Here is a 71,794-nt window from a genome sequence, read left to right as displayed (position 1 = left end):
TGTGCTACTTCCTCACTAGCCTGGCCGATGAGACTTTGACGGTCAAGTTGGGTGAGGAAGCACCGTCAACCTTCGCTGAGGTCTTGCAGAAGGCCAAGAAGGTTATAGACGGGCAGGAACTACTCAGAACCAAATTAGGCCGAACAGACAAGAGGTCCGACCAGAAAAAATCAGGAGCCCAAGAAAAGGGAAAGTTTGACTCAAAGTTTAAGGACAAAGGGTCATCTTCTCAAGGACGAACTGACTACAGGAGGTCCGACTCGGACTCGAGTCGGAGGGGGCCGTATGAGCGGTATGCCCCAACAACCATTCCGATCTTCGAAATTTTAACCAATATCGAGAAGACTGGTTTGGAAAAACTCCTCAAGCGACCTGATAAGCTTAGAGGAGACCTAGAGAAGCGTAATAAAGACAGGTACTGCCGTTTTCATCGCGATCACGGTCATGATACCACGAATTGTTGGGAGTTGAAGCGCCAGATTGAAGACCTGATTCAAGATGGCTACTTCAAGAAGTATGTTGGCAAGCCGGGCTCCAGCTCGGCAAGTAAGAAAGAAGAGAGGAAACGTTCAAGAACGCCACCTCGGAGGGATGACCGACCTGCGGTCATCAACACCATTTTTGGCGGCCTTAGTGGGGGCCAGTCTGGAAATAAAAGAAAGGAGTTAGTCAGGGAAGCACGTCGAGAAGTCTCGCGAGCAGACACCGACCTGCCCTATCTTTTTCTCTGACTCCGATCTAGAAGGGGTACACTTGCCCCACAATGACGCTTGAGTGATCTCACCAATGATAGATCATATCCAGGTCAGGAGGGTTCTAGTGGATGGGGGCGCCTCCGCCAACATCTTGTCCTTCACCACGTACCTGACACTGGGGTGGACCAGGGCACAGCTTAAGAAGAGCCCAACCCCTTTAGTGGGATTTGCAGGTGAGTTTGTCACCCCGGAAGGTTGCACAGATCTTCCCATCACTCTTGGCCAAGGTGACACCCAAGTCACTCAGATGGCTGAGTTCGTGGTGGTAGATGGTAGGTCGGCCTACAACGTCATATTTGGACGACCCATCATCCATTTGCTACGTGCCATCCCATCGACTCTGCACCAGGCCATGAAGTACTCTACAGTCAATGGGGTTGGCATAGTCTGAGGAGAACAGAAATCGTCCCGTGAGTGCTATACCTCAACACTAAAGGGATCAGTAGTTTGTGCCCAAGAAGATGTGGGAAAACCTCCAAGACCGGCAGTTCAAGCTCTTGAGGACGAGCTGCCCAAGGTCGTTCAACGTGAGGTAGCTGCGCCTACTGAAGAGCCGGAGCTTGTCTCCCTGCTCAGCCCGGATAAACAAGTGAGCATAGGCACCAAGCGGGGGGCAGCGGACATGGAAGAGCTCATCTCCTTCCTCAGGGCGAACTCGGATGTGTTTGCATGGTCTCACGAGACATGCCAGGCATCGATCCAAAATAATGGTTCATCGCCTCAACATTGATCCATCATTCCGACCTGTCAAACAGAAAAGAAGACCTGTAAATAAGGAGAGGAGTGATGTAATTTTTGAGGAAGTGAACAAACTTTTAAAAGCAGAATACATAAAAGAAATTTTGTATCCCGAGTGGCTCTTTAACGTTGTCCTAGTTAAAAAATCTAACGGAAAATGGAGAATGTGCGTAGATTTCACCAATCTTAACAAGGCATGTCCAAAAGATTGTTTTCCACTTTGGAAGATCGACCAGCTTGTGGACGCCACGGTCGGGCACGAGCTGCTCACGTTTATGGACTCCTACTCAGGGTACAACCAAATAAAAATGCATGAGCCAGATCAAGCCCACACTACTTTCATAACCGATCAGGGTTTGTATTGTTACAAGGTCATGCCTTCGGTCTAAAGAATGCGGGGGCGACATATCAGAGGATGGTAAACAAGATGTTCGCCACCCAGATCGGACGCAACATGGAAGTCTATGTGGATGATATGCTGGTTAAGAGCAAACAGTCAAGATTGCACCTGGCAGACCTGACCAAGGCCTTTAGGGTACTCAGAAAGTATCAAAAACCCTGCCAAGTGTGCATTTGAAGTTTCATCCGGCAAGTTCCTTGGATTCATGGTGAATAACCGTGGAATTGAGGCCAATCCAGAAAAGATAAAGGTCATTCTCGAGATGCAGGCGCCAAAGACCCTTAAGCAGCTACAATGCCTTAATGGGAGAATCGTTGCTCTCAACCGGTTCGTCTCCAAGTCTACCGACAAGTGCATTCCCTTCTTCAAGGTGCTAAGGACGAAGGGGCCATTCGAGTGGATAGACGAGTGTGAGGCCGCTTTCGAAAAACTCAAGGGCTACTTCTCCTCAGCACCATTACTCGCAAAGCCAATGCCAGAAGACAAATTACACCTGTACTTGGTTGTTTCAAAGAATGCGGTCAACTCGGTCCTGGTTAAGCAAGATGGAATGCGGCATAGCCCTATCTATTACACGAGCAAAGCCATGACCGAGGCTGAGACAAGGTATCCCCAGATGGAGAAGCTTGGTCTAGCCTTGGTCAGCTCGACACGAAGACTAAGACCGTACTTCCAAGCTCATACCGTGACCGTGCTCACCAACGTTCCCTTGAAGCAGGTTTTCTACAAGCCAGAAACGTCGGAATGTTTAATGAAGTTGGCCGTAGAGTTAAACGAGTATGACATCCAGTTCGAGCCCCGAACGGCTATGAAAGGACAATTCGTTGCAGACTTTATATCCGAGCTCACTCCTCTACCAACTAAAACCTCCGCGCCCACCAGCCATGGGCGGTGTACGTAGATGGATCTTCGAATGAGAAAGGGTGCAGAGCAGGTGTGCTCCTCCTCGCCCCGGATGGCATGCGTTTTGAGTACGCCCTGCGCTTCAACTTTCGTACTTCGAAAAATGAGGCCGAGTACGAGGCCCTGCTGGCCGGACTGGGCATGGCAAGAGGACTGGGGGCCACCCATCTTCTAATTTTCAGTGATTCACAACTAATAGTGAATCAGATCAAGGAAGATTATCAGACAAAAGACCCTCGGATGGAGAAGTACCTTGGAAAGGTCAGGTCGCACCTTGCCTACTTCCAAGCCTATGAAATTAGTTAGATTCCAAGGTCACAAAACTCCAATGCCGACGCCTTGGCCAAATTAGCGTCAGCATACGAAACCGATCTGGCGAGGTTGGTCCCCGGGGAAATTTTGGACAATCCCTCTATTTTGGAGTCAGACATGATGGAGATAGACTCCCACCCCCCGTCGTGGATGGAGCCGATAAAAGACTTCTTGGGGGGAAAGGTGCCAGTAGACCCAAGAGAAACCAAGAAAATGACAAGGAAAGCAACTCGGTACTTGCTCCGAGATGGAACCTTGTACTGGCGCGACTTTTCCTTGCCCCTCCTCAAGTGTATTTCCAAAGAAGATGGACAATATGTTCTTAAGGAAGTTCATGAGAGTGTCTGTGGTAACGATTCAGGGGCTAGATCTTTGTCGGCAAAAGTCGTTCGTCAAGGCTACTACTGGCCCACGATGGATCGATATGCAAAGGAGTTCGTAAAGGCATGTGACAACTGTCAGCGCTTTGCAAACCTCGTCCACCAGCCTGCCAAGCTGCTGACTCCGATCTCGGCACCATGACCCTTTGCACAATGGAGAGTTGACCTTATCGGACCCTTCCCGTTGGGCAAGGGACAAACCAAGTACGCAATCGTTGCAGTAGATTACTTCACCAAGTGGGCCGAGGCTGAAGCATTCTCGACAATCACGGAGGATAGGGTGTAACGCCCCAGAACTTCCCACACACTTCTAGGTCACGTTAACTACCCACCTGTCTAAACTTAACACCAAACACGAGATGACAACTCCCTGTGAAATAATTATATAAAATAAAGCTTCAACTCTCATCAATTTACCAATGAATCAACTCTATAGAATATAAATCAAACATCATCCGTGGACAACCTCATGAGGCAACTTTATTATTCCAACTAGGCAAACTCAATGAATGGAAGAAAACTAAAATAAACATCTATTCCGAAATAAAGTAGACAACGAGTGGGAACCTCCCAATTATTCAAATAAGAACAAATAGTTTATTGACCAAACCATAAGGTCTTAACCATCTAAACCTAAGCTAAGCAAAAGTAACTATGCAGCCTATGGTCCTCGCGCGTCATGTCTCCTCCGTCTCATCACCATGGTCGCCAACGAATCCTTCACCTGAAACAATAATTGTAGAGGGGGGGGGGGGTGAGTATATAAAATATACTCCGTAAGTAGCCCTCACCAACAACACATAAACATCATGCCCAAACAAAATCATGAAACATTCATAGTCATGCTCTTCATCACATTATGCAATCAAACATAGACACACTCTATCAGATTCGGCGACAACCACAACCATGAACAAATTAGTTACCAACCTCGAGTCTCCCTAACATCTCAAGCACCTCTACGCTTATCACAGCTATCCTAGCCTTCCACAGCTAACTCCTTCGTGTAGAGTCGGCCCTTGACCATTTTTACCCAGAGCTCCGACACTACTGCATCGGCCCTCGACCATTTTTACCCAAGGCCCCGATGACTTCACCATCTATCGGCCCTTGACCATTTTTACCCAAGGCCCCAATAGTTTTCCTTCCAAAAAGACTCCTCGCATCGACCCTCGACCATTTTTACCCGAGGCCTCGATACTTAATTAGTGACGTATCAGCCCCCGACCATTTATACCTGAGGCCCTGACACTCACCCATTCACTTTCCCCAAGAATCCAACGTTCCTTATCATAACCAACTCCACATCAACCCCTAGCCTGCGAACAGGGTCCGAAAATATGCTTCTATTACACCCACATCTCATAAGAAACTAATATGACTCAGACCAGCACGTTCGCAACATAAAAAAACGTTTATATATGCTCAACCAGCACACTCACATCATAAATGAACATTTATATAAACTATACAAGCACACCCACATCATAAGAAAGCATAATCACAATAATTCTATTTTAACGTGCATCCTTTGTAAACATACATCATCCCACAACAATTTTCAGCAGTTTAGCAAGACAAAATTCCACCATTATCACCGACGAATATTTAACACTACACCAAGTATATAGATTAACACAAACGAGAGTTACCTAGCACAATAGCGTATAAAAATCAATATTAAACATCACGAAACAGCATATTAGAGACCAACTAGCACACATTAACGCACGCACACGCCCCTTGTCTCTTACTCACAACCGCGCCCCTAAGTTTTGCGTCGATTTCACACCTAGGCACTAAAACAGAAAAAAAACAGCAAGTTACATATACTATTCAACCTTCGAAATCAATTCTAAGAGGGTTCAAATGACTCATTAACACAAAATTGACTTCGTATAGGTGTGGGTAACTTAGATCTAGCTCGCCAAGGTGTGGGTAGCCTAAATCGGGCTTCGAACGGATGTGGGTCACCGCCAAACGTCCTAAAAACGCTGCTGTAACGCACGAATCCCGCCGCTGGTTTTGTTACTCGAGTGGCTGTTTTTGCTCGATACTGAGGGATCGTCGCCGTTCGTGGCCGCCGGAGTTTCTGTTCGTCGGAGAATGAGGTCTAGCAGCAGGTCGTCGAGGCTGCCGTGGATCTGATCCGTTCGTCGTGCGCCGCCGCGAGGAACGCTGCAGGAAACCGGTGTTGGCAGATCTGGGTCCTTGCAGATCGCCGGAGTTCGTGGAGAACGTTGGGCCGTTCGCGCAGAACACGTTTCCGGAGGAAAAAGAAAATCGCGCGACCTGCTACCCCCCGCCACCTGCCGCAGCTGCTGCTACCAACGACGCCGAAAAGAAGCCGTGCCTGCTGCAATGGTCGCCACCGTCGAGAGAGAACACCGCCGTGGGGGCTGGGTCGCCGATCGCCGGCTTGAAGGTTCACGCTGCTGCCTAGGATGCGTCGCTGCTGCCGTCGTCGTCGGAGGAGGGGTACGGGCTACCGGAAAATAGAGAAGGGGGATGTGGCGGCTAGAGGGGTGGGATAGGAGAAAGAGATGAAACCCTAGATTTGTTTTCTTTTCTTTTTATTAATTTTCTTTTCCTTTGTTTTAAAACCAAAGCAACCCAAAAAGCCCAACATAACCAAGCTCAAGAGAAAAGAAACCCATCCCAACTTAAGATAAAACCAACCACACAGAGCTCGATATATATAAATTTAATTAAAGTTTAATTTAAAATTAAATGAAAATCTCCTGATTCGAGACTAACTAACCCGAGGGACTCGGGGCGTTACATAGGGTCACAAGCTTCATCTGGACAAACGTTGTGTGCCACTTCGGCATACCTAATGCCATCGTGACAGACAATGGCAAGCAATTTGACAAAGCCAAGTTCAAAGACTTTTGTCGCAAGCTCGGAATTAGTCATTTCTGCTCGTCCCCGCTCATCCCTAGGCCAACGGACAAGTAGAAGCGATAAACAAGATTATCAAACGCGGACTTAAATTACGGCTTGACAGGAGGAGCTACCTGAAGTACTCTGGTCCTACCGAACTACACCGCGAGAGTCAACTGGCGAAACCTCATTCGCTATGGCCTTCGGCTCCGAGACCGTCGTGCCCGTCGAGATCGGTTTGCCAACCGAAAGGGTTGAGTACTATGAACAAGTGAGGAATGAAGAGGATCTGCTCTTGAACCTATACCTCGTTGATGAGAAAAGAGAGATGGCCCAGTTACGTTTGGCCGAGTACCAAAACTGAATAGCAAAACACTATAACTCGAGAGTCCGACCTCGGAGTTTCTAGATCGGACATCTGGTCCTTCGCAAGTTGTAGAAGCACGTCGAGGTGTTGGAACCGAGTTGGGAGGGACCATTCGAAATCAAGGGCATCGTCCGACCTGGAACTTACATTCTTGCAGACCTCGAAGGAAAGCTACTATCAAATCCATGGAATGCAGAGCACTTGAAGAGATATTACCCTTGAAATGTTGAAAGGGTCCAAAGAATGAGCTGGACTTGTAAAAATTTTCAAGGGTTAGTCCCAATAAAGGACTCCGTATAATTTAATTTCATGTCTCTAAGGGACTAAGTTCGATGTGAAATTAAATGGGGGCCAGAGGTGGGGATTAAAACTTAGTGAGACTCAAAGCCTTTAGAAAGGACTTACGAGTCCGAGGTAAGAGGCGAACTAAAGTAGGTCATTAAGACTTTGAATTTTCGTTATTAAGAATTTGTCTGAACCTCAAAAGACTTGCAAGCACGAAATTAATGGCACAATTAAAAATCGATTCAAAATAGAGTATAGTATTACCGATGTGAAGTGTTGGCCGAGGTGTATAGGCCTCACGACCAAGTACAAAAATGGAAGATAAAATAAAAGCAAAACACAAGAAAGGTCGTGAAAAATGAGGAGCTTTAGCTGCTTCCAACGTGTGATCCGAGCTCTCCCTGGGACCCAAGAATGTCAACCTCCTGGGAGTCTGTTCCCCCAGCTTCTTGGGAGGAGTGGGCACCGACAGTAGAAGGAAGGGCTCCGGTGACATCTTGGGAAGAAGGGTCCTCGTCCTCCTCCTCGTCGAGCTCGACATCAGACTCGAGCTTCTTTAGGCATTGGTCGACACGGTCCTGGGGGCCAGGGGTCTCATGGGACCCGAAGCCCATTTCTCTACGTATCGCAACTTGATGGGTGTAAGGTCGAGCTCGGGAGCCACTTCCTAGATTCCCTTCATCAAGAGCTTGAAGCCAGCATCGCTGAAATCTTTACTCAACCCGTCGAAATCAGGATGTTGGCGGAAGGCTTCCTCCACCAGAGCTCCGTTGCTAAGCCTGGACTCGGATAGCTCAAGCTTGGCCCTCAGCTCTGCCATCTCGGCATCTCGAGCCTTCAGCTTACCCTTCAGGTCGTCCCGGAGACGTTCGAGGTTATCGTTCTGCTTCATCAGCGCGAACTTCTCCTTCTCTAGGTATTTGGCCACGGCGTGTGCGCCTTACAAGTTTTCCAGGTGATGGGCAGCTGATTACGCTTGTTTACATGCGTAAAAAGAAGGTTTTAGATGCTGTTTTTACAATGTTTCAGCTTTGTTTCGGATTTTTCTCGATCGTTTGAGTTCCAATTCATGCAAAATTCATATATTATGGTTTGTGGTTGGCTTATATTGTATTTATGACATTTTAGGACCATTTGGGAGTGCAAATTAATCAAAAGAAGCAAAAAGACGAAAAAAGCATCATGGGAGGCGCCAGGCGCCTGGGAAACCTGCAGAAAAACTGGTTTTCTTCCAACTTTGCCCTTAATGAAACGCGTCTTCCAATGCGTTTTGGTGGTTCCAACCGATGCATACGTGTAGAAGAAGTGTTCCACTATCAGTTTGAGCACGATTTGGTCAGTCAAAAGAGTTGGAAATGGGTGATTCACCATCGTTTTAGGACCTACCTAACCAATTCTGCACAGCTATAAATTCCAGCAACTTCTCCACCAAAATCATCAAGCCTTGCTTCCTTCTCTTGATCATTTTTAGTGTTTCTTTGTTGCTTTCTAAGTACTTTTGAGTTGCTTTCATTAGTTGCTTTTGGTTTTTAAATCCCGAGTACTTTACATTCTTTTATTGAGCTTTGTTTTGTTTCCATTTGTACTTAGTTATTTTCTACTTATTCAAATCTATAAAAATCTAGCACTTTGCTTATCTTCCCTTTGCCTTTACTTTATTTTTAGTTAAGAGAGTTGTGTTTTTGGAGGAAAGAGCACGTGACACTCTCCCTTGCTTGAAAGAGAAGGGCGAAGCTCTCAATCCCGATAAAAACTCTCCGTTAGTTAACTTTTGTTTTTCACCCATGCATTCCACATTCAACCGTTTTACTTGCTGTATTTTCTTCAATATAACTTTCTAAATTCCCGTCTCTAGCCCGGTTATGGATAGTTAGCCTTTTATGTCTAAAAAGGGTTGCTAAGAAGTAGTGTTTTTGCTTTCCATTCATTGCTCAACATGTTTTCCCAAAAAGTTAGGATTTAGAGAAGGCCACTGTAAGTCTTAACAAGTCAATACTGAAAAGGTTGCTTATTTGCATTGTTGAGTGGTTAAACCGAGGAGAGGAGCGCCTTAGACATAAGGGTTCCGCTTAAGTAGCCTAGACATAGGACCTTAACCCGAGGTTGCGACTATTTCCATCCTAAAACTAAGATATATCTCATAATAGACATATTAGGGAATGTCTTAGGACTTTGAACTTGCTTAGACATAAGTCAAGTGAGAAGCGTAGTCGTTGGTTTCTAAAGTAAAATGCATATTGTCCTTAGCATGTCCTTGATTCTTTGTTGGCTAACTTGAAGTAGTTCGGGCTAGGTTTTATCATTCTAAGTCCAAATCCCAAATCCAAACCATTATTTGTGACCACTTCCCATTTTACAAGAATCACTCATTCCAACATTCACTATTCTTTAAAACTTTAGAGTTTGGAAATTGTTTAGAAGTCCTTGAGGATCGATACTTGGATACTCCATCCATTTTATATTACTCTGACAGGTGTGCGCTTGCATCTATATAATTGTTACCACGCTTAGCGCGTGCGTTCAGCATAAACGCCCAGTCAGCAGCCTCTGCTTGGGCACTTTTGAGCTCATCAGCATTAGAAGTGGATTTCCACGCTTGAGCTTCAGCACGAGCCTCGTTGAGCTCCCCTTCCAGAGCAGCAGCAGCTTCCAAAGCAGTAGAGGAGGCTTCTCGCTCCTTCACCGTGAGTAGGTCACGCCCTTCTAGTTCGGCCTTCACCATAAGGGCCGTCTGGCAAACTGCGGCATGAGCCTGCAAAGAAAAAGATAGGGAAGAGAGTTAAAAGGAAAACTCCTAAGGTGAGGTCGTTAAAACTTGGGAAAGAGAGAAAAGGTAAGATCGTACCTCGACAGTGTAATCCAACAATCATTGGATGGCCGATCCCGGAGCGCTGACAAATTTAGAAGCTCTCCTCCAGCAACGGTCAAAGCAAGACCCAGATATCTCCATGGCTCTCTCCCTCACCCCAACACTGGACGGTTCGATCTTGAACCTCATCTCGAGGTCGGAGGTGCCACCCATCTTGGCCTCAGGATCATCCACCAGGTTTCCAAAAGGATTGACCCGCTGGCCAGCACTCACCTCCTTCACTTCTTCCCCAGAGTGGTGGGTCTTCCTCTTCTTCTTTTTTGACTTCTTGGGAGAGGCCTTCTCCTTGATCTCCCTAAGGGGAGACACCTCGAGGATCTCCTGATCTTGCGAAGTCCCAACTGCGACTACTCCCTGAGATGGAGCAGCAGTAAGGCCAGCATCGGCCACTTCGACCTCCAGGTCGGCCACTATGGGGCTGGGCGCCTCGATGATCTTGGCAGCTTTTTTAGCGTTGGGGCGCTTGCGCTTCACGCTTTGAGAAAATCCGCAAACCATCGCTGCAAAGGGAAAATAATCATGAGTAAGAACCAACAGATGCAAAAAGCGTCTGGTAAGGACATCGAGCAAAGGCAACTTACCTAGTTCGGAGTTCGGTCTCTGAGCTTCAGGTGGAGATAAGCGAGGGTTGTAGTCAAGTAGCCCCGAGGTAAGTAGAAGCTTATCTGTTATGAGGGTACCGATCTGCTTGCCACTATTGAATCGCCGTTTGAAGTATTTCAAAGCGTTGAAGGTCAGCTCGGAGAGTTGAGGAATCGGCCGAATAGCAACTGAAAATGACAGGGACAAAAGTCAGACCACAAAGAAAGGAAACCAAAAGCAAGGAAAGACTCCACCCGTTACCTAAGTTCCCGAACCTACAGGGGACGTTGTGGAAGGGCAGATCGAACTTGTTCTTGGCCAGCCACAAGGAGTCGAAGAACCACTTCCCAACCCACTTCTTTATGGAGGTCGGTCCTTTTAAAATGCCTCCTATGCCCTTCCTAGCGCACAAATAGTACCTCCCTGGCTTTCTAGAAATTCGTTTAACCTCGAAGCTGTTGGGTGTGTTGCCCTAAACTCGTAGTTTGTATTTTGTGTAAAAACAATTGTATATTCAATAAAGTTTTATTCAATAAATTTGTTGTTGAATTCATAGCATTGTATTGTCCAAAATCCAATAAACTAAACATCCGAGGTTATTTTAGTGTAACTGAGACAGTATATGTACTAGGTATATATTTGATATACTAGGTATATATTTGATATACCCCTGATATACGAGGTATATATTTGATATACCCTGATATACAAGTGGATAATGTCCCGTGAATAACCTAAAGGGTCTATAGTATATGGATAAGGCTGGGTACCTTGTCCTGGCAACACTATGGATACGGCCCACTCTGTAAAGGTTACAGACGACTCGATCCAGGTCGTTCGTGTGGAGACATGCGAGTGGGGGTATCCTATACAATGAGTTTGTATAAGACCGGACCACGAAATAGGCAATCTTTAGATGTAACACCGTTAACTAATAGGTTGCTATTTCTTAGGATGACCAGGCAACTCATTCTCAATCCTGAGTGAGTTATGGACTCCTGCCCGTGAGGGCTCGTCCTTTGATCTGTATGGGTGAGAGTGGCCCGAGTCACCGACTCAACATTCCCACCATTTTGGGGACGAGACCGAATGGGGATCTGGGAACATAACTTCACAAGATGAAATTCACTTCTCTCCGACTTTAGGGGAGTAGATGAGTGTTCCCTTAAATGCTGACTCCGGGACTTGAACAAGGGGCCCCACCCTCTTATTGGCCCGAGAGGGACTTTCGGTTATTGGTCGAACCATAACCGGGTTGTTCATTAGAGGAGCAGTGGTATTTAAGGAGTAAGATGTAACTCAGGGGTAAAACGGTAATTTGACCCAACTTGAGATACGAGAACTCGTGAAGGATTGACTCGTCATTAATGGTCGTATTTCCATGGACACGAAAACATTCTGCAGTGAGAAGAGTGCAACTGCAGGTCTATAATGGAGTAACCCGTAGTTAGCGAATGTTGATTAACTCGGTCAATGAGTTTGATTAATCTCGTATCGTTGGAGCTTCTGATCAGTAGGTCCATTAGGTCACCTTGCTAGCTCATAAGCGGTAAAACGAGAATCAAGTTTTTGGAAGAATTTGAACTGTTCAAAATTCTTAAGAGATTATATGTATATTGATACATTATAATATATAGTTAATTCTAAATTAAAACTATATATTATGAGAGAAATTATTTGAATGAGATTCAAATAAAATTAATATGAATATGATTCATATTAAAACTATAGGTTAAAAATTAATGCACATAAGATGTACATTAAATCTCTAGGTTATACAAGAGAGAATATGGTTTAATTAAATATGAGATATTTAATTAAATGTTAAATATTTAATATTACATTTAATTAATTAATTATTAAAATTAATTATTTATTAATTTGATTAATAATTATTTAATATTACATTTAATTAATTAATAATTAATTAATTAATAATTTTGTTTATGCACGGGTTTGCACAACGGTTCTTCACGAATCGAGCTCGAACCCAGTCTCCGGTTCCGACCTAAACATTCGGGTGGACCTGCACAAGAGGATAAGCACTACGACACTCAAGTCAGTATAGATCGGACTCCGTATTTAGTTCGAGGTGAGATTCGATACCTGAGCGTGAAATGAAGCCCTCTATTTATAGGTGATGGATCCGACAGTACACACGACCGGCGGTTATATGTCTTTTCTTATATCAGTCCTGTTGGATTCCGAGCAGGTCGTACCTCAGCCAGGTCGAACCTTGGTGCCCATACTTAGTCTTTTATAATGGGCAAACCCGATCTCCTCGACAGGGTCGAGGTGGACCTTGGCAATCCTTTTTATTCAGTTCCCTCAAACACCAATAAGGGTCCTCCACGTGTCCTGGGTGTATTTACCCCCAAACATTGGCCCCCTCTCTGTCAGGTTCGATCTCGACCTGGCAGAGAAGTTCATTCGAATCCATTCCGGACACGTGGCGACTTTTCATTTGTCGAGGGAATATGACCGTTGCAGAAGACGTTTCGATCTGCCAGGTTGTCGGAGCACTCGAGTATTCCGTCGTTGCGGATCTCTAGAAGATCCTGGCCGCTCGTTGATTACACGTGTACGGTGCAGAGGCTTTTCCGATTAGCTATAAATATTCCCGAAACTTCAGGTCAAACCTTACCTTTCCTGAATTTCTGGAGTTCGATCTGAAACTAGCTCGAACCCTTTTTGTAGATCAGTCACTTTTCCTTGCTCTTATTCTTCTTTCAAACATGGTAGTTTTCTTGTCTTCCCTCTCAAGTAGTGATAGCATAGGTAGTGCGGGTTGGACCATAAGTAGTTCGCCCCCCAAACCAAGCGATTTTGGGGAGGACTTAGCTCGTAGGTTAGAGTCCGAGCTAGCAGAAATAGAGAACTTTAGGTTCTTAGATGATGGAGAGGATAGTGATACCTCCACCTCGGGCCAGGGTCTGGAGTACCCTTCAAAGATGCCCAAGCACTATCTCGGACCCCTCCGTAGGGGGTTTAAAATTCTGAATGATATCCTTCTTAGGATTCCAGAGGAAGGGGAAAGAGCTGACAATCCCCCAGAGGGATGGGTCACTCTTTATTTAAAGATGTTTGAGTACGGCCTCAGACTTCCTCTTCATCCTTTTGACCAGGAGTTCTTAAACCGAACTGGACTGGCTCCTGCTCAAGTGGCCCCCAATGGGTGGGGTGTAATTTTTGCTTTGGCCATTCTTTTTTGGTTGCGAGCTCGGGACGAGGATGAGGCCGAGCTACTAAGCGTTGACCAACTTCTTGGGTGCTTTGAGGCCAAAAGGATAGCTAAAAAACCAGGTCGGTATTATATGTGCGCGATGAAGGGCGCAGGTGGCATAGTCAAGGGGCCGACCTCCATCAAAGGATGGGTAGGTAAGTGGTTCTTTGCCTCAGGTGAATGGCTGGCAAAGGACAAGTCAGGTCGTCCTTTCTTTGACGTGCCTGTTAGGTTTGGGAACCTAGGTATGAGGTCGTTGCGTTTACCTTTTTAAATTTTTCTATTCTTCCCTTTTCATGTCTAACTTGAATCCCTCTTTTTTTTGTCTTGCGCAGTGTCAATTAAACCGATTCCCGAGCTCGCTCAAGCCACCTTCGACACCCTCAAATACTACAAGGACAACTTCCCAAGGGGCCGGAAGATCGGGACCTTGGTCACCGACAAGCGGCTGCTAGAATCAGGGCTATTGGACTACAACCCTTTAGTTCGTCCGATTGAAGCTTCGAGGCCAAACTCCGAGCTCGGTAAGCCGTGTTCGATCTCGACTTCAATTTCAGTTTCAAGTTTTCACTCCTGACTTTTCACCTTATTCGTACTGCAGCCATGGTGTGCGGATTCACGAGCAGTGTAAAGCGTAAGTCTAAGGGTCGTGCTCACGCCCTTAAGACAGTTCAGGGCTCTGATCCAGTGACTCCCTCTGCGGACCAACCTGCAGCACAGGACCAGGCTGGGCCATCAACTGAAGTTCCAACTCCGGTGATCGAGTTGGATTGTACTGGGGAGCGTTTCGGGCTGAAGCGCTCGAGGAGCGAGTCCGAAGCACTGGACGTGTCACCTCTTCGCGAGGTGAGAGAGGGCTCTCATTTAAAGAGGAGGAAGAAAAAGAAGAAAGCCACCTCCTCCTCAGAGGTTGGTCCTCGTGGCCCCCTGCCTTCCAGCCACGCCGATCTGGTGGATGACCCGGCAGCTCGGATGGGGGGAACATCCGACTTGAAGATGCAGTTTAGAATGGAACCGTCAAGCTCCGGGGTGAAAGACCAGGTGTCGCGCATCTCGGCTGCCTGCTTGGATCGCTGTTTTAGAAGGGCATCCAAGTTTGTGAGTGACCCTGGGTCCGTACTGCAACGGACAATCGATCATGCTGTCGAGGTAAGATCTACCTCTGAACTTTATTTTTAATTTCTTAACTTGTGATTTAGTCTAACATATGCTTGCCTTCTGTGCTCTACAGGCGTTCACTGCCTCCATCCATTCAGCAATCATGATGAAGGCCGAGCTGAATGGAAGGGAGGCCTTGGCAGCGAAAGAGAGGGAGAATTCTTCTACTGCCTTGGAGGCTGCCACTACGCTCAAGGGCGAGCTGTTGAAGGCTCGGAGCGAGGTGGACATACTGAAGGCCGAGGTTGAAGCCAAGGCCGAGCTGCTGAAGAGGGAGGATGAGAGGCATAAGGCCCACCTCCGAGCTGCCCACGCCATCACCAAAGGGCTAGAGAAGGAAAAGTTCCAACTCCTTAAGGAGAAGGACGACATGCTCCAGGCCCTTGAAGGGAAGGACGCTGCAATTGGGCGTCTCAATGCTGAGCTGATGGCAGAGAGGGAGCGCCTCACCAATGGAGCTCTCCTTGAAGCAGCCTTCAGGCAACACCCAGATTTTGATGGGTTTGCCAAAGACTTCAGCGATGCAGGCTTCAAATTTCTGATGAAGGGCATCACTATTGACATGCCGCACCTCCAAGTCGACCTCGGCGATCTGAAAAAGAGGTACGCAGAGAAATGAGCTTATGGGCCTAACGGCACTCCAGGTCCTGCATCCCTGGTGGACAAGTATGTCAAAGATCTGGACTCTGACTATTCTGACTTGGATGAAGACGAGGCCCCAAGTCAGAAGCCTACTGAGGTCAACACTACCCAGGAGGGAGCTCCTTCTCAGCAAAACGGATCTCAGGAGGTCAACCTTATGGGTTCTCAAGGCGAGCTATCTTCTCACCTCGGAAGCGGCTGAGCTTCATTAGTTTTGCTGTTATTTTTGTTTTTCTTGTAAGTCTTTGGGCAGAGCTACAAGGTATACAAGCCTTGGCTCTGTCCTTTTAATCAATGAAACTTCTATTTTTCCATTTTCGTTTATTCCTTTACTGCTTTTTCTTTAAGCTTTTTTCTTTTCTTGTAAGTCAGAACTCATATATGAATATTTTCATCTCGCACCTCTAACACGTGAGTTTAAAGGATAGTGTGGGATAACTCTTTTCACATCGCACCTCTTATCCATGGTTTGAATTTGAGAGTTTCTTTTATTAATTTTTGATATTTCTCCTCGAACTCGGAAGTCCGAAAGATAATTTTAAGCAATATGAACTTTCTACATCTCACCTTTAACTTAAACGTTCAAAGGGTTGAATTTTGAATCCATATTTAAGGTTCACGTCGCACCTCGCACCCATGGGTTTTGAGGATTGAATTTTGCCTTATGGGAGTCTGTGGCCCCCATTTAATTTCTAATCGAACTCGGAGTTATGAAATTAAATCACTCCATTTATTAAAAGTTCCGCCCCCTTGAAAATTTTTACAAGCCCCTTTTAGGATTATTTTGACATTTCAGGGTAATAGCGCTTCAAGTGCTCCGCGTTCCATGGATACGCCACAAATCTTCCTTTCAGGTCGGCCAGCATATACGTTCCAGGTCGGACTATGCCTTTAACCTCGAACAGTCCCTCCCAACTTGGGTCAAGGGTGCCCACAAGACTCTGGATTCTCTTTAAGACCAAATGTCCAACTTGAAAGCTTCGAGGTCGAACTCGGGCATTGTAATGTCTGGCCATTCTGTTTTGATACTCTGCTAGGCGCAGCTGAGCCATTTCCCTTTTTTCTTCCAATAAGTCCAGGTTAAGGAGTATCTCTTCTTCGTTCTTCGCTGGCTCGTATTGCTCTACTCTGTCTGTTGGTATGCTGATCTCTACTGGTACAACAGCTTAGAAGCCAGAGGCTAGCGAGAACGGAGTTTCACCAGTTGACTCTCTCTGGGTGGTCCGATACGACCATAATACTTCAGGTAGCTCCTCGGCCCATCTTCCCTTTCTGGAATCCAATCTTAGCTTGAGTCCTCATTTTATGATTTTGTTTACTGCTTCGACCTGCCCATTGGCCTTCGAATGAGCGGGGGACGAGCTGAGATGACTTATTCCCAGGTTACTGCAAAAGTCCTTGAACTTTGCATTGTGAAACTGCTTTCCATTGTCCGTCACAATAGCGTTTGGTATACCAAAACGGCATACAACGTTTGCCCAGATGAAAGATGTGACCCTAGACTCCGTGATGTGGGATAATGCCTCGGCTTCGGCCCACTTGGTGAAGTAGTCCACAGCGACAACGGCGAACTTGGTTTGTCCTTTGCCCAGGGGAAAAGGACCTATGATATCTACCCCCCACTGCGCGAATGGCCATGGGGCCGAGATGGGGGTAAGCAGTTCGGGAGGTTGATGAATAATGTTTGCAAAGCGCTGGCAGTTATCGCAGGTTTTCACAAATTTCCTTGCATCCTATTCGACAGTGGGCCATTAATACCCTTGTTGAACCACCTTGGCCGACAACGACCTGGCGCCTGAGTGGTTTCCACACACTCCTTCATGGATTTCTCTAAGAATGTAAAGACCTTCTTCGGGAGTCACACACTTAAGCAGAGGTAGGGAGAAGCCACGTCGGTACAACACTTCTTCTCGGAGTGTGAACCAAACTGCTCTCCGTGCCATCTTCTTTTGCTTCTTCGGATCTTGCGGTGGATTTCCTTTGATGAACTCCACGATTGGGTCCATCCAAGAGGGTGATGGAGTGTCAACCTCCATCACATCTGGCTCCAAGATTGAAGGACTGCCCAAGATCTCGACCGAGACCGATCTAGCCAGGTCGGTCTCATATGCTGATGCCAATTTGGCTAAGGCATCCGCATTAGAATTTTCAGATCTTGGAACTTGACTCACCTCATAAGTCCCGAACTGGGCGAGGTGCGATCTGACCTTACTCAGATATTTTTCCATTCGGGGGTCCTTCCTTTGGTACTCCTCCTTGATCTGATTTACAACCAACTGGGAGTCACTAAAGACCTTGATGTGCACGGCCCCCAGTCCTCTGGCAACACGCAGGTCGGCTAGAAGTGCCTCATACTCGGCCTCATTATTTGAAGTCCGAAAGTTGAACCGCAGAACATACTCAAACCGCTCACCGCTTGGTGCGAGCAAGAGAATTCCTGCCCCTCACCCCCTCTCATTAGAAGATCCATCAACGTAGATCGTCCACGAGAGGTCGGACTCGATCAACTGGGACGGTGGGGTAAGCTCCGCGATGAAGTCCGCCACTGCTTGCCCTTTTAACGCGGTTCTAGGCCCGAACTGGATGTCGTACTCGCTTAATTATAATGCCCACTTCATCAGATGCCCTGATGTTTCAGGTTTAAGGAAGATATTTTTCAAGGGCAAGTTTGTAAGTACTATAACAGTGTGCGCTTGGAAGTACGACCTAAGTCTTCGGGCCGAGGTGACTAAAGCGAGGGTCAGCTTCTCCATTTTGGGATATCTGGTCTCGGCCTCAGTCATGGCCTTACTAGTGTAATAAACGGGACTTTGGCATGCGCCCTCCTGCTTGATTAGGGCCGAGCTGACGGCGCTATCAGACACTGCCAGATACAAGTGGAGCTTCTCTCCTGGCAATGGTTTTGCGAGTAGAGGTGCCGAGCAGAGATAGTTTTTCAACTGCTCTAGTGCTTGGTCACACTCTACCGTCCATTTGAATGGTCCCTTCTTCCTAAGAACCTTGAAGAAAGGAAGGCACTTGTCCGTTGATCATGACACGAACCTATTCAAGGCTGCAATCCTGCCATTCAGGCACTGAAGTTGCTTTAGAGTCTTGGGTTCCTCCATCTCGAGCACGGCCTTTATCTTCTCTGGGTTAGCCTCGATCCCACGGTTGTTTACCATAAAACCAAGGAATTTTCTCGAAGAGACTCCAAAGGCACACTTGGTCGGATTGAGCTTCATTTGGTAGTTACGCAGTATTCCAAAGGCTTCGGTCAGATCGGAAAGATGCGACTTTGACTGCTTGCTCTTGACAAGCATGTCGTCCACATACACTTCCATATTCCGACCGATTTGCTCGGCGAACATTTTGTTCACCATCCTTTGGTAGGTCGCACCTGCATTCTTTAGGCCAAAAGGCATCACCTTGTAACAGTACAGTCCTTGGTCTATTATGAACGCGGTATGATCTTGGTCTGGTAAGTGCATTTTAATTTGATTGTATCCGGAGTAGGTATCCATGAAGGTGAGCAGCTCGTGCCCGGCTGTTGCGTCTACGAGCTGGTCGATCCTTGGCAGGGGGAAGCAATCTTTCGGGCATGCTTTATTTAAATTTGTGAAGTCTACGCACATTCTCCACTTCCCGTTGGATTTTTTAACAAATACAACATTAGAGAGCCACTCAGGATACAGAATTTCTCGTATATATTCAGCTTTTAAAAGTTTGTTAACCTCCTCAACAATTATATCACTCCTCTCCTTATTTACAAGTCTTCTCTTTTGCTTTACGGGTCGGAATGATGGGTCTATGTTGAGGCGATGCACCATGATCTTTGGGTCGATGCCTGGTATGTCCTCGTGAGACCATGCGAAGACGTCCAAGTTAGACCTGAGGAAGTTAATCAGTTCCTCCCTGTCAGTGGCCCCCAGTTTGGTTCCTATACCTACCTATTTTTCTGGGCTAAGGAAGGGAACAAGCTCGAGCTCCTCTGTTGGTGGGGAGAACTGCTTTTTGCCTTCCCAAGGTAGGTCGTCTTGATTGGTTTTCTCTTCCAGAGTGCATACTGACGACACTTTAAGCGCGGATGCATAACACTCCCTTGAAGTCTTTTGCTCACCTCGGACCGTGCCCACTCCATTAGGGGTTGAGTACCTCAGGACTTGATGCAGTGTGGAGGGGACGACCCGAAATGAGTGGATGATGGGTCTCCTGAAGATGGCGTTGTAGGCCGATCTGCCGTCGATCACCACGAACTCGGCCATCTGCGTTACTTGGGTAGCATCTTGTCCGATCATAACCGGCAAGTCGATACACCCTTCAGGGGAGACCGATTCTCTAGAGAATCCAACAAGGGTGTTGGACTCTTCTTCAACTCTGACCTGGTCCACCCCAATGCTAGATATGTTGGGAGGGAGAAGATGTTGGCAGACGCGCCTCCATCTACCAGTACTTTTCGGACCAGGACGTGATCAATGAGAGGAGCGATCACGAGTGCATCATTATGAGGCAAATGAACCCCCTCCAGATCGGTATCGCGTAAGGTAATGGAGCAAGTAGGCTTCTGCTCTCCAATGATGCATACCTCGCGCCTGGCCTCGCGAGCTAGCTCTTTCCTTTTGTTCCCCGATTGGCCCCCACTAGGGCCCTCGAATATTGTGTTGATGACCGCAGGTCGGTCATCTCGACGAGGCGGCGCCCTTGAACACTTCCTCTCTTCTGTCTTCTCTACCGAGTTGGCCCTTGGCTTTCCTACGAGTTTTTTGAAATAGCCATCTTGGATGAGATCTTCAATTTGGCGCTTCAGCTCCCAGCAATTCGCCGTGTTATGGCCGTCATCGCGATGAAAACGGCAATACTTATCCTTGTTATGCTTTTTTGGGTCTCCTTGGAGCTTCTCAGGCCGGTTGAGGAGCTTTTCCATCCCGCTTTCCTCGATATTAGTAAGTATCTCAGAGATGGGAATGGTGGTTGAAGTATAACGTTCGTAAGGTCGGCTTCGATTATGGCCGATCTCCGTCCGACGATACTCGGTTCTGCTGCTAGAAGAGGACGATCCCTTGTCCTTAGACTTAGAATCAGCCTTCCTCTTCTCTTGGCTTAACTTCTTCTAGTCGATTTCCTTTTCAGGTCGGCCAGTCTTGGTTCGGAGGAGTTCTTGCCCATCAATGACTTTCTTCGCCTTTTGCAAAACTTCAGCAAAGGTTGCTGGAGCCTCCTCTCCAAGCTTCATGGTGAGGGTCTCGTCGGCCAGGCCGGTGAGGAAGTAGCACATGGCCGAATCATCGGAGCAGTGCGCGACCTTCAGCTGCTCCTCCTGGAACCTCGTGACGTACTCTCTCAGTGTCTCTCCCTCCATCTGCCTGATGGTGGCGAGGTGAGTCGCTGTCTTTCTATCGTAATGACGAGAAGAGAATTGGCTAATGAATTCTTTCCTCAACTGGGAGTAGGTCGAGATCGACTTGGTCGGCAGTCTCCGGTACCACAGGCGCGCGCTACCAGTGAGCGCGATCTGGAAGGCGCGGCACTTTATCGCATCTGTTGCCGCTTGAAAGTCCATGAGGCCCTCGAAGACCTCAACATAATCCTTCGGGTCCTTAGACCCATCATAAGGTTTCATTGTGGGAGTTTTGAACTTTGGAGGAATTGGGGCCTCCAGGATGTCCGAGGTGAATGGCGATTCTCCCAGGTCGCTATCGTCAAACGAGCACTCTTTCTTCTCGCACTGGCTTTGAGCGCCTCGACTTACTCGTCGAACCTGTGCTTCATCAGGTCGAACTCTTCTCTGGTGATCACAGCCTCTGGTGTTAGAGGCTTGTACTTTGATTGAGACTTGAGGTCCGAGTTGGAGAACTCTCGGGAGTAGGACGGAGAGTCCTCCGGCTCCCGAGATGCTCTCTTCTTCTTTTCAGTGAGGTGTTTTCTAAGATCATTGTCCCGCAAGCTGTAATCCACCCCTTCATTGTTGGGACGGGCTCGCGATCGCCAGGATGGAGAGAAGGAACCCGTTCTTCCCCTTCTCCAGGTGCGCCTGGGACCCTGGACGGGGACGCTGTCCGGTTGGCCGGCGTCGCCTCGCGTACATTTCTTCCATCATGCACAACCGATGTCGCATATCATCCAACTCGCGCTGGAGAGTAGACAAAGCCTCAGGGTCTGCTGTCGGGTTGGCCCTTCGGGAGGCCTTTCTGGAGGTCCCTCCTCGGCCTCGGTTGGCTTTTGAGGGTTTAGGGTGAGCAAGGGGTAACTCCTGGTTCGCATGGCGGGCCGATCTCCGTGGAAGATCTCCCTCTTGCCCTGCTCGAACCTGGTCCTCGACTGCTCTAGCGTCAAAATCTCGCTGAGGGCCATTGTCAGTGTTTAAACCCCTCTGTTCTGTCGTGTTAGTAGAGTTTGCTGGCTTCACCATCTTTGCGTATGTTTCTTAGATCGGGATGACTTAGATCGTTGTAATTCCCACAGACGGCGCCCAATGTTTATGCACGGGTTTGCACAACGGTTTTTCAAGAATCGAGCTCGAAACCGGTCTCCGGTTCCGACCTGAACATTCAGGTGGACCTGCACAAGAGGATAAGCACTTCAACGCTCAAGTCAGTATAGATCGGACTCCGTATTTAGTTTGAGGTGAGATTCGATACCTGTACGTGAAATGAAGCCCTCTATTTATAGGTGATGGATCCGACAGTACACACGACCGGCGGTTATATGTCTTTTCTTATATCGGTCCTGTCGGGTCCCGAGCAAGTCGTACCTAAGCCAGGTCAAACCTTGGTGCCCATACTTAGTCTTTTATAATGGGCGAACCCGGTCTCCTCGGCAGGGCCGAGGTTGACCTTGGCAATCCTTTTTATTCAGTTCCCTCAAACACCAATAAGGTCCTCCACGTGTCCTGGGTGTATTTACCCCCAAACAAATTTGATTAATAATCATTTAATATATTAATTAATTAATATTAATTATTAACTCCCCTGCATTATTGTAAGGGAGTGGGGAGTTAAGTGACGTGAGGTACTGTTTTTTCTGGGAAATATTTGCAGAAACGTTCTACAAAACATAATAGAAAAAGGAGAACTGCATTTTTTCTCTCTCAAGCTCTCTCTCTCAAACTCTCCCTCTCATTCCAAACAAGGTGCTCCCATAAGCACGGTTCTCGAAACCTAAGAGGATAGCAAGGAAGATTTTTTTGGTGGTGTTCATTGGGAAAAAGTTGAAGAAATGTTCTTCAAAGGTAATGGTTTCCCTCTGTTTTTCCTTCTTGCACATTTTGCTTTTGTCACCCAATATCACGAACAATGGTCCGCTTCTGCTCCGAGATTCACATCCCTTCAGAAGCAAGCCAAAAGTTGATCAACTCCGAGGAGGTCTAAGTCATCAACTTCCTTACACCTAAGCCAGAATAACACGGCGAGACCAAAGATAACTCCCCATCCGTTGGTAGCCACTTGCGCAGGAGCTAGTCCAGTTCGGAACAAAAACTCCTGCACTAAAGGGTGAACAGAAAGTCGGAACCCATACTCGAACATTTTCAAGTAAAGGGTTACACACTCGTCTGGAGGATTGTCAGCTCTTTCCCCTTCATTGGGAAGCCTAAAGGCGATGTCATCAGGGATGCTATAGCTCCTACGAAGATGACCAAGGTAGTTTTCAGGCATCTAGGAAGGGTATTCTAAACCGTAGCCCGAGGTAGAGGTGTCACTATCATCCCCTTCGTCATCAGAGAACCTAAAATTTTCTATTTCTTCCTCCTCATGTTCGGAATCTAACCTACTGGCAAACTCCTCTACGGAATCGGCCTTCTTGGGCGAAGAATCCCGATTCCGAGCTAGGTCACTAAATGGGCTACTAAGAGAAGACGAATTAGAGATTTCCGACATGATTCGAAAAGTAAAAGGAGAAAATACGAGAAACAAATTCAAAAGAACGAGACTGAGCTAGAGCAAGAATTCCGATCTGATCAGGTCGGACTCCAAGATTTCATATACCGTAAAAAGTGGAAACAAAACCTTGGAGGTATTTATAACAACCCGAAGTTTAATCTCAACCGCAACGTGTCCAAAAACGGACGTCCCAGATCGGAAGAATTCTGAACTTCTCGAGTACTCGAGTGCGCGCCGATCACCGGTTCCAGTTTCGAGATCCCCCAACGACACAATTAATAAATTGAATAAATTGAATGCTTAAGTCACCATGTGGATTGGTCCCTTAGAAATAATAACGAAACTTCTTTGCCAGGTTGAGATCGAACCCGGCAGAGAGGGGGCCGATGTTCGAGGATAAAAGATCTAATTGCCACGTGGAGGACAGAGATTGGCAGTCAGAAGAGATTGTTTAGGAGAATTGTTTTGCAAAGCTCCTCCTCGGAACCTTCCAAGGAGGGAAGTTCATTACTCCTAATTGTATTACCACCTCAAAAGTATCCGAGTTCGATCTACTCAAACCCGACATATCCGACCTCAAACCCGACCAAGGTAACTGCCTGCCGTGACCCCTGTCGGGATTTAAACCTATAAATAGAGGGCCCCATTTCACCATCAGGTATCGATTTTCTCCTCGAACTTACTATTGAGTCCGAGCTTCTTACTGACTTGAGCGTCGGAGATTTTGCCCTCTTGTGCAGGTCTTCCCAGTCTTTCAGGTCGGAGCTAGGACCAGGTTCGAGGCAAAGAACCGTTGTGCAAATTCTTGCATAAACAATATATATCCTAAATTCATCAAATTAAGATAAGCGACTCAACTTATAAAAAATTGTGAAACATAACAACTCAAGTTATCCAAACTTAAGAACGAGATAACAACTAAACTTATAAAAAACAATGAATGTAAACAACTAAACTCATCAATTAACACAAATAACTAAACTTATAAACATAACAACTCAACTTAAGTACAATTTACTAGAACTTATGAACATGACAACTCAATTTAACTTAACTTATATCAAAACTTTTCGACATAACCATTACACATTTTTGTTGGGATATTTGATACTCCAACACAATTTCTCTTTCCACAGTTTTATCCAGTTACCTAAGCCAATCACACAATACAAGAGAAAAATAGGGAAAACAATAAACGACACAAGATTTATATTGGTTCACCCCAACGATTTATGGGCTACGTCCAGTCTTCCACTCAGATGCGGGTTCCACTATAATATGAGATTGGATTACAAGGCACTCTCAAATATATGTCTCCCCACAGATATTCGCTCTCTAAAGTCTTCTCCCTTGATGCACTCTTTCGCCTATACAACTTCATCAGCTCGCCAAACCGTCTGACAATTGGGGCTAGAAACTGACAATCTGTTGAACACCTTACTAAGTATTCCCCTTTCCCTTCTCTTTACTTCTCAGCTGTTGTACTTGAATTGATTGGCAGATTCTTCTGATATGTTCTGGTTGTCAATGCTGCTGATTCTTTCAAGTCTCGTCTTGAACCATCTGCAGCCCTGTGCATCCTCTACCTCTGTGATCACTTGGCAACTTCAAATCTGGATACATATACTGAAGCTTCTTTGTGGCCAACTGCCACTACCTTGGATCCCCTTACTAGCTTCCAACTACCATCTGCAAACTCACTTCTATAACCCTCTTTATCAAGTTTCCTAGCATATATTAGATTCCTCCTAAAACTGGGCACATATACGACATTCCTAAAAAATAACTCAGTTCCACTATCAGTCTTCAGATTTACATCTCCAATGCCTTTGATCTTGGAGAGTCTGTTGTTTCTCTTTCTCACCATGTCAAAGCTCCCTGTAGTGAAGGATGTAAACAACCGTCTGTCTGAAGCGATGTGCACTGAGGCTATACTATCCACTGCCCACTTTGATGCCTGCTCTATAGATGTTGTGCTAATCTCAACGCTAGCTAGCAACACCTCAACTGTCAAATAATTTGCAGAATCTTCCTTTTCTTGATCCTCCTTGAGCTTCCAGCAAAATCTCTTGATGTGTCCCTTCTTGTGGCAATAGAAACACTCCACATATCCACTACTACTCCCACTGTCCTAATGGCGCCTTTGCTGTCTTTTCCCATGTTCCATTTTCCCTTTTCCTTTGCTTTGAATGACCAAGGCCGATTCCAAATGATTCTCCAACCCAGAAGTAGAAGCAGAATTCTTTCCACTTCCTTTCCAGTGAATCTCTTTAGCTATTGTAGCGTCACAAATATCTACAAATTCCAGACTCCCACTACCCACTAAATTTGACACAACCGTTTTCATGGTCTCCCAACTGTCAGGCAAAAGAGACAGCAACTTAATGGTCACCTCCTCTAAAAAAGTGATCTCCATAGACTCCAACTTATTCATCAGATTGGTGACTTCATTTATATGGGAGTTCACTAAGGTCCCCTTCTCCATGTGAATGTTGAAGTATCTCGGGATAAAGATACACCTTGCTTTTGGTAGAAGGTTTTTCATACCTGTCAGTCAAAGCCTTCATCGATCCCATTGATGTTTTCCGGCTCGCCACGAGACTCACCACGCTCATCGATAAACACAACCTGATGATTGCTACCGCTTGCTCATCCATCTCACTCCATTCTTTATCTGACATCCCAGTGGCCGGTCGTTCTTTCAGGGTCTTGTGTATCTTTTTGTAAGTAAGAAGATTCGTCACTTGCATCTTCCAAAACCCGAAATTGTCCCCATCAAATCTCAACACTCCTTCGAAGTAGTGATGTGACTTCTGACTAGATCCCATGATATTGCAACCTTCACTCTCAAACCACTTGTTGGGAAATTTGATACTCCAACACAATTTCTCTTTCCACTGTTTTATCCAGTTACCTAAGCCAATCACACAATACAATAGAAAAATAGGGAAAACAATAAACGACACAAGATTTATACTAGTTCACCCCAACGATTTATGGGCTACGTCCAGTCTTCCGCTCAGATGCGGATTCGACTATAATATGAGATTGGATTATAAGACACTCTTAAATATATATCTCCCCACAGATATTCGTTGTCTAGAGGTCCCAATAAAAGTCCCCTAGTTTCTAAGTATTTAACCCCAATATACTTAGGTACAAGGAATGAAAAACACTAACAATTGAGAACTAATTACCCAAGTATGTCGATCTCAATTTGCCCCTCTGTATGTTGACAACCTCGAGCCGTCGCCTCTAAAATGCCACAAAAACTACCACGACCTTCTTTGATATTTGTGCAGCAACACAAATAGTACACGGCTACCCAATTTTGTCTCTCCACGGCTACAACACTCGATGGAAGCAAAAAAATCATATATATGATAAAAATAAGGGCAACATACCTATTGTGATTTGGGCCCCTTTTTCTTTTATTGGCCCAATAACTATCCTTCCTCCCTTTTGCAATCTTTTGTCTCCACAACCAACACTTTTCAAAACAAATCAAATCAACCTAAACTAATAACAACAACAACAGCGGTAATTAGCATATATCTCCAATCAAGAGGTTGTGAGTTCGATCCCACACTCCGATATGTGGTACCAAAAAAAAAACATAAACTAATAACGTCCTACATATAAAAAGTACCGTCCCATTTTTTGAGATGGGTGTTTTTGAGAAAGTTTAAAATCCTAAAACTGTGGTTGAGATTAATTTTGTGCAAGATTAACTTTCATTGAAACTAGTGAATTTTGGATGATTTTTACCTAGCTTTTTGTTATAATCAAAGTTTTAAATATTGATGTGGATGGAAATATCGAGGTCCCAATTTTATGGAAATATCGACAAAATGTCAATGTTGAATGATATTTGTGTAAAAGTTAGAAAAAATAAAAACTCGTAAAAAATATTTAAACTAAAAAATAAACATTTTTCTATTTCTAAATAAGTTTAAAATAATTAATATTAACATTATGTTTATATTACTAACATTTTGTTGATTAACTTTTTTTTTGTTTGTAATATGATGGAAACGTTGATTTATTCCTCATGTCGATATGAAACCTATTGATACATAGAAATGTCGACAGATATTTAATACCATGACTATAATTAGCCAACGAAAATTGAACAAAATATTAAAAGTAAAACACTAATCAAGTTAAAGATTCAAGATGAAATTAAAAGTTTCATAAGAAACTACTATTTTGTTTTGAAAAGGAAGACCTACGGGGTGCCTTATATATAGGACCCAATAAGCAATCTCAGCCATCCACGTAGCATCCAACAAACGGCTTAGATCAACCATTGATTGGCGGGGAATCCACTCAAGTGCCACCTTGTCAGAGTGACAGTCCACCTTCTGTCGGAACGGTCCAATTTCATACTAAGCTCGAGTTTCGATAGTTTGTCACGTTAATGATTGACAAGCTCTTCTGTGCCAAATCGGAGCTCGGCTCTAGAAGAGAGGCAGCCAATGTTGGTGGTAAAATTAAGTATCGGCACGTGGACGATCCTGCCCAGTTTAAACTCACCAAAAAGGATGAAAAGGACCATCTGTACCTACCAACTTGAAACACACTGAGGTGAGAGGAAAGATCAAGCTCCATCAACTTGAGGAATCCGACCTCAGGCCCGACCACCAACCTGGAGGAATCGACAATCATAACCGCCCGTCAGAATGGCTTCAACGGCTTTGTCCTCGCTCTTGCCCATAAAAGGGGCGTTCCACCCCACATTTAAGGTACGTTATTCTTCTCCAAGAAGGACTTAACACAGCTTGTGCTCACACTAACTTCACATCAGAGTGTTTGTTCAGGTTTGTTCAGGTCCCACTATCTCAAAGGTCGCACCTCGGTAGCTCATTCCGATGAGCTCGTGCTCGACCTGTGGTGCTTAGCAGATTACTATTCTGCATCAACACCGCTTTTTAATTTCTATCCTAATTTTTTATTTAATTAACTTTAACTTTAAACGTTACAATTTTTACCTCAAACTTGAATAAATATTGTAATTTTTTAAAATATCTGTGTGTTTGGATCCACTTGCGTACATCACGACTAATCTCACAATATAAAAATTATTTGACATGACCCTAAATATTTAGTAAAGGAAACTTTAGAATATGAAATCTTAAGTAGGTAACCATCATGGTTTTACCTGGTGAAAAACTTTTATTAGAAACTCATTAAAAAAGTTATTCTAATCTGCGTTTAATAAATTATAACATGTCTAGTACGAATTTCATGGGATTTCTGCAAAAGACAAAATTAGAGTTGGAATTCAATCGAAATTTATAAGTTTCCAAAGATTTATCCAATCATCAATCAATCCGGTGAATTGATCCAGATTAATTTTGTGCAAGATTGACTTTCACTGAAAACTAGTGAGTTTGGATGATTTTTACTAAGCTTTTTATTCTAATCAAAGTTTTAAATGTCGATGTCGATAAAAATATCGAAGTCTTAATTTGACGGAAATGTCAATGAAAATATCGACAAAATGTCAATATCGAAGGATATTTCTATAAACGTTAGAGAAAATAAAAAATCTTAAAAAAAATTTACACTAAAAAATAAATATTTTTCTATTTCTAAATAAGTTTGAAATAATTAATATTAATATTATGTATATATATATTTTTTTGAAATAAAACAGGTGGTTTCATAAAATTAAGCCACAAGGGCTAAACTTGAAAGGAAATCCCTTTTAACAAAATCAATCAACCAAGGGGGAAGTTATAGTGCCAAGTACATGCGGAAATTTGAATTTGTGACCCCTCCAATAACTGAAACTGGATAAATAACCCCATTTTTAAAAAACCTAATTTGTGACCCCTCCTATTAATTATGACCCTTTCAAAATATGACATAATGAAATTACCATTGTACCCCTGTTTTAAAAAAATTCATCCCCCCCTCCCCATCCTTCGTCTCGGACGTTTCGTGGCACTCTCATCCCATCCCAACTAAAACCCTAAACCCCCATCTCGGAGAATCCCCGTCTCGGAGAATCCATTTCGCACTCATCCATTTTTTCTGAAGATCATTCTTTCGCACTCATCTGTAAAGCGTCGGATTCATCTCGGAGGCTGCAAGGTTAGTTTATATCTTTTACAATGTAAGAAAGTTGTTGTTCTTTGTTGTATTAGCATGACCGACGCTATCTGAAGCGACCGTATAGATTTAGGTTTAGTTTGACTGTGTCATTGTAAGAGAAAAAAAAATCCCTCGAAGGCTTCAATCTCGGACCCTATCTCGTATTCAATCCCGGACCTCAGTGGTCCGGGATTGAATACTGATCGCATCCAAGATTGAAGCCATCGAGGTCCGGGACTGACTTTCATCTCGGACTTGTCCCGGTCCGGTTTGGTCCGGGATGAAGGTCGATCCCGGACACGTCCCGGTCCTGTTCGGATTCGAGATGAGATGCAGATTTAATCTACCTCTCATCTCTGACCCGAACAGGACCAGGACGTGTCCGGGATCGACCTTTATCCCGGACCGAACCGGACTGGGATAAGTCCGAGATGAGAGTCAGATTTGAGTTGTCCCATTCTGCCTTTCATCTCAGACTTGTCCCGGTCTGGTTCGGTCCGGGATGAAGGTCAGAATGTTGTTTTGTTTAGGTTTTTTTTTAAAGTTCCTTGTCACTTTAGCTTAGTCTGTATCTAATATGTTTTATTTCAACTTTGTTATGAACCTAGAATGGATTTGAGACTCATCATAGATCGTAATGACTGGTTTCCGGCCACGTTGACGAACCTTGCCCATGTTGATAAAACCAGTACTAGGATTAAGGCCAGGCTAACCCCAACCAAGTCAGACATGTTTAGGCAAACATGTTTCGGTCCTATTTTGGACATGGACGTTGTTTTCAACGGTCCATTGATCCATCACCTGTTGTTGAGAGAGGTTGAAGAGCCTAGATAGGACGTCATTAGCTTTGACTTGTTTGGGAAAAGGGTGTCTTTTGGTAAGCGAGAGTTCGACCTAATCACCGGGCTCAGTCATAGGATGAATAGGGTAGATAATCATATTCCTGGACGAAGACTTAGAGCATGTTATTTTAAAGACAGTGTTAGGGTTAAGTGTAGTGAGCTGGAGAAGATTTTTTTGGAGGACGTTTTTTACGACGACGAGGATGTTGTGAAGGTTGGCATAGTTTACATCATAGAACTTGCCATGATGGGGAAGGAGAGGAAGCAGTTCATAGATACGGCCCTGTTAGGTGTTGTGGATCGGTGGGAGGTGTTCTGCAACTATGACTGGAGTTCGATGATTTTTTATAGAACGATTTGGAGTCTCAAGAACGCCCTGAAGGATAAACTGCCAGCGTACCAACAGAAGGCAACAGCGGACCCCTCACACGTTGAGACTTATAGTCTGTACGGGTTTCCGTATGCATTTCAGGTTAGTGAGGTTTAAGTCAATTGTATAATTTTATACATTATTCAACTGCATCATTTATTTGCCTTTCATGGATTCCAGGTATGGGCGTATGAGACGATCTCGACGTTGAGCCTGCGAGTAGCCACGAGGTTGAGCGATGACGCCATTCCTCGACTTCTCAGGTGGTGATGCACTTATTCGCGCGGGTTTCGTGTGCTGGCAAGTGAGGTTTTCGATAATACGCGGGTAAGTAATTCTCTTTTGGGCGTATGATTCATATTTGGTTTTTCATTTCGATCTAATCATAGGTTTTTTGCAGTCCAAGGTTAAGGAACACTTGTTGGCGACGGATGCTGAGGAACAACACATGGTTCGTGTCATTCTTCCACCAGAAGTTCGTGTTATACCTGATCCGCCTGCTGTACCTGATCGGGCTGTTGTACCTGATCGGGCTATTGTACCTAACCCGCCTGCCTCACTTGAACAGGCAGCTGTACCTGATCCGCCCGCTGATGTGGAAATGGGTCCTCTAGAGGATCCGGTAGTAGATGCACATGCGGTAGACGAGGCTAGACCCAGTGCAAACGACTTTGAAGGGTTAGAGAAGAGGTCGAAGAAGAATAAATTCAAGAAGAGGATCAGCAGACGGTTGAAGAGGCTGGATAACCGTGTCGGTGCTATCGAGGACAAACTGGGTGACTTTGGAGTCGCCTTGAAAGGTATTCAGAGATACCTAAAGAAACTGGCGAAGGTACTAATTTAATATGTATACAAATTTATTTTTAATTATTACAATAATGCTCATGGGCCAGTGTTTTGGGTGCAGGGTAAATTCCATGATTCGAGCAAGTATTTCGGAGGTGGGGGTGGGCCCGATGATGACGGTCCATCGGATCAAAGGCCTGATGAGTCCCCGAAGCCAGATAGAGGTCGGAAGAGTATAGACGAGGACCAGAGGCCTGATGAGAACCAGAGGACGGATGAAGACCTGGAGACTGAAAAGGAACCGACGTCGGGACATGGTCCGAATAGTGTCAACGAGGATCCGAAGAGAAGGGACGATGATCCTATGATAATGGAGGAGGATGATGGTATGATAACGGATGGGGACGAGGAACCAAATCAGGTAACTCGTACTTATTTTCCTCGTCGGATTATTTATGACCTTGTCTTACATCATGTTATGGAATTTCAGGACATTACGATCGGGAAACCGCCTCCTGATGGCTCGGAAGTGGATCATACAGATGACCATGTACCTCAGGTGGCCGTAATTCAGGTAACCACCTTTTGTAATACTAGTATACATCCCTGATTCAAATATTGTAATGTGATTAATATTTCTTGTGCATTAGGATCTCACCGTTGGCAGGCAAGAGCCGGATGCTCAGCCAGATACACAGCCCACGAGACGACGAGTTAGGCGTCCATATAAGGACTGGGCACCCGACGCGACGTTAAGGTAAACTTAATGTCATGCATTTCGTCAATTGTCATTACTCCACCTTACGTGTTTATTGTGGTTTAGGTTGAACCGTACCTTGACCAGGACGAAACTGACCTTCAGCATGCCCGAACTGGCCGAGGGCTACGCAAGCGCCATTATTCGTGGAAACTGAAGGGTATATACACACCAACCGGCTGGCGTAGGATCACCGTGGACGCATATGACCCAGCATGTCCCATTCCTCCATAGCTGGACGGTCAGTTCCAGACATGGATGGATGACCCAGACACCGATGGACGAACTCGATCTACTGCAGCTGGCTTACAAGGGAAGGAATGGTATAGCGATCTACTAGGCCCTACTGTCCAATTGAAGGACGAGGTAAGTACCTCTTATTCCACTATCTATTACTACATTTGTCAATAATATTCCAATATCAACTTGTATTTCTTAAATGCAATAGGTAGTTGATGCTCTCGTCCTATTTACGGCTAAAAGGTTGGAGAAGTGTGTACATCTGTGTCGCAAAAAGTTTGCGATAGGCGACGTGCTACTTTCGGTACAGACTTTTTACTATTTTGTACTAAAAAATACTATTTTAATTATCTGTGTAAGTAATATCATTTTGTTCTTCTTGTACAGACTCTGCTGAACCGAACAGACGGTCCGTATGCGGCCATGAAACCAGGGGTCCTGTCCACGAGAATCGAATACCCCTGGAGCCAAGAGAATACAATATTTCGGTATGTGTTCGGTAGGCAGTCGGACCAGAATGTGGCTTGGATTGATGCAGACATTGTGTACACCCCGATCAACATAGGTGGAAACCACTGGTGATGCTCGGAATTGATCTTGTGGAAGGTGACTTAACCGTATGGGATTCACTCCAATCGGCCACTCCACTAGATTCACTCGAGAAGGAGCTGAAGCCCATTTGTACGATCCTACCTGCGGTACTACATCATGGCGGGATATTTGCATCACGACCGGACCTGCCAGTGGTACCATAGAGGGTGCGTCGGGTTCGCACACCCCAACAGAGTAACGCCACAGTTTGTGGAATTTTCTGTGTACGCTTCTTCAAGTACGATGTTACCGGGTCAAAGCTGGACACTTTGACCCAAGATAATATTTTATTTTTTAGGCGTCAGTACGCTGTACAGATGTGGGCGCGCCGTCCCTTTTTTGAATATTTATGGAATTTCGATATTGTCTTTTCTAATTCGTATTTCATTCTCGAAGCATGATACATGAAACACACAATAATAATACAATCCAATTCACATAATAATAATAGTAGTAGTAGAACACATAGAGTTGCAAATGCATGCATGCATGGTTGGTTTCTTGAGATACAAGTTACCTTGCCAATTTCTTTAAAATCCACTTCATACATGATTAAAAGTAAATGAACCACAGAAGCATACATTCACAATGTGGTAAGGGGTTCGCTACATGTTTTGCGATTGTGTCCCCACGCACCACAGCGACCACACTTACGTGTTTGTCGTACCTCGCCCGTGGAAGGAATCCTAGTTGTCTTCATCCTCCCAACTCTTGGAACAGTCTTCGGTGGTTCCACCGGTATGTTGACAAACTCTGGCGAACTGTTCCATGTCGAGACGTGTCCGACTGGAAATATGGGTTCTGCATAAGCCAATATCCAGGAGTTCGTCGTATATGCCTCGTCGCACAAACTGTATGGATTTATATTTCGCATCGTCGCCGCCGCAATAGCATGAGAGCACCGAATCTTAAAGTAATCAAACTCCCGACAACTACACGTCACAGCGTTCAAATCAACAATCCCGTCAAGGTTGCCATCCCGTACCTGGAAATGGAACTGGTCAATGTTGTCTACAACGTGTCTCCGCGCACTATCTGAATATTCGGCATACATGTTTCTTGCGTAGTCGGACAATGTGGTTGATCGGGAAGCTGCAAGCGTCCGTCGATCATAGAACCAATTCTGTAACTTACCTCTAATGTGGTCAAGTAAGGCGGTAACCGGCAACTTACGGGCGTGCCTGAAGAGGGAATTTAAAGACTCTGCGATATTTGTAGTCATCTGTGTGTACCTCAATTGAGTTTGGAAACAACGAGCCCAACGCTCCTTCCCAATATCGTCTAGATATTCCCGTACACCGGTGTATGCACGAAGTTGGGCCCAGATCGAGTTGAAATATGACTCGCGATACGCCTTTGCAGCCTTTAAAAATAGTTCATCGACTGCCTTCGCATCGTTTTTAAATTTTGCTATCAAGTTAACCTTGATATGCTGTATACAAAAGCAATGAAATGCAGCAGGAAATACCTTGTCGATTGCCTTGCAAATGTTTTGATGTCTATCAGAAACGAAAACCAAATTACCAACTCCAGCGAGCGCACGTTTTATTTGAGTCATAAACCACACCCATGATGCTACCGTCTCACCGTCGACAATCGCAAATGCTACCGGGTAAATCTGGTTATTCGCATCGACACCAGAAGCTGATAACAATACCCCTTTGAACTTCCCCTTTAGGTGGGCCCCATCAACAACCAACACTGGTCTAATACAACCCATAAAACCTCGAATCGATTGACCCAATGTCATAAATACATATTTGAAATATTTGCCACCTTCTAGTTCTAATTCGAAAATAGTACCTGGGTTCATGATTTTCAAAGCTTCACCATAAGCTGGAAGTAGACCATATGACGATGTTGGATCACCTCTAATAAGCCGGAGTGCTTCTTCACTAGAACGCCATGCTCTATCATAACTTAAATTGACACCATACTCCTTCCTCATGTCTTGTATAATGTCCTTCGATCTATACGTGCGGGAGACGTCTGTGAACTTCTCTTGCACAAGATGTCCTACCACCCAACTTTTGGCTTGCCTATAATCATGTTTTAAAGCTCCACCACAGCACGTATGGGCAGCACAATATTTTTTTATCTTGAACAAAGTGCATTCCTTTAGCTTGGTAGCTCGAAGTCTCCACGTGCAATCAGCATGAATGCACCGCAGTATATATAGCTCCGGCGTCGACTTCTTTACTTTAAACTGAAAATTCTTCCGCATTGCAACTAAATGCATTTTCAAACTCAACTCCTTCTTATTATCAAATACATCGCCCTCATTAACATTATTTGTCCCAGAAGACTGTACTATGAGTTGCAATTTCTCATCATTAGGGTCTCTGGTGAGACCATTACATCCCGGTGGCCGGACCGCTTCTTCATCCCTGCGAATCTCAGTGTGCACTTGTTCGACATCAGGCTCAAGCTCATCATCAAGCGCATCGTCATGCTCTTCGTTCCCATATTCTGCTTGAGAGTGTCCTTCTTCAGACTCTGCCAACGGGTCATATGATTCACCACTTTCATCTTCGTTATCATTCCATACTCCCGGCACATCCTAATCACACACCCTATCATCTCCTAGATTACATGGAACAACATCTGACCCCAATGGTGTTAAACCCTCTACATCATGACCTATATACCCGTAGGAGGGGTGTGGCTGTCGGGAAGAAGAGGGGATCAATGATGAGGAAGGAAATGAGGGTATAGGATATGTGGGTCTCTGGAATGGGGGAATACAAGCTGCGGACATAGGAATCGAGGACACGTTTCGGCCTAAATAATATGGGAAAGAAGGCATGTACGTTTCATTCCCATGTACCTGCTTCGGCACATTAGATATATATATAGGCAATTCAGATACATCCTCACCAGTCAAAAAAACGCAAGTCATCGTCATCAGTTATTTCCATCACACAAACTTTGGTTTTAAAATGATACATGCGTCTAATTATAATATCAAACTTTAGGGGGTTAATGTTACTCAATCTATACACGTGACCTAGAAATTCTCTGTACGTGATTGTACTATCCACTGTCAATCCCCTCGTACGACCGCCGACATAATCTTTTTCACTATCATTCCATTCTCCACCAAATGTTATGAAAACACGAGGCATCCTGCAAATAGATAAAACTAAGTGAGATAGGAAAATCGATCATTCAAAAATAAAATATTAAAAATTAAGAAAATAAAAAAAAAGTCTCTGATGAATCTTGGACCAGTCCTTGTCCGAGACATGTCCCGGACAAATCTTGAAGCAAGACTGGTCCGAGACATGTCCCGGACTAAATATGCTTCGAGATTAGTCCAGGACATGTCTCGGACCAAGACTGGTCCGAGATACATCCGAGACAGTCCCGATACGTGATGCACCGGGATTTTTTACATTCAATCCCGGACCAGGTATAGATCCGGGATTGAAGTAATTGCAACAATCTATATTTTTTTTTTGTGTCAACAGCCAAATCTAGTAGTTGAACCTATTAATGGGAAAATATTTAAAAAAAGTTCAACAATTATAGAGTACAAAAGTTTGTGTAAAGGTAACATACCTCAAGTGAAATTGTGGGGACAATGATTTTGGATAGTGTGGGGACAAAGAAAGATCAAACACGTACGTAGTTGAGCGGATTTTGAAAACGTGATCTGTGAGTTATACATAATCTATAATATTAACAAGTTCAAACATATGTAAAATATGGGTTTACGGTTTGGTGAAATGGTTAGGTGGAAATCATAAATGCACATTTATTAACCATGAGGGTAAATTGGTCTTTTCCCATGAATAAAATATTTAAGTGATCATAAATAAGGGGTGGAGGGGTCACAAATTAGGTTTTTTTAAAATGGGGTCATTTATCCAGTTTCAGTTATTGAAATGGTCACAAATTCAAATTTCCCCAAGTACATGTGGCAGAAAGAAAATTAACTCCCCATTTTACTAAAGTATGGGCAGAGAGATTGCAAAACCGTGAGCAGTGGGTAAAAGAAACAAAATCGAATCCTTGAGCTAGGGCTTGAATCTCCACTAGCCAATTTTGTTCATCTCCAATGGTGTGAAGCTCCTGCCGGATTAATCGAATCGCCGTTAATGAATCTGACTCAACCTCCAGCCGAGAGTAGGATGAAGAGGCCGCAAATTTCAATCCCTCCAAGATGCCTCTGATTTCAGCAAGTAACGGTGTCAACGGAAAAGGAAAGCGAATAGAAGTTGCAGCAAAAAGTGTACCCAATGAATCTCGAATAACACAACCCAAACTCGTAGAATTGGCCCTACACGCTGCATCAGTATTTAATTTCAGAATAGTATCTGACAGAGGCCTCCATTGATGAACCCTTTGACGCGAGGTAGGCCGATTTTGAGGTTGAGAGATGCCCATCTGTGCTTGTGAATAAATATTGAGATATGAATTTATCCACTCGCATTTAATTTCAGGGGAGGGAATCTGCTTCCCATGTGTAAGAGCATTTCGATCAATCCAAATGCCCCAACAGGTAACTGATGCCAAATTCAATTCATTTGGGTCTAAAAAAACCGAGAGAAGCCTCCAGAACTCCATAAAATTTTGTGTAACTTCTACAGGGAAACAAGGTAAAGATGGGAAAATGATCCTCCAAATCTGCCTCGCACGTTTGCAATGGAAAAAGGGCATGAGTAGAGCTCTCTTGTCTGGCGCCACAGAGAAGACAAACAGGTAAGATATCGATTCCTCTTGAGTGAAGATTCTAGGCTGTTGGAATATGTTCATGTGCTGCTCTCCATATCAAGATTTTAACTTTTGAAGGAACTTTAAGCTTCCAAATAGAATTCCATTGCTGCCCCATGCAATTTGTGCTAGAAGAAGTTTCATTACATTTAAGATGCATGTATAGCTTGTACCCGCTACGAACACTATAGTTTCCTCTCTTATCATAGTGCCAAAGCCACGAATCTTGTAAATTGTAGGAGCTTATAGGCATAGAAAGAATCAAATCTCTGTCTTCTTCACAAAATAAATGTGAAAGCAATGAAACATCCCAATTTCCATCTGAAGTAATTAAATTTGCCACTGTGATGTCCCATACTTCATTGTTGTATGTTAAAGGTTTGAACACGAGAGGTCTTGGAAGCCAAGGATCGGAGAACACCTTTATTGTGGATCCATCCCCTACGCGCAACCTTAAACCTTTCACAAGGAGGTCTCTTCCCCACATAAATCCTTTCCAAAAGTAGGATGAATTAGTAGCTTTCCGGACTTGGAGAAGATTGGTGTCTTTTAGGTATTTGGCTTTCAAAACTTTTGAAACTAAGAGGTTTGGGTGTTGGAGGACTCAGCCAAACCTGCTTAGCCACCAAAACTTGGTTAAAGCCTTCTAGATCTCGAAAATTAAGACCTCCAAATTCTTTTGGTAGACACATTTTTCCCATTTCATCCAGTGAGGTTTCCGAGATTCATCTGTTGAGCCCCACCAGAAACGTGCATACATTTGAGCAATATCGTCACAAAAATCTTTAGGTAGACGAAAAACGCTCATAGCATACGATGGAATAGCCTGACCAACACTTTTAATAAGGACCTCTTTGCCTCTGACAGAGAAGAAAGAGCGCTCCCAACACTGCATTACTATCCAAAATTTATCTTTTAGGAAGATCCAATCCATACCTTTTCTTCTTGTAAAATGAGAGGGCAATCCAAGATAATTCCGGAAGTGAGCAACTAAATTAACATTTAGAATGGTCTGAAGGTACTGCTGTCTGTCGAGATGGACATTTGGAGAAAAGAGTAGAGCGGATTTTGAGAAATTGATGCATTGACCCGATGCCCTCCCATAAACATCCAAAAGTCTCCTAAGTGTTAGAAATTCTGATTCCATGGATCTAAAAAATATGAGACTGTCATCTGCAAAAAGTAGATGAGAAATAGATGTGATACTGTCCTCAAAATGTATACTTGTAAGGCGACCTGCACTGGTGTCATGGTTAATCAGCATAGATAGGCCTTCAGCACACATGAGGAACAAGTAAGGTGAAAGAGGATCTCCTTGTCTGATACCCCTAGATGGAGAGAAACAACCTTTTGGAGAGCCATTTAAAAGAATCGAAAATTTAACAGTAGACAGACAGAGAATGATGAGCTGAATCCATCTTCCATCGAAACCCATTTTCCGCATCAAACAATCCAGATAGATCCATTCAACACAGTCAAAAGCTTTACTCAAATCAAGTTTTAAAGCGGCCATACCTGTTAAACCGGATTTGCAATGTTGATAGTGTGAAGACATTCATGGCCAATTATAATATTATCTGTAACAGCACGGAAAGGGACAAAAGCTGACTGCGGATCAGATATTACTAAACTGATCGCACTCTTGAGTCGATTGGTGATTGATTTAGAAATAATCTTATAAGAAACGTTACACAGGCTTATGGGACGATAATCCGAGACTGACCATGGTTGCTTAATCTTTGGAATAAGAGCTATGTAAGTAGAGTTCTAGTTTTGAATATCACCACCATCATTTAGAACATTAAGACAAGCCTCCAATGTTTTAGGACCCACCACTGCAAGTAGGATTGATAGAAAAGAGCAGGAAACCCATCAGGTCCCGGAGCCTTTGTTGGGAACATTTATTTGATGGCTATCTCAATTTCCTCATATTTATAAGGAGCCAACAACTGAGCATTAATCTCCGAAGTAATCCTGGTGGGAATATGAGTTGTGATTGAATCAATATCCAAAGGCAGAGGGGATGTGGAAGTAAAAATATCTTGGAAATAGGTTATGAATATATTTCCAATCTCTTTTGGCTCCTCTGTCCAGCATCCGTATTGATCCTCAATGCCATGAATATAGTTGCAGGATTTCCTCATTGTGGCCTTCTTATGAAACCATTTAAAATTACAATCACCCCATTTAAGCCAATCTTCCCGAGAGCGCTGCTTCCAGAAAATCTCTTCCAATTCCAAAAGTCCAGCTAAGTCATTCTCAATATCATGGATGATAGTAAAATCGAGTGGAAGAGGCTAGTTATAAGCATCCATAAGTGCAGTCTTTTGAGCTCTAATCTATTTGAAGAGATTCTGAGTATTTGATTGACCCCAACTCCGTAAAGCAGACGAGGAAGCATGGATGCTGTCAACAAAAGAGTAATTGTGGACTGCATTGGACCAATTCCCATACAGAAATAAGTTGCTCACATTCTGGATTGCGAACCCAATATTCTTCAAAACGGACGGGTTTGTGAGATCTTTTTATTTGTGAAGAAGGCAAAGCATAGAGATGCAAACCAATGGCTCGGTGGTCTGATTTTGACCAAGGGAGGTGGATGATCGAGGCATCTGGAAATAAAGAATTGAAAGAATCATTGCACAAGAAGCGGTCCAAACACTTCCATAATTGGTCTCCTGCAAATCTGTTATTACACCATGTAAATTTCCCGCCTGTAAACCCCATATCAGTGAGAGAGCAGAAGTCCATGACATTTCTGAAAGCCCCAATCTGAGAAGTGTCATAGGAAGAAATATAAGATGCTTCATGATTCCAAAGGATTGCATTCATATCACCTCCAATAAGCCACGGAGAATCATCTGAGTTATAAATTCTCCTGAATAGCTGCCAAGTTATGTGCCGTTTGTGAGCCTTCGGGTGACCATAGTAATATTATGTATATATTACTAACATTTTGTTGATATTTTTCACATTTTGTCGATATTTTTCGTAATATGATAGAAATGTCGATTTATTCCTCATATCAATGTCAAACCCATGGATATACATAGACATGTTGATGGAAATGTCGACGGATATTTAATACCATGGTTATAATTAGTCTATGACTTCAATGGAAATGGAGCAAAATATTAAAACTACAAGTTAACTTGACTCATGGAAAGAAATTCAGAAATAAAATAAGTTGGCAAAATAAGATGAATTAATTGTTGGAATAAATAGCAAAATTGTAACCTCCCAACTTAATGTCAACCAACTAGCACATTTAATTCGTCAAAATGTAACTATAATATTAAATGGCTAATGGCTACTTTAAACATCAAAGCAAAGACTAAACTTGCTAAAATAACATCTAACATGAAGGTGTGAAGAACAAAATAAGAAGAGAAAGACAAACACATGAAGAACATTTTCTTGGATTTGAATGATAGATTATTCAAATGGATACTTTTCACTATGAAGCAATCTGAATCAGAAGAAATCAAAAGAAAGTAAAGTTGTAAAGAAGAAAGAGATCTACAGAAACTTAGAAGACAGAAAGATCAAAAAAACATATGGAGATATAATTCTTTTTTATGAAACCTTGATAACATTTTTGGTATATGTTATGAAATCTTTGAGAATTGTATCTAACACCTTGTTGACAAACAAGATCTTTAGATCACAAACTCAAAAATCCCAAAAACGATTATGGAATCAACCTAAGAAAAGCAAAAACTGGATTACCTTGTTGATCAAATATCTGAAGGCAAGAAAACTTGTTCTTTGTTTGAGATCTGAATCACTACACAACCAAGATAGATGAAGTCTCACTTGAATGATCCTAAACATGCAAGCTAGATTGCAAAATACATTAGCTCTTGGCTAAAAGTAGGGGTGAAAGGAACCAAACCGAACCGACAAACTGAACTCTATCGGTTCGGTTCGGTCTGACCAACCGATTCTTTTAAACATATTTACCATACTTTTCTTCCCTTCTTTTCTTTCTAGACGCTTCTCTTCCCTTCCATTCCCTACTTCCCCTCCTTCAAGACAGTAGGGTGGCAGCGAGAAAGATCTGTGGCTAGCTGTGATGCCATGATAGCGATTTACAGCGGCGATAGATTTTTCTCCATTGATAATTGACATCAACGACAAAAGAAATTCATGGCAGTGACGAGGGAGACACGAACTCTCTTTTCTTTCCTCTCCTTTTTTTTTTAGTTTGGAGATGAGTTTTGATTGGAGGCGGGTTTTCATGGAGGTCTCTATTTTTTTATTTTGAAGGTGTGTTTGATTTTGAGGGTGGATTCGATTTTGACTTAGATTTTGATGTATTTTGAAGGTGGGTTTTGATGGAAGTCTCAGTTTTTTATTTTGAATGTGAGTTGTTATTTTGAAAGTTTGAAGGTACGTAGGTTTTGAGAGGAAGAGAGAGGAGGAAAAATCAAATTTTGCCCAAATCAGATCTTTTCTCTGTTTTTGTAAAAAACAACATTTTTTTGCCTACGAAATGAAGTTTTTTTTAGGTGATCTCTGGGCGAGGTTCTGAGGTTTTGGAAGGGTGTTGATAACGGAGAGCCTGCTAGATGATGATGATTTTAAAAAAATTAAAAATAAATAAATAAAAACGACACCCGATTAGACCCGAACCGAAAGTTTTTGGGTCGGGTTGGTTTTGACGGGAAACCGACCCGAATCGACCAATTTACACGCCTAACTAAAAGAAAGGCTCAAATGCTCATTTCATTATATCTTAATTCTATATTTTGATTTTACAAAGGCCACAAGCATAACTTTATAGAGCCTTTGAGCCAACCATATGAAGAGTTTCAAGAATTTAATAGACAAATAAATAAATAGCGTAGATTATGAAAAGCTTAAGGAAATGAAAAGATTAGAAATAAAACCCAACCAAATTATTAAATCTCGTCCATAATAAATAATGATGGATGAATTTTGACACAATTTTAACCAATTTTAACTTATTTGGATGAGATTTAAAGGTGCTTGACTTGATCATGTAAGAGTAGACTCCTTTTTTGCTAGCATTGACTTTTACTCATTTGAATTATGCGGTAGATTCATATAAATTTGGTAGAAGAAAGAAAGTGTTAGATTTTACTAGGGACGTTTTGGCGTACAAGTCTCTGTATATAGACAATGGTTTAAAGTTCGAATCTTCCTCTCTAATTTTAAATTTGACAATAAGTTAAAAGATTTACGTATAAAATGGATAAAAGAGTAAAATCACCACAACCATTATTGACTAGTCTATATGGCTTAAAATTTTCATCGACTAAAATGCAACTCCACCTGCATGAAGTCTTAATAGCTAGTCATAAGGTAGAAAAAATAATTACCTCTTAAGACCAGATAAATTACTAATTCATAAATTACAACGTTTTAGTAACACGACTCAATGAATTAAATGTAAACCAACGTGCAACACATAATATAGAAAAAATTTAGGAAAAATTCATTTCAAAAAGTGAAAAGAAAATGTTTGGGGAAAGAATACCCTGGACACGTGGAGGACCCCTATTGGTTCTCCAAGGTGACTTATGAGTCATGCCCAGCTCGACTGCCGAGATCACCACCGTTAGCATTGATGGGTGCTAAGTATGAGGGCCGAGGTGAAACTGGCCAAGGTCCGACCTACCGGGAAGCTCGGTAAGGGCCGATGTGAACTGCTGTCAGCGGCGTGATTATCGGGTGTAACCAACGGTCCCGAGATTAGCGAGTGTAACCGACGGTCCCGAGATTAGCGGGTGTAACCGTCGCGAGATTAGCGGGACTACCACCCATAAGTAGAGGACCTCACTCCACGATCAGGTACGATGATTTCTGACCTCGAACTAAACTAAGAATCCGACCTGTACTGACTTGATCTTCGGAGTGCTCACCTTTTTGTGCAGGTCCGCCCCAGGTATTCAGATCGGTCCGGGGGCCGAGTTCGAGCTGCAATCGGAAATACACTGTTGTGCATATCCTTGCATAAACATTTGGCGCCGTCTGTGGGGAAGCGACAATCTAAGTCATCCCAATCCTTTTAAACCAATACGCAAGCGAAAAATGGTTCAACCAGCAAACTCGACCAATACGGCGGATCGGAGGACTCTAGCCGCCAGTGATGCCCACCAGAGGGAGGTCGGAGCGGCGATGGTAGAGGGGCAAGGCCACGGCGGCCCGGCAACAGAACCCCTCCGCAGGTCGGCACGAATCACCACGCCTGTTCTACCGCCTGCGCACCCGAGGACATCCAAGGCCACCCGTGGCCGAGGTGGGACCTCTAAGAAGGGCGCCCGGGGTCCAGCCCCGGCTCCAGCGAGTGAGGACTTTGATGCACTCCAGAGAGAAATGGAGGCAATGCGCACACAAATGCGGTCCATGGAGGAAATGTATAACGAAATGATACTAGCCGCAGGCGCAGGGTCCCGATCTGAAAATCGAGTGACGCGCGTTGACATACGGGAGCAAAGGGGTTCCCACCTCGGCCCAGCCGAGGAGGAACATCCCGAGGACAACGAGAGCGAGGGGCACACTCGCCAGAGAGGAGACCTTCGTGAGCACCTCAACAGAAAGAGAGACTCATCCCTCCGAAAAGGACAGTCACCATCCTGCTCACACCGGAGCTCCAACCAGCAGGCTGAATCTTCTCGCAACCCAGTAACTCCTGCAGGAATGATTACCAGGGAGGAGTTCGACCAGCTGAGGGGCCAGCTCGACGCTCAGGTGGAGGCCTTAAAGGCTAAATGTGAGCAGAAAGAAGGTCCACTGAACTTTGGCGACTTGGGAGAATCGCCCTTCACCTCGGACGTTTTGGAAGCACCGATCCCTCCGAAGTTCAAAGCTCCTACTGTGAAACCTTATGATGGGTCGAAAGACCCCAAGGATTATGTTGAGGTCTTTGAAGGCCTCATGGACTTCCAAGCGGCATCAGACGCAATCAAATGCCGCGCCTTTCAGATCGCGCTTACTGGCAGCGCGCGATTGTGGTATCGGAGACTGCCAGCCAGGTCGATCTCGACCTACTCTCAGCTGAGAAGGGAGTTCCTCGCCCAGTTCTCTTCTCGGCATTATGACAAAAAGACAGCGACCCATCTCGCCACTATCAGACAGAAGGAGGGTGAGACGCTGCGAGAATATGTCACCAGATTCCAGGAGGAGCAGTTGAAGGTCGCACACTGCTCCGACGACTCGGCCATGTGCTATTTTCTCACCGGTCTAGCCGACGAGGCCCTCACGGTGAAACTCGGAGAGGAGGCCCCGGCCACCTTCGCCGAGGTGCTTCAGAAAGCGAAGAAAGTCATCGATGGACAGGAGCTCCTTCGAACCAAAACCGACCGACCAGAACGAAAAATCGGCCGAGGCAGAAGTGGAAAAGATATAGAAAAGACAGATCCCAAGTCCAAGGACAAGGGATCCTTTTCCAGCGGCCGCGCTGAGTATCGGAGGGCGGAGAACGGACCTACCAGGAGCCGACCTTACGAACGTTTCACCCCGACCACGATTCCAATTTCCGAGATCCTAACGAACATCGAGGAGTCTGGAATGGAAAAACTACTCAAACGTCCTGAGAAGCTTTAGGGAGCCCCGGAGAGACGCAGCAAGGACAAATATTGCCGCTTCCATCGGGAGCACGGCCATAACACGTCGGACTGCTGGGAGTTGAAGCGCCAAATTGAAGATCTAATTCAGGATGGCTACTTCAAGAAGTTTGTGGGAAAACCCAAGACCAGCTCGGCAGAAAAAAAGGAAGAGCGGAAGCGTTCGAAGACGCCGCCCCGGCGCACTGACCGACCTGCGGTCATCAATACCATTTTTGGAGGGCCAAGCGGGGGACAGTCCGGACATAAAAGAAAGGAGTTAGCTCGTGCAGCCAGGCGCGAGGTGTGTATCATCAGGGAGCAGAGGCCAACCTGCTCAATCACCTTCGACGGTGCAGACTTGGAGGAGGTTCACCTGCCCCACAATGATGCACTTGTGATCGCTCCCTTGATTGATCATGTGGTGGTCAGGAGGGTGCTGGTAGACGGAGGCGCGTCTGCTAACATCCTATCCTTACCGACCTACCTCGCCCTGGGATGGACGAGGTCGCAATTGAAGAAAAGCCCGACACCGCTGGTTGTGTTCTTCGGAGAATCAGTCGTCCCAGAGGGTTGCATCGACTTGCCGGTCACGCTTGGGCAGGACCAAACTCGGGTCACCCAAATGGCCGAGTTCGTGGTGATGGACGGGAGATCGGCCTATAACGCCATCTTTGGAAGGCCCATCATCCATTCATTTCGGGCCATTCCCTCGACACTTCATCAAGTTTTGAAGTATTCCACCCCCAATGGCGTGGGCACGGTCCGAGGAGAACATACCGCTTCAAGGGAGTGCTATGCCTCCGCACTCAAAGGTACATCGGTCTGCGCCCTTGAAACTCTCACCAGTAGGGATGGGACACTCGAGTTCGAGGCCGACCTGCCGAGGAGGGAGTTTGCCGCACCCACTGAGGAGCTCGAGCTTGTTCCTCTGCTTAGTCCCGAGAAGCAAGTGAGCATAGGAACCAAGCTGGGGGCCACCGACAGGGAGGAGCTAATCCACTTCCTCAGGTCCAACTCGGATGTTTTTGCGTGGTCCCATCAGGACATGCCTGGCATTGACCCGAAAATTATGACGCATCGCCTCAGCATAGATCCGTCATTCCGACCTGTAAAGCAAAAAAGAAGACCTATAAACAAGGAGCGAAGTGATGTAATTGTTGAGAAAGTTAGCAAACTTTTGAAAGCTAAATACATAAGAGAAATTTTGTATCCCGAGTGGCTCTCCAATGTTGTATTAGTTAAAAAATCTAACGGAAAGTGGAGAATGTGCGTAGATTTTACGAACTTAAATAAGGCATGCCCGAAAGATTGCTTCCCACTGCCGAGGATTGATCAGCTCGTGGACGCCACAGCCGGGCACGAACTACTCACCTTCATGGACGCCTACTCTGGGTATAACCAAATCAAGATGCATGTCCCAGATCAAGGTCATACCGCATTCATAACAGACCAAGGTCTGTACTGTTACAATGTCATGCCCTTCGGTTTAAAGAACGCAGGAGCGACCTACCAGAGAATGTTGTATTCTTTACCAAAGAGACACACCTCTTTTTTTTTAATACAACATGTGGGGTAAACTTGATTGGAGATATATGTCAATTACCCTGAGTTATCTGGCTTTGACAAACAGACACACTCTCTTGTAAAATAATGGTAGTTCTTTTAAATTTTGATAAATTTATTAAATAATTTCATTCATTAACTCCAATGCTTACCTCGTACAAAGTTCCATATAAAATAAGAGATTAATTTCTTACGACTACGTCATCATGCCACATGAATACTTTACATCAACTACTATATAAAAGACAACTCATCCATCAATAATTGTTTGTCATTTATAGATGAAGGTTTAATCCCATCCCACCTTACTAATAAAAACATATGGATGAAACTTGGCTCCTTGCTATTAAGGAGGAACTTTGTCCTTAATATCATTAAATATTTGACAACTCGTTATTTTTAATAGATATTTTTATTTTTACATTTCTCTCCATTAATTGTAAAATATTTAATGGTGATAAGAACAAAATTTGTCGTATCGGTGAAGAAAAGTTTTATGGAGAAGCGATATATTTCTTTTTGCCAACCTTCTATATTTCTTGCTTCGCTCAAAATTTCCTAGGCTGACATCCCAACGAACACCGTAATTCCATAATTCTTTTTTCATTGTTCACACGCAAAGTTCCAATTTCAATAGCACATTTTACAGGATAGAAATAGTTATTTTAGCCTTTTCTTTTTTTCGTAATTGATGAAACTAATTAATATTTTAAGGGAAAAAAACCAATTACTCTTAGAACTTTTAGGTACCATTTATCAATTTCTATCCTATTTTGTTTATTTAATTAATTTTAACTTTAAACTTAAATAAATGTTACTATTTTTACCTCAAATTTAAATAAATATTATAATTTTTTGCTTAATATCCATAGGTGTTTGGGTCAACTTGCATGCATCACGACTAATCTCGCAATATAAAAATTATTTGACCCTAAAACACTTAATTGCTAACAAAATTCTAGAATATGAAATCTTTAGTAGGTAGCTACCATAATTTTACCTTGTGAAAAACTTTATTTAGAAACTCATTAAAAAGATTATTTTCATGTGCGTTCAATAAATTATTGTTGTAATTAATTTAATAATTAATTGGTAACAAATTAAATTAAAGAGCGATTATAATTGAACTATTTAATGGACATAAAAGTAATATTGATTATGGGTCAATCATTTGCTATTAAGTGGTGTGGCCTGCTAAATAAAAACCCGCTCATTATTTTTAACGGATTATGCGAAATCCTAGAATTAACTCATAAATAAATGGTTATGATCTTAAATACACTATGCTACTTTTGTCTGTTCTTCACAAATAATTTCTCATATTCGGCCCAGATTGAATAGTTGAAGAAGACTACAAATCACAACTTCTTGTATTTGATTATTAATATATTAATGACTCTAGATAATTCTGATCTTTTTATAGATTTTGATTTTCATTCGTATTTAGATATTTTTTATTGTCTTTTAATTTTATGACTTTTATTATAGAATAATCGTAAATTTATATTTATTTCATCTTTTCCAACAATTATAACATGTCTGGTAAGAATTCGATGAGATTTCAGCAAAAGACAAAATGAGTTGGGATTCAACCGAGACTTATGGGTTTCAAAGATTTATTCAATCGTAAATGAATACGTTGAGTTGATTGAGATTAATTTCATGCAAGATTGACTTTAACTAAAAACTCACCGATGATTTTTACATAGTTTTTTTTTGTTATAATCAAAGTTTTATAAATGTTGATATTGATGGAAAAATCAGTAAGGATATTTCTCTAAAAGTTAGAGAAAATAAAAAAAATTTGAAAAAATATTTAAACTAAAAAATAAACATTTTTCTATTTCTAAATAAATTTTAAATAATTACTATTAATATTAGGTATATATTACTAATATTTTTCAATCTTTTTGTAATATGATGAAAATGTCGATTTATCTTTCATGTTGATATCAAATCTATGGATACATAGTTATATCGATAGAAATATCGACGGATATTTAATATCATGATTATAATTAGTTCATAACTTCCATGGAAATTGAACAAAACATTAAAACTACCACACTTATCAAGTTCAATATTCAATTTGATGAAATTAAATTATTTTTTTCCTCTAAGGGGCCCTTTGGTTGGTGGGTTTACTCGGTGGGAATGAACATGGGTAAGTAAAGCCCTTGTTTATTTGACAGATATGAAAACTTTTACTGAATAGCTTATTCTCAAGCATCCTTTATTCCTTCGACAAAGGTTTTCTTTGCTCTCCCATTTTCATGGTTGTCGATGGGTTTTGTGTCAGATGTTTATTTCTCCCTTTTCAATATTTTTTTTTAAATGTAATTATTTACTTTATTTTATTAACATAAATTAATTAAAATTAGTCAAAATATTTAAATTAAATTTATAATTAATAAATTTATATAATTTTTCTAATTAAATTTGATTAGTTATTAAATTTATATAATTTTTTAATTAAATTTGATTAGTTATAAATTAAAATTATTAAATTTATATAAATTTGATTAGTTATTAATAATGCTTACAATAATCGTACAAAATAAACATAAGACATCTCAATCCCAGACATATATACAACCAAATACAATTATCTTTGATTTTCAGACAATTTAATCTTAGACATCTTAATCTAAGACTACCTTTTAACCTTTAACCCAACGATCCTAAAACACTAATAAGTTAAAAGATTGGAGATGAAATTAAAAGTTTTAAAAGAAACAACTATTTTCTTCTTCCCCTCTACTGTTTTCAATTCTAAAGAGTTTTCTATACTATGGCTACAACTTTTGTAATTTTCACTTCCTTAAAAAGAAAAGGCAAAAACTTTGGGCCACACATTTTCCCAAAACCAAACAACAACCTCTCCATTTTCTTGTTAAGCCACAAAAATCCAAAACCATGTGGGCTGCGACCACAGCCTCGCCCAGCCCCTCCTGCCGCCGCCGCCCGCTCCCAACCAAGCCGCCGCCGCTCCCGGCCATCTACGCCAAGTCTCCGCCGCCCAAAACCCACGCCGAGAGCGCCACACCGGACAACAATCGCAGCGTCAAGAGCCTGGGCCACACCATTCTCTCCGCCGTCAAATCCCCACTCCCCAACCAAAAACAGGGAACCCCAAAACAGGAATCGGAAGCAGAGGCTGAGGCAGGGCAGGTACGTGGGTCGGATGTGCTGTGGGCGCTGCAGAAGGCAGCTGCTGCGAAGGAGAAGAACAGGAGCAGACGAGTGAACGATAAGAAGAAGAAAGAAGGGCCCTCCACTTGCGCCGAGCCTCAGAATTCTGGGATCAATCGCGGAGTGAGGCCTCTGAGGATCGGCAGCGATTGGGGCTTCAGGCTCAGCGAGTTGGAAAAGCGCCTTCAGGAGATTTCTGACACGGTTTGATCATTCTTTCACTCTCTTCAATAGTAATGTGGATAATTTGTATATGCAAATCTAGGGTTCATCTGCATTTTCGTATCGATTTTGTCCCTAAATTTTAGTAGCTTGTAATGATTTAATCCATGTGATTTATAATTTGTAATGGTTTAGTATGCAATGCAACTGTATAGTGTTTATAGTTTAAAATCTACAACAACTTAGTTGTTCTAGTGACAAATCTCGTGGATGTGAAATGTCAATTTGTAGCATAAGAATTTAATCCTTGGAGTTCAAAAGCACATTTTAAGGTATAGGATCAAAGAACTAGATCATTATATATTGAAGTTTAGGGTCTAAATTGTTATCCTTTTAAACTCAAATGACTTAATTGCTACATATTAAAATTTAGGAACTATATCGTTATTTCATTCCGCAGAGACACAGTCTGAATTCAACTCGCAGTTATCCATTAAGCAACCCATTTGAGCATTGTTGTCGCTGTAAAACTAGATGAAAGAAACTACTTGTCTGTGGTAGTTGATAGTTCTTGTTATGCAGTGTGGTTAGAAAGGGTTCCTTTAGCTCCCTCACCTGACTAATTTCTGCAACAGCTTAGGAAGTTTATGAAGCTTCTAAGATCCATCTCTCTTAGAATGCCTTTTGTTTAGATCTTATGGCAACTTCAGTGTAGTTACATGTGAAATAATAAGCTTCAAAATCCTCAAGAGAGAGGTTCAGCATCTCTCAACAAAGATTGCTACTTAATTTACAAGGACAAACCTAGAGAAATATCTTAGGCAGCAAGGGTAGCACCTCCTAAACACACAAGCTGGACTAGTCCTTGTACACAATATTACACTCAAGCGGAAATCAAGATGGATTACTATTGTTATCGAAAATTATCGGTCAAAACATTAAGGTCTCCAAAAACACTCAAAGATGATTGAGGAACCTGCAAAACAATAAGTTAGTAGTCCGAAGCTTTTATCAGTACAGAATTCTAAGGAGTAAAATCTCGGAAAAATAATATTTGTGTACCTCTTTCCTTTCTCTCGTGAGTATTTATTTGAAAGGGAAGATAACCATTGGAGTTGTGTGTCCAATTCAACAGTTATCTCAACCTTGCTGCAGAGTCATTCGAGTTCAGAGATTTGACGTTTATCGTTTTCAAACTTTTTCTTCATAGGAAACGCACATGAAGCTAAGCCATTGGTTAAATGATGACATGTCTTCTTATCAAATTTGACTTCATCAACTATTGATGGTCAAATATCTTGAACAAAAAGGCTAAATCAAAGCTAAAGTCAAGTAACCCCACGAGTTTAATCACCAATCAAATTTGATTGATCTAGGAGGAGTGTGCAACCTATGGTGAAGGACTAGTCCAGCTTGCGTTCAAAGGAGAAAAACTCTCAACCTTTCATTTCAACATTCAACATGGATCTCTCAGTTTACAAAAAGACATGCTTTAGCTTATAGGGGTGTTCAGGGAACCCGCCGAACCCAAAGAACCTAACCCAACTCGTAAGGGGTGAGTTGGGTTGAATCTAACATTGGATTGGGTTGGGTTGGAAAAATCCCAACCCGACCGGGTTGGGTCGGAAAAATCCTAACCGGACCGGGTTGGGTCGGGTCTCAGGTTGACCCTTGAAAATCTCGGGTCGACCCGATCCGACCCGAGTATATATATTTTTATATATATATTACTTATAAAATAATATTACATATATATAATAAATTAATAATTCTTATTTTTTAAAACTCAATCTCATCCATCCATCCATTTTGAATAGATCTCAACCATCGAATTTTTTTTAGGGTTTCAACCCCTTCCTATTCTTCTCCTTCTCTAACATTTTCATTTCATCTCCTCTCCCCCATCTCTCTCTACAATCTTCAATCTTCAAGCTTAGTTCAATCCCGTCGCCGCCGCCCTTGTTCCCGCTGTTTTCTCCTCCCGTCGTCGCCCCTCTTCCTCCTGTCACAGCCACCCTTGCTCCTGTCGCCGCTGCCCTTGCTCTCGTTGCCGCCGCACTTGTTCCGCCGCTCCTGTTCCCGTTTGTTTTCATTTCAATCTCGCGGTAAGTTCTCTGTTTTGTTTTGTCAAGTAGTTCTTTTTAATCTATAATTATATCCAAACAGATTTGTTCACATAATAAGAATTGTATTTTTGAATAAGAATTGTTGTAGGTTGGCTGTTTGGAGTTTTGAAAAAAACCGACAACCCAACCCGACCCAACCCGAATTTTTTGGGTTGGGTTGGGTTGGCCATCAATTTGGGTTGGGTTGGGTTCTACGTATGGTCAACCCGAAAATTCGGGTTGGTCCCAAAAAACCCCCTAACCTGACCCGACCCAACCCAACCCGTGAACACCCCTATTAGTTTATATACCTCTTCCAAGTATATGGCCAGATGAGTGTAAAAAGGAAAGGAATTAGTAGACTATAATTACATAAAATGATTGAATGTATAAAATTTACACTTTTGTCAGGAAATAACCTATTTAAGATAGTATCCATTACCCAAATTACTAGTATATCCTTTTGTATCTATACCTCAATATTAACTAATTTTTAAAATCCAAAATTGGTTACTTGAGAGATTACAATTTAAATCCCTTAAATTTTGCTTAATTATACTTTCCAAAAGTAAAAATACTAAATCGCCAAAATACTAACCAAATCCCCAAATTCCTCCATTATTGAAAAAATTTGAAAACCTCCTTCCTCCGACTTTTCTGTTTTCTTTGTCGTTCTGTTTCCGTTCGTTGCTTCATCTCTGGCCGGCGTCTGCGTTCCTTCTTCTTCAATGTCGTCTTTGTGCTTCTTCAACGCTGGAGCAGTCTGTCAACTATTATTCTTCCTCTGTCATTCGGTTTCTGTCCGTTACTTCGTCTCTGGCCTCGTCTGTGTTCCTTCCTCTCCAGTCTTGGTCCCTGATTTTCGTCTTTGATCTTTGTCTCCGTTCTTCTCCGTCGTTGGAGCAGTCCATCTAGCTTCTCCTTCGTCTCCGTTTATCTTGACCATTGTTTAGTTGCCGATCGGAAGGTTTGTTTTCTCTCACTATATAAACTTTGATATATTTTACATTCCAATATATCCTCCTAGTTTTCGATTTCAGATTTGAACAATGTTGAAAACCATGGTTTTTTTGTATTGTTAAACCCCTTCGAAACCCCTTCCATACCCATATATCTTATATGGTTGTTTTTGTACTGGTATGATTTCGGTGGTGCAAAATTTAGGTGTAAACTGTTGTATATATGGGACTTACAGTGAGTTTGATTTCTTATGTTGAATTGAGTTGGGTATATTGGGTAAAGTATAGAACTCCTTAGAATCATTTAGTTGTAGGTATTAACTAGTTTAAATTAGAGTATTAGCTAAATGAGATAGTTGTAAGTAATTTGAAGATAATTGTAAGATATTCAAATTTATATGGGATTTAGATTATATCTGGATATATTTTATAACTCAAAAAGTTTAGTCGGATATATTTTATAATGCTTAAGTAGTTGCTTCGTGTTGGACTCTATACCACAAAAAATTATTTTGTAATTATAGCCTACAAATGTTAGCTAGAGATTGGAAGACTGCCATTCTCAACCCCCAGCTCTTAGGTTGTTTCCTTTTTTATAGATCAATGAATACTTTGTTTCTTATATATAAAAAAAAAGTTTAAGTAGTTGTAAGAACTCTTGTATATGAAATTACAAAAGGAGAGAGATGAATTGGGATATTTTTGTAATTAATAATATTGGTAAATCATGGGAATAAATTTGAAAATTTGTATGGGGCCCACAATAATTAAAGGAATATGATTACAATTTAGAGATTTAAATCTTTTAGATTTGAAAAAATAACTATAATAAATGTAAATGTAATAAGTAAGGGTAAAATTGGTATTATAAAAAAATTCTAGATGCATAAATCTAAAAGGGTAATATTGAAAAACTTTAGATATTTGTGAAAATAAGTTCCTAAAACAGTCCTCCAAAGACATTAACCTAAAAGGAAATCCTGATTGCTAAACATAATTAAGTTGAGTGCAATTACAAGTAAATAAAGTTGAGTGCAACATCCATGGTGATTCAAGGGGCAATTCGGTTTGCAAGGGCTTTGAGTATTTTGGTCTTAGAGCTTTCAAGTTCGAACCTTTTGGTGAACTTAGTACCAAAAACTGTTGATGTCTCTTGGATTCGGATGTTCGAGCGGGCGCGGGTGCTCTTGGGTATAGGGGAGCAAACCTCTGACTCTCCATATTAAAATGAAACAAAATAATGAAACAAAATAAAAAGTAAGTAGAATGCAATTACAAGTAAATAGAGTTACTTGAAGAAAAGGTTGGGCTAACGCATATGAAGCTTGGGCTTGTGCTCTCACAATACTAATGAAATTCCAAAGTTAATAAAGTTCCAAAAAAGTTGCATTTGGTGGCCAAATGTTGTAGGGTCGAGCGGTTGTCCCATAAAATTAGTCGAGGTGTGCGCAAGTTGGTCTATATACTCATGGATAATTAGAAAAATAATAATAAAGAAAAAAATCCAAAAAAGTAAAACAAATACAGAAGAAAGACAATCCTGGGATCCATTAAGCTTAAATGGATTCGAAATGTCTTCTCTGCCACAAGGTTGGGTTCAAAATAATCTTCAATAATTTACCAAAATTCTTAACAGAAACAAAAATGGTTTTTATTAGGCTTTTCAAATATGCTTTTCCAAAGGTCAGATTTGGTTTGGTGAAAAAATAAATTTGGAACACAAGTGGTTTTCGTTTCTTTTCTTTTTCTTCTTTTAATAACAAATAATTTCACTGATATTTGAAATTTGAGAATAGAATGTACAAAAGGGAGAAATATCTTTTCGGGGCACTTATAAAAAATATCTCCAATTGAATATCAATATTGTAAAACTATAGTATGATGGAGGAGAGGTGAACATTTACACCACGAGAAAAAAAAAGGTTCAAACAAGCGACCAAAGGGAGCTCCTTTTCTTGAATTATTCAACGATTCCTTTCCATCTAAATTGCTCAAAAACTAGCTCGAACAAAATGCATCCATCGATGTTTTTTCCCCTTGTGAAGGGGTATCTTTAAGCATGGTAAAAACTAAATAATGAAATGGTGCAAGTAAGTCGCTCATTATGGTGTAGGTAAACTACTTTCAATACTACGTAAGTATTATTATATACGACGTATGAATAAGAAAATACCTTAGCTTCATCCTCATCTAAGTGCTTCACCACGTTTCCAGCGTTATCTTTCTGCTGTTTGTCCTTACCTTTATTTTGTAACATTCTTTGTAGGTTCTTTTTTGATGGATTACATTTTTTTGGGGAAGAAGGAGACGGTTCGTGAGTTTGAAGGTTGCCACGGTATTAATTATCGTGTCTCCCAATATAGCTACCCCTCATAGTTTTAAAAACATTATTTTATTTTTCAATCCTATTTTTTTTACTCATTTTCACTTTTCTCCGCTGATTTTACGTTTTGTTAGTTTTTTTTCATATTTTTCTACATCTTAATCTTTTTTTATTTCAGAGTATTGATTTAACGGATTTTATTTTTGAAAGTTTGAAGTTTAATTTTATTTTTTAAGATCAAGTTGTAGAAAAAGTTGTTTCAAGGCTACTTTTGCCATAAGATCAAGTTGTAGGATAATTTTATCTATTTTGGTGAGAGGATATATTTGTCAACATTAAATTTATTCTAGTATTGAATTATAACGGTAGCCATTTTTATGATATTGGATACTTTTGACTATTTTTTAATATAGTCATTAGAGTTGTCCCAAATGTTTTTTTACCATGCTTTTATATCTTGTATCAAAGGATAGGATTGGTTTGGGTTTATTTATTAGGCTTTGGGGTTTGGAAAATTTAAGTCTTACGTTTGAATTAATTTAAAAAATTAGGGTTTAGGAGCATCTTCATCTTCTCCCATCTTCTTTACTTCACGCACCCCCCACATCATCCCATCTAAACTAAAAAAAAAATTTGAATCTGTCTCTGGCGTCGATCTCATGGGCAACTAAATTGAATAGTTGAAAAATCAATAAAAAAATGTATGGTAATGATCAAGTTTATAAAATTACACATACGTTCCTGCATGATAACATTTGGTAAATATACACATATACATCAACACTACAGTAGCAATAAATATATATACATTACTTGGATTTTTCTCAATCAACTTTGATACGAACGACGAAATGAGTTCCTTGTGTTTATGGTGAGATGTGGTGTGTAATGATGTCTCACTTCCATACATGAGATCAATGAGAGTATCTATAACAACAATGCTATCTAGTGTAGACTGTGCTTGTATTGCACTCTCATATCTACGATAAATGTTGATATTTACATTCGGTACTCTTTCCTCAACTCATTCGACAACACAGTTTGTGACACCCTTATCTTCAACTAGTCTAATAATAAGAGACTTGTGACTATCATTCTTGACCAATGATATGGATGCAACTTTTTATTGAATGAATGTTATTCCTAATGCCTTCAATAAGATGAGACAACGTAAAGTTCTACCGAACTAACATCTGAGATGTTTATGCAAAGAGTTGCACAACGCTGTTCTATGAACCTAGCTCGAACCCGGTCCTTGGCTCGACCTGAACCCAAGAGTGAACCTGCACAAGAGGGTAAACTCTCCGACGCTCAAGTCAGTATAGATCGGACTCCGTATTTAGTTCGAGGTGAGATTTCATACCTGAGCGTGAAATGAGGCCTTTTATTTATAGGTGGTGGATCTGACAGTACACACGACCGGCGGTTATATATTTTTTCTCATATCGGACCTGTCGGGTTCCGAGTAGATCGAACCCCAAACAGATCGGACTTCGGCATGCATACTTAGCCTGTTCCCGATGGGTGAACCCGACCTCTTCGGCAGGGCCGAGGTGGACCTGGGATATTTAATCCTTGAACACTAGTAAGCATCCTCCATGTGTCCAAGGTATTCTTACCCCCAAACATTGGCCCCCTTTCTGTGAGGTTCGATCTCGACCTGGCAGAGAAGTTGATCCGAATCAATTATGGACACGTGGCGACTTTTAATTCGTAAGGAGAATATGACCGTTACCGAAGACGTTTCGATCTGCTAGGTTGTCGGAGCACTTGAGTATTCCGCTGTTACAAATTTCGAGGTGATCCTAGCCACTCGTTTATCACACGTGTACGGCGCAGAGGATTTTCCGATTAGCTATAAATAGTCCTGAGACTTCAGGTCAAATCTTACGTTCCCTGAATTTCTGGAGTTCGATATGAAACCAGCTCGAACCCTTTTGTAGGTCAGTCACTTTTCCTTACTTTTATTCTTCTTTCAAATATGGTAGTTTTCTTGTCTTCCTCTTCAAGTAGTGATAGCCTAGGCAGCGCAGGTCGGACTATAAGCAGTTCGCCCCCCAAACCAAGTGATTCTGGGGAGGTCCTAGCTCTTAGGTTAGAGTCCGAGCTGGAAGAAATAGAAAACTTTAGGTTTTCGGATGATGGAGAAGATAGTGACACCTCCACCTCGGGCCAGGGTTTGGAATACCCTTCAAAAATGCCCGAGTACTATCTCGGGCCCCTCCGTAGGGGGTTTAAAATTCCGAATGATATTCTTCTTAAGATTCCGGAGGAGGGGGAAAGAGCTGAAAATCCCCCAGAGGGATGGGTCACTCTTTATTTAAAAATGTTTGAGTACGACCTCAGACATCCCCTTCATCCTTTTGCCCATAAGTTCTTAAACCGAACTGGACTGGCTCCTGCTCAAGTGGCCCCCAATGGGTGTGGTGTCATTTTTGTCTTGGCCATTCTTTTTTGGTTGCGAGCTCGGGACGAGGATGAGGCCAAGCTACTAAGTGTTGACCAACTTCTTGGGTGCTTTGAGGCCAAGAGGATAGCTAAAAAACCAGAACGGTATTATATGTGCGCGAGGAAAGGCGCAGGTGGTATAGTCAAGGGGCCGACCTCCATCAAAGGATGGGTAGGGAAGTGGTTCTTTGCCTCAGGTGAATGGCTGGCAAAGGACGAATCAGGTCGTCCCTTCTATGATGTGCCTGTTAGGTTTGGGAACCTAGGTATGAGGTCGTTATGCTTACATCTTTAAATCTTTCCGTTCTTCTTTTTTCATGTCTAACTTGAATCTTTTCTGTCTTGTGCAGTGTCGATCAAACCGATTCCCGAGTTCACACAAGCCTCTTTCGACACCCTCAAGTTTTACAAAGACCATTTCCCAAGGGGTCGGAAGATCGGAACTTTGGTGACTGACAAACTGCTCCTAGAGTCGGGGCTGTTGGACTACAACCCTTTAGTTCGTCCAATCGAAGCTTCAAGGCCAAACTCCTAACTCGGTAAGTCGAGCTCGACCTTACTTCTATTTTTATTTTAACTTTCATTTCTGACTTTTTGTTTTACTTGCCTTGCAGCCATGGTGTGTGGATTCACGAGCAGCGTGAAGCGCAAGTCTAAGGGTCGTGCTCACGCCCTTAAGACCGTTCAAAGCTCTGATCCAGTGACTCCTGCTGTGGATCAACCTGCGGTTCAGGACCAGGCTGGGCCATCCTCTGAAGTTCCAACTCCGGTGATCGAGTTGGATTCTACTGGGGAGCGCTCCAGGGAGAAGCGCTCCAGGAGCGAATCTGGGGCACTAGACGTGTCGCCTCTTTGCGAGGTGAGGGAGGACTCTCCTCTGAAGAAAAGAAGGAAAAAGAAGAAAGCCATCTCTTCCTCGGAGGTTGAACCTCGTGGCCAACTACCCACGAGCCATGCTGACCTGGTGGACGACCTTGAAGCTCGGATGGGGGGGACGTTCGACGTGAAGATGCGGTTCCGAATGGAACCGTCAAGCTCCGGGGTGAAGGACCAAGTATCTCGCATCTCGGCTACATGCTTGGATCGCTGTCTCAGGAGAGCATCCAAGTTTGTGAGCGATCCAGGGTCCGTGCTGCAACGGACAATTGACCACGCTGCCGAGGTGATGCCTGCTTTTGTTTTTGCTTTTGTTATTTATTTACTTTTTTAACTTGTAGCTCGATCTAACTGACTGGGTGTTTATGCTGAACGCAAGCACTAAGCGTGGTAACAATTATATAGATGCAAGCGCACACCTGTCAGAGTAATATAAAATGGATGGAGTATCCAAGTATCGATCCTCAAGGACTTCTAAATAATTTCCAAACTCTGAAGTTTTAAAGAATAGTGAATGTTGAAATGAGTGATTCTTGTAAAATGGGAAGTGGTCACAAATAATGGTTTTGGATTTGGGATTTGGACTTATAATAATAAAACCTAGCCCGAATTACTTCAAGTTAGCCATCAAAGAATCAAGGACATGCTAAGGACAATATGCATTTTACTTTAGAAACCAACGACTACGCTTCTCACTTGACTTATGTCTAAGCAAGTTCAAAGTCCTAAGACATTCCCTAATATGTCTATTATAAGATATATCTTAGTTTTAGGATGGAAATAGTCGCAACCTCGGGTTAAGGTCCTATGTCTAGGCTACTTAAGCGGAACCCTTATGTCTAAGGCGCTCCTCTCCTCGGTTTAACCACTCAACAATGCAAATAAGCAACCTTTTCAGTATTGACTTGTTAAGACTTACAGTGGCCTTCTCTAAATCCTAACTTTTTGGGAAAACATGTTGAGCAATGAATGGAAAGCAAAAACACTACTTCTTAGCAACCTTTTTTAGACATAAAAGGCCAACTATCCATAACCGGGCTAGAGACGGGAATTTAGAAAGACATATTGAAGAAAATACAGCAAGTAAAACGGTTGAATGTGGAATGCATGTGTGAAAAACAAAAGTTAACTAACGGAGAGTTTTTATCGGGATTGAGAGCTTCGCCCTTCTCTGTCAAGCAAGGGAGAGTGTCACGTGCTCTTTCCTCCAAAAACACAACTCTCTTAACTAAAAATAAAGTAAAGGCAAAGGGAAGATAAGCAAAGTGCTAGATTTTTATATATTTGAATAAGTAGTAAATAACTAAGTACAAATGGAAACAAAACAAAGCTCAATAAAAGAATGTAAAGTACTCGGGATTTAAAAACCAAAAGCAACTAATGAAAGCAACTCAAAAGTACTTAGAAAGCAACAAAGAAACACTAAAAATTATCAAGAGAAGGAAGCAAGGCTAGATGATTTTGGTGGAGAAGTTGCTGGAATTTATAGCTGTGCAGAATTGGTTAGGTAGGTCCTAAAACGATGGTGAATCACCCATTTCCAACTCTTTTGACTGACCAAATCGTGCTCAAACTGATAGTAGAACACTTCTTCTACACGTATGCATCGGTTGGAACCACCAAAACGCATTGGAAGACGCGTTTCATTAAGGGCAAAGTTGGAAGAAAACCAGTTTTTCTGCAGGCTTCCCAGGCGCCTGGCGCCTCCCATGATGGTTTTTTCGTCTTTTTGCTTCTTTTGATTAATTTGCACTCCCAAATGGTCCTAAAATGTCATAAATACAATATAAGCCAACCACAAACCATAATATATGAATTTTGCATAAATTGGAACTCAAACGACCGAGAAAATCCGAAACAAAGCTGAAACATTGTAAAAACAGCATCTAAAGCCTTCTTTTTACGCATGTAAACAAGCGTAATCACACCCCCAAACTTAACTTTTTGCTTGTCCTCAAGCAAAACTTAGCAACTTTAATCAGCTTTCTAACACATGGACAAGGAAAAGCAAAAGCAACCGAGATGTTCAATCATAAATTGTCTCAGGGAAAAGATGTCAAAGCCTACCATTCTATTGCCTTTGTAAGCTTAGTCACTATAAACCAAGTTTGAAATGATAAAAACTTTCTCTTTCAAAATCCTTTTTCCTTTCAAAAACAAAAAACGTTTTCAAATACCCCTAAGGAATCTGCACACTCTTTTTTTACACTAAGACTTTTACATCTGAAAGACCGGCTACTAGCCCCTGAGGTTTCCACACACTAACATCGGTTTCAACCACAGCTACTCGTAGAAAGACTTTGAACTAACAGCTAGGTCATAAAACGACGACAATGAGAAACACGAAGTCACTTATCACCATCTTTACTGCTATTTTCAAAGTCAACACCCAACCTAAAACTAAATGGGTGTCTACAGTAGGACTCGGGAATCATAAATACATTTTCTTTAACTCTCATTGTTTTTACCACTCTTTTCTTTCTAACCCAAGTCTTTTCCCCACTCTTATTTTCTCTCAACAAGACTCTTTTTACTCTTTTGCAACCTTTTTTTTTCTTTCTTTCTTTCGTTTTTATTTTTTTAGCTAAGTGCTTTTTCAACATTTTCTTTCTTTCCAACTGACTCTTTTTCAAAAGAAAATAGCATGATTTTTCAAATATAAATAACACCTTATCTTTCTGAAACAACGACTGACACAACGACTGTCCCCCCCAAACTTAAGAGAGACAGTGTCCTCACTGGGAAAAGACTTTTGCATCAGATGAAAAAAAACTTAACAGTAAAAAGGACAAGGACTTCCTATATAGGGGCAAAGAAAAAACTTAAAGTCTGTAAAGATCAAAAAGACATAAAAGAAAATGAGTTTATCACATAAACAAAGGAAATAGCTCAAAGCTTAGTCAGGCATAGAACAGAAAACTCAACCATCTCTTATAATCATCATCGACATGAAATCACATGCACAACACAGATGCTTCAAAATAGGCATGTGAAAAGCTAAACTAAGGTTAAGTGAAGGCATACTTTAAGTGATCAGAAGATAAACGATACTAATTTATTCATGCTTCAACTGAGCTCGAAACATAATCAATACAAAAAAAACATGCGTAGTAATGCTAGAATATGCAACTACGTCATTAACCAAAAGAATAAAACACAAAAAATAGCAAAGAAGGAACCTCCCCTTCATGAAGTCGGAGGTTGTGGACTAGGATCAGTGTCAGTACTGGGAGATGGATGACCAAGGATAGCAGCTAGCGCTGGAGGCCATGAAGGTAAAACCGCAAAATCCAATGAAGCCCTTAAGTTGTAGATATGTTGCACGACTTCTCGAACCTGAGAGTTTTCGAAATGCTGGAAAAACAGGGCAGGCGCCAGGCGCCTGCATAATTCTTTTTTTTTTTCAACGTTTTCTTTTCTTTCTTTTTTTTGTTTCTTTTTTTTCAACGTTTTCAAAAACATTCTCTTAATAAGAAAAACTTTATAATGAAACAAAGAGAATGTAAGATACAAAAATTCCATTCCTTTACTTTTGTTCTTTCCAAACGGATAAGAAGGAAAAACATTTTTCGCAAACATTTATTGACCTGAAAGTTGAATAGAGGTTTTTCCTCTATCCACTGGTTCTCCAAAATACAGCTTAAGTCTCTGCCTATTTACTTTAAAAATACTTCCCTTAGAGTCAACTAGATCCACTGCCCCATATGGGTAAACTTTAAAACTTTTAAAGGGACCAGACCATCTAGACTTAAGTTTCCCAGGAAAAAGTTTCAACCTAGAATTGAATAACAGAACCAGATCACCTTCTTGAAGATTGTTCGGTCGAAGACGCCTATCATGCCACTGTTTAGTTTTTTCCTTAAACAGCTTAGCATTCTCATAAGAAAATTGCCTTTGACTCTCGATAAAGTTCTTAGCATCTTCTTCCAATAAGATTTTGTGCATGCAAAAGGCCGGGCTTATCCCTCGGATATCTGCTATTGTCCATCCAATGGCCTTTTTCTGCTTCTCCAAAATCTGCAATAAAGAATATTCATTAGTAGGTGATAAATTGGAAGTTATAATAACCGGTACAGTGTCGTTATCCCCTAGATACGCATATTTCAAATGCGACGGCAATGGCTTCTGCTCCAACGTGGGTGGTTCCACTATGGACGGAAGTAACGACTTGAATTCTTCTTTTTGTATTTTTTCAATAGGATTAGCCACATCTTCTGGTCCTTCTGCTATCTTATCAAGCTCTTCTTCAATCTCTGTAACTAATAAGCCATAAAACTCATCAAACATAATAGGATTCAAGCTATTTATAGCAGAGCACTCTTCAAAGTCTCCTGGTAATTTCATGGCGTCTAGAACGTTAAATTTAACTTCTTCATTATTTACCCTCATTGTAATTTCTCCCTTCCTCACATTAAAAACTGTATCCCAGTGGCTAGAAATGGTCTTCCCAAAATAATGGGAACGTCTAAGTTTGCCTCGCAATCTAGAATGATAAAGTCCGCAGGGAAAATGAATTTGTCCACCTGGACTAAAACATCTTCTATCTTTCCCTCAGGTCTTATGATAGATCTATCTACTAGTTGGAGGGTAACCATAGTAGGTCTAGCTTCTCCTATGCCTAAAGATTTGAAAACTGATAATGGCATAAGATTAATGCTAGCGCCTAGATCACATAATGCCCTACCTAAGTTTTTTCCTCCTATGGAACATGGAATGGTAAAACTGCCAGGATCATTACATTTCATGGGTAGCGGGCTGCCTACAGCTTCACTACTACATTTTGTCATGGCTACCAGTTCATGCTCTCCTATTTTTTTCTTCCTAGAAACTATATCTTTCAAAAACTTAGCATAATTTGGCATCTGTTCTAGAGCATCTACTAATGGTATATTTATATGCAGTTGTTTTAAAATATCTAAAAATTTTCTAAACTGGGAATCATTATTTTTCTTAACTAATCTTTGTGGAAACGGGGGAGTAGGGGTAAAAGAAGGCTGTACCTGTGGAGGAACACTTGGGGTGTCCTCATTACCTTTTCTAATATTTTCTTTTTCTGGTGTTGTTGGATTTTCTGGTATCTTTACAATTGGTTCAGTGGACGGAATCTGTACATCTGTTGTTGGCATTGTTGGTCCATCATATGCCAGTCCACTCCTGAGGGTGACAGCTTTGCACTATTCTTTCCCTTCTCGTTTTGGTAATTCAGTATGGCCTGGAAAAGAACCTTGTGGTCTATTCTTCAATTCATTGGCGAGCTGTCCCAATTGGGTCTCGAAATTCCTCATTGATGCCGCTTGGGATTGTATCACTGCGTCGTTTCGGGCCATGTACTCCTTCATCATATTCTCAAGATTTGAGTTGTTATTTTGAACTGGTGGAGTCTGTGTTCTCTGATTGTACTGCTGTTGCGGTGGTGGGATGTATTGCTGTGTAGGTGGAACATAGGGCTGCTTGTTCTGCTGGCTCTGCCCTTGATTAAAACCGCTCGAACCTCCTTGACCTACCCATGAGAAATTAGGGTGGTGCCTCCAACCTGGGTTGTAGGTGTTCGAATATGGGTTAAAGTTCCTATTGTTCCCATGTCCTACATAACAAACAGAAGCAGGGTTATGTGGACAATTATCATAAATATGGTTTTCACTGCAAAATGAACAAATGAGATCATTGACTTGGCAAACAGGGGCAGGAGTGCAATAATCCGACTGCACAGGTTGTATCGGCGTGGCTAATGGATTTTTTATTCCCAATGCCATCTCTTTTAGCCTCTGGTTCATTGTAACCATCTCTTTTTGCATCGAGGTCGCAATGTCCAGAGCCAAAACTCCAGCTGGATCTTGCTTCTTTGGTGCTGCCCTAGATCTTTGCGAACACCATAGTTCGTTGTGTGAAGCTAAGTCATTTAGGATGTCAACTATCTCGTTGAATGTCTTCTTTGTAAAGGCTCCGTTGGCAGCATTGTTTAGCATCATCTTAGTAGGATGATCTAAACCTCTAAAGAAATGTTCTATCTGGATGCATGCCGGCAAGCCATGGTTCGGACATTTCCTGATTAGTTCTTTAAATCTCTCCCACGCCTCGTGAACAGGTTCACGATCATACTGTCTAAAGGAGATGATCTCCTCTCTGATATCAGCGTGGCGAGTAGGTGGGAAGAATTTTGTTAAGAACTTCTCCACTAACGACCCCCATGTGGTGATGGATCCCGGTGGAAATGCATTGAGCCATGCTCTAGCTTGGTCCTTCAAAGAAAATGGAAAAAGTGTTAGTCTCAGAGCATCGTCTGTTATACCAGGTAATCGAAATGCATTTGCAATTTGAATGAATGATTTCAGATGATCATGTGGATCCTCATGTTCCTGCCCTCCAAAATGTCCAATGGTCTGCAACATTTGGAACATCATCGGTTTAAGCTCAAAGTTTGCGTGGGCTGGAATAGGGTTGACTATCCCTGAATCAAAGTTCTGAAAAGCGGTGGCGGCATATTCTCGCATTGCCACGTCTCTATTGTCCGCCATCTGGATATGGTTGAATTCATCATTTCTTGCATGATCCCTCATATTATCGTTAACAGCAGGTGGATCAACCGGATCACGAGGTGGAATATCTGCCATTGATGTGCTCGTACTCTCTACCTCACTTTCAGGACTGATTTCACCTTCTCTCTCTTTTTGCTTTTCTAGTTGTTTTCGAAGTCTTTGCTCCTTTCGAGTTTTTCGAAGGGTCCGCTCAATCTCAGGGTCAAGGGGTAGAAGAAAAGATCTTGTGCTCATGCACTTTAACTTACCCTTGTGAGATAAACGACCAAAAATATAGAACAAAAACGGTGGATGGAAATTACACCCAACAACAATTCACAAAAATAAAAACTAAAAGAATTTGAAAATAATTTTAAAACTAAAGTCCCCGGCAACGGCGCCAAAAACTTGACTGGGTGTTTATGTTGAACGCACGCACTAAGCGTGGTAACAATTATATAGATGCAAGCGCACACCTGTCAGAGTAATATAAAATGGATGGAGTATCCAAGTATCGATCCTCAAGGACTTCTAAATAATTTCCAAACTCTGAAGTTTTAAAGAATAGTGAATGTTGAAATGAGTGATTCTTGTAAAATGGGAAGTGGTCACAAATAATGGTTTTGGATTTGGGATTTGGACTTATAATAATAAAACCTAGCCTGAATTACTTCAAGTTAGCCATCAAAGAATCAAGGACATGCTAAGGACAATATGCATTTTACTTTAGAAACCAACGACTACGCTTCTCACTTGACTTATGTCTAAGCAAGTTCAAAGTCCTAAGACATTCCCTAATATGTCTATTATGAGATATATCTTAGTTTTAGGATGGAAATAGTCGCAACCTCGGGTTAAGGTCCTATGTCTAGGCTACTTAAGCGGAACCCTTATGTCTAAGGCGCTCCTCTCCTTGGTTTAACCACTCAACAATGCAAATAAGCAACCTTTTCAGTATTGACTTGTTAAGACTTACAGTGGCCTTCTCTAAATCCTAACTTTTTGGGAAAACATGTTGAGCAATGAATGGAAAGCAAAAACACTACTTCTTAGCAACCTTTTTTAGACATAAAAGACTAACTATCCATAACCGGGCTAGAGACGGGAATTTAGAAAGACATATTGAAGAAAATACAGCAAGTAAAACGGTTGAATGTGGAATGCATGTGTGAAAAACAAAAGTTAACTAACGGAGAGTTTTTATCGGGATTGAGAGCTTCGCCCTTCTCTTTCAAGCAAGGGAGAGTGTCACGTGCTTTTTCCTCCAAAAACACAACTCTCTTAACTAAAAATAAAGTAAAGGCAAAGGGAAGATAAGCAAAGTGCTAGATTTTTATATATTTGAATAAGTAGTAAATAACTAAGTACAAATGGAAACAAAACAAAGCTCAATAAAAGAATGTAAAGTACTCGGGATTTAAAAACCAAAAGCAACTAATGAAAGCAACTCAAAAGTACTTAGAAAGCAACAAAGAAACACTAAAAATGATCAAGAGAAGGAAGCAAGGCTTGATGATTTTGGTGGAGAAGTTGCTGGAATTTATAGCTGTGCAGAATTGGTTAGGTAGGTCCTAAAACGATGGTGAATCACCCATTTCCAACTCTTTTGACTGACCAAATCGTGCTCAAACTGATAGTGGAACACTTCTTCTACACGTATGCATCGGTTGGAACCACCAAAACGCATTGGAAGACGCATTTCATTAAGGGCAAAGTTGGAAGAAAACCAGTTTTTCTGCAGGCTTCCCAGGCGCCTGGCGCCTCCCATGATGGTTTTTCCGTCTTTTTGCTTCTTTTGATTAATTTGCAATCCCAAATGGTCCTAAAATGTCATAAATACAATATAAGCCAACCACAAACCATAATATATGAATTTTGCATAAATTGGAACTCAAACGACCGAGAAAAATCCGAAACAAAGCTGAAACATTGTAAAAACAGCATCTAAAACCTTCTTTTTACGCATGTAAACAAGCGTAATCACTAACCATCGTGGGCTTGGTTTTCACAGGCGTTTATTGCCTCCATTCATTCGGCGATCATGATCAAGGCCGAGCTGGATGGAAGGGAGGCCTTGGCAGCGAAGGAGAATGAGAACTCCTCTATTGCCTTAGAGGTTGCCACCACGCTGAAGGGTGAGCTGCTGAAGGCCCGGAGCGAGGTGGATATTTTGAGGGCCGAGGTGGAAGCCAAGGCCGAGCTGCTAAAGAGGGAGGATGAAAGGCATAAGGCCCACCTCCAAGTTGCCCACGCCATCACTAAAGGGCTGGAGAATGAAAAATTCCAACTCCTAAAGGAGAAGGATGACATGCTCCAGGCCCTTGAGGCGAAGGACGCTGCAAATGGGCGTTTCGTTGCCGAGCTCAAGGTGGAGTAGCAACGCCTTGCCAACGGAGCTCTTCTAGAAGCGGCCTTCAGGCAACACCCAGACTTTGACGGGTTTGCCAAGGATTTTAGCGATGCAGGCTTCAAATTTCTGATGAAAGGCATTGGTGTTGACATGCCCCACCTCCAGGTCGACCTCGGAAATCTGAAGAAGAGGTATGCTGAGAAATGGGCTTCTGGGCCCAACGGCACTCCAGGTCCTGCATCCTTGGTGGACAAGTACGTCAGAGATTTAGACTCTGACTACTCCGACCTAGACGAAGACGATGCCCCTAGTCAGGAGCCTAACGAGGTTGGCACCACGCAAGAGGAAGCTCCTTCACAGCAAGGCGGATCTCAGGAGGTTAACCTTCTGGGCTCCCAGGGCGAGCTGTCCTCCCACCTCGGAAGTAGCTGAGGCTCTCTTTTCTTCTCTCTTTCTTATTATTTTTTTTGTAAGTTTCAGGGCAGATCTGCAAGGTCTATAAGCCTTGGCTCTGTCCTTCAATTAATGAATTCTCATTCCTCAAGTTGATTGTAATTCTATACGTCTAGTTCTGTCTCTTTCTTCCATTATTACTTTTTCCCTTGAGCTTTTTAAACTTGCTTTTGTAAGTTTCAATTCCTATATGAACAATTTCACCTCGCACCTCTAACTCGTAAGCTTAAAGGATTGAGTTTGAGAGGAACTCTTTCCACATCGCCCCTTTTACTTGTGTTTTAAGGTTTGAATTTGAGAGTTTCCTTCACTGGTTTTTAATATTTCTCCTCGAACTCGGAGGTCCAAAGGATAATATTAAGCAATTTGAACTTTCTACATCGCACTTTTAACTTGAACGTTCAAAGGGTTGAATTTTGAGTCCATAATTAATATTCACATCGCACCTCCAACCCATGGGTTTAGAAGATTGAATTTCTTGAATTTGATCAATTTTTGCCTTTACCCTGCCGATTTTTAAGTCTTATGGGAGTCCGTGGCCCCCATTTAATTTCTGATTGAACTCGGAGTCACGAAATTAAATAATCCCGTTTATTAAAAGTTCCGCCCCTTCAAAATTTTTACAAGTCCATTTTAGGACCATTTTGACATTTCAAGGGTAATAGCGCTTTAGGTGCTGTGCATTCCATGGATGTGCAAGCACATTTCCTTCCAGATCGGCCAGCATGTACGTTCCAGGTCGGACTATGCCTTTAACCTCGAACGACCCTTCCCAACTCGGGCCAAGAGTGCTCACATGATTGAATCTTCCTTAGGACCAAATACCCAACTTGGAAGTTTCGAGGTCGAACTCGGGTGTTGTAATGTCTGGCCATTCTGTTATGATACTCTGCTAGGCGTAGCTGAGCCATTTCCCTTTTCTCTTCTAATAGATCAAGGTTAAAGAGTAGTTCTTCCTCGTCCCTTGTTGGCTCGTATTGCTCTACCCTGTTTGTTGGCATGCCGATCTCTACTGGAACAACAGCTTTAGAGCCGAAGGCCAGCGAAAATGGAGTTTCGCCAGTTGACTCTCTTGGGGTGGTCCGATATGACCACAATACTTCAGGTAGTTCCTCGGCCCATCTTCCCTTTCTGGAATCCAGTCTCAGCTTGAGTCCTCGTTTTATAATTTTGTTTATCGCTTCAACCTGCCTGTTGGCCTTCGGATGAGCAGGGGACGAGCTGAGATGGCTTATGCCCAACTTTTTACAGAAGTCTTTGAACTTTGTATTGTCGAATTGCTTTCCGTTGTTCGTCACGATAGCGTTCGGTATACCAAAACGGCATACAATATTCGTCCATATGAACGATGTGACTCTAGTCTCCGTGATGTGAGAGAGCGCCTCGGCCTCGACCCACTTGGTGAAGTAGTCCACGACGACTACGGCGAACTTGGTTTGCCCTTTGCCAAGAGGAAAATGACCTATAATATCTACTCCCCATTGCGCGAATGGCCATGGGGTCGAGATGAGGGTGAGCAATTCGGGAGGCTGATGGATGATATTTGCGAAGCGCTAGCAGTTGTCACAGGTTTCACAAATTGCTTTGCATCCTGCTCGACAGTGGGCCAATAGTACCCTTGTCGAACCACTTTGGCCGACAACGACCTGGTGCCAAAGTGGTTCCCACACACTCCTTCATGGATTTCCCTAAGGATGTAAAGGCCTTCTTCGAGAGTCACACACTTAAGCAGAGGCAGGGAGAAGCCACGTCGGTACAACGCTCCTTCTCGGAGTATGAACTGAGCTGCTTTCCGTGCCATCTTCTTTTGCTCCTTCAGATCTTGCGACAGATTTCCTTTGATGAACTCCACGATTGGATCTTGCGGCATTGAAGCTGTTTCAGAGTTTTGGGCGCTTCCATCTCGAGCACGGCCTTTATCTTCTCTGGGTTGGCTTCAATCCCACGGTTGTTTACCATAAAACCAAGAAACTTCCCCGAGGAGACTCCAAAGGCACATTTGGCTGGATTGAGCTTCATTTGATACTTTCGCAGAACTCCAAAGGCTTCTGTCAGATCGAAAAGATGCGACTTTGACTGCTTGCTCTTGACAAGCATGTCGTCCACATATACTTCCATATTCCGACCGATCTGCTTGGCGAACATTTTATTCACCATCATTTGGTAGGTCGCACCCGCATTCTTTAGGCCAAAAGGCATCACCTTGTAGCAGTACTGACCTTGGTCTGTCATGAATGCGGTATGATCTTGGTCTGGCACATGCATTTTGATTTGGTTGTATCCGGAGTAGGCATCCATGAAAGTGAGTAGCTCGTGCCCGGCCGTTGCGTCCACGAGCTGGTCGATCCTCGATAGGGGGAAGCAGTCTTTTGGGCATGCCTTATTTAAATTTGTGAAGTCCACGCACATTCTCCACTTCCCGTTGGATTTTTTAACTAATACAACATTAGAGAGCCACTCGGGATACAGAATTTCTTTTATATATTCAGCCTTTAACAGTTTGTTAACCTGCCCAACAATTACATCACTTCTCTCTTTATTTACAGGTCTTCTCTTTTGCTTTACGGGTCAGAACGATGGGTCTATGTTGAGGCGATGCACCATGATCTTCGGGTCGATGCCTGGCATGTCCTCATGGGACCACGCGAAAACGTCCGAGTTGGACCTGAGGAAGTCGATCAGCTCCTCCCTATCAGTGGCCTCCAGCTTGGTTCCTATGCTTACTTGTCTTTCAAGGCTAAGCAAAGGAACAAGCTCGAGTTCTTCGGTTGGTGCTGAGAACTCCCTTTTACCAAATTTCGGTAGGTCGGCCTCGAGCTTCGGCAACTCGTCCCTGTTAGCTTGTCCTTCCAGGGCGCATACTAATGACCCCTTGAGTGCGGAGGCGTAGCACTCCCTTGAAGTTCTCTGCTCTCCTCGGACCGTGCCCATTCCATTAGGAGTTGAGTATTTCAGGACTTTATGAAGTGTTGAGGGAATGGCCCGGAACGAATGGATGACGGGTCTCCCGAAGATGGCATTGTAGGCCGACCTTCCGTCGATCACAACGAACTCGGCCATCTGGGTTACCTGTGTATCATCTTGCCCAATCGTAACCGGCAAGTCGATACACCCTTCTGGAGAGACCGATTCTCCAGAGAATCCAACCAAGGGAGATAGACTTTTCTTCAGCTGAGATCTGGTCCATCCCAAGGCCAGATATGTCAAACGGGACAAAATGTTGGCAGACGCGCCTCCATCTACCAACACTCTTCTGACCAGAACATGATCGATGAGGGGAGCGATCACGAGTGCATCATTGTGGGGCAAGTGTACCCCCTCCAGATCGGCATCGCCGAAGGCAATGGAGCAAGTTGGTTTCTGCTGATGATGCATACCTCGCGCCTGGCCTCACGAGCTAGCTCTTTCCTTTTATTTCAGGACTGGCCCCCACTAGGGCCCCCGAAAATAGTGTTGATGACTGCAGGTCAGTCATCTCGACGAGGTGGCGTCCTTGAACGCTTCTTTTCTTCTTTCTTCT

General features: G+C 42.6%; 3 protein-coding genes, 1 long non-coding RNA gene and 1 other non-coding gene across 7 annotated transcripts; 4 read left to right on the top strand and 1 right to left on the bottom strand.

The window, feature by feature from the left end:
* The first annotated feature begins 2,853 nt into the window (after positions 1 to 2,853).
* On the top strand, positions 2,854 to 3,630 carry LOC148210369 (uncharacterized). The gene is made up of 2 exons (XM_088126301.1): positions 2,854 to 3,057; positions 3,103 to 3,630. Exons 1-2 carry the CDS (start codon positions 2,854 to 2,856, stop codon positions 3,628 to 3,630), a joined length of 732 nt encoding a protein of 243 aa, XP_087982427.1.
* A 29,991-nt stretch (positions 3,631 to 33,621) lies between these two features.
* Positions 33,622 to 35,943, bottom strand: LOC148210368 (protein FAR1-RELATED SEQUENCE 6-like). The gene is made up of 2 exons (XM_088126300.1): positions 35,866 to 35,943; positions 33,622 to 35,598 (listed from the first exon to the last, which is right to left on the bottom strand). Exons 1-2 carry the CDS (start codon positions 35,941 to 35,943, stop codon positions 33,622 to 33,624), a joined length of 2,055 nt encoding a protein of 684 aa, XP_087982426.1.
* A 1,314-nt stretch (positions 35,944 to 37,257) lies between these two features.
* LOC148210367 (uncharacterized) lies at positions 37,258 to 40,777 on the top strand. Its single transcript, XR_015792185.1, has 3 exons — positions 37,258 to 37,395; positions 37,484 to 37,542; positions 37,631 to 40,777. It is a non-coding gene; the product is annotated as an uncharacterized LOC148210367 (long non-coding RNA).
* Positions 40,778 to 49,708: 8,931 nt separating this feature from the next.
* On the top strand, positions 49,709 to 58,547 carry LOC111025238 (death domain associated protein). 3 transcript variants are annotated; one of them, XM_088126794.1, is made up of 2 exons: positions 49,709 to 50,287; positions 58,431 to 58,547. In XM_088126794.1, the coding sequence occupies exons 1-2, from the start codon at positions 49,808 to 49,810 to the stop codon at positions 58,530 to 58,532; spliced, it is 582 nt and encodes a 193-aa protein (XP_087982920.1). In that variant the 5' UTR covers positions 49,709 to 49,807; the 3' UTR covers positions 58,533 to 58,547. The 3 variants fall into 3 exon arrangements, with proteins under 3 accessions (XP_087982920.1, XP_022158773.1, XP_087982921.1); XM_022303081.2 differs by lacking the exon at positions 58,431 to 58,547 and adding an exon at positions 55,576 to 55,976 and having other exon boundaries at positions 49,713 to 50,287; XM_088126795.1 differs by lacking the exon at positions 58,431 to 58,547 and having other exon boundaries at positions 49,715 to 50,499.
* A 6,433-nt stretch (positions 58,548 to 64,980) lies between these two features.
* LOC148210366 (small nucleolar RNA R71) lies at positions 64,981 to 65,087 on the top strand. The gene has a single exon (XR_015792494.1). It is a non-coding gene; the product is annotated as a small nucleolar RNA R71 (small nucleolar RNA).
* Positions 65,088 to 71,794: the final 6,707 nt, after the last annotated feature.

This window comes from Momordica charantia, assembly GCF_013281855.1.
Source record: "Momordica charantia cultivar OHB3-1 chromosome 7 unlocalized genomic scaffold, Mcharantia_2.0 BLBB01000007.1, whole genome shotgun sequence".
NCBI classification, from domain to species: Eukaryota; Viridiplantae; Streptophyta; class Magnoliopsida; order Cucurbitales; family Cucurbitaceae; genus Momordica; species Momordica charantia.
The sequence above is the reverse complement of the archived record's forward strand: the minus strand, read 5'-3'. Positions and strand labels throughout refer to the sequence as shown.

Coding starts and splice junctions, on each gene's coding strand:
- LOC148210368 (XM_088126300.1), bottom strand. CDS start 35,943: ATGACGATGACTTGCGTTTTTTTGACTGGTGAGGATGTATCTGAATTG. Junction 35,599..35,865: donor TATCTAATGTGCCGAAGCAG/GTACATGGGAAT, acceptor GTGTGTGATTAG/GATGTGCCGGGAGTATGGAA.
- LOC148210369 (XM_088126301.1), top strand. CDS start 2,854: ATGCGTTTTGAGTACGCCCTGCGCTTCAACTTTCGTACTTCGAAAAAT. Junction 3,058..3,102: donor TGGAGAAGTACCTTGGAAAG/GTCAGGTCGCAC, acceptor GAAATTAGTTAG/ATTCCAAGGTCACAAAACTC.
- LOC111025238 (XM_088126794.1), top strand. CDS start 49,808: ATGTGGGCTGCGACCACAGCCTCGCCCAGCCCCTCCTGCCGCCGCCGC. Junction 50,288..58,430: donor TTCAGGAGATTTCTGACACG/GTTTGATCATTC, acceptor TGTCTTGTGCAG/TGTCGATCAAACCGATTCCC.